General features: G+C 44.3%; 2 protein-coding genes across 3 annotated transcripts in view; both read left to right on the forward strand.

Moving 5' to 3' along the window:
- The first annotated feature begins 1,910 nt into the window (after positions 1 to 1,910).
- NEXMIF (neurite extension and migration factor) lies at positions 1,911 to 7,637 on the forward strand. Its single transcript, XM_035114030.2, has 2 exons — positions 1,911 to 1,998; positions 3,355 to 7,637. Exons 1-2 carry the CDS (start codon positions 1,911 to 1,913, stop codon positions 7,635 to 7,637), a joined length of 4,371 nt encoding a protein of 1,456 aa, XP_034969921.1.
- Positions 7,638 to 50,679: 43,042 nt separating this feature from the next.
- The window catches only part of RLIM (ring finger protein, LIM domain interacting), a 21,054-nt gene continuing 91 nt past the window's right edge, over positions 50,680 to 71,642 (forward strand). The window contains exons 1-5 of one of the 2 annotated variants that reach the window (XR_009557038.1): positions 50,680 to 50,867; positions 62,550 to 62,741; positions 67,294 to 67,377; positions 69,473 to 71,106; positions 71,289 to 71,642. The exon at positions 71,289 to 71,642 is cut by the window's right edge and continues 91 nt beyond it. Coding sequence is in view for 1 of the 2 variants with exons in the window: in XM_060270655.1 (XP_060126638.1) it covers positions 62,573 to 62,741; positions 67,294 to 67,377; positions 69,473 to 71,022 (1,803 nt within the window). In the remaining variant the exon portion in view is untranslated. Of the gene's footprint in view, positions 50,868 to 62,549; positions 62,742 to 67,293; positions 67,378 to 69,472 lie in introns of both variants that reach the window. The other variant, XM_060270655.1, reaches the window with a different exon arrangement.

The following is a 71,642-nucleotide window of genomic DNA, read 5'->3' on the forward strand; positions in this document are numbered from 1 at the left end:
AAAGACTTTCTAAATATAGTTTTATATTTAAGTTACATCATAGTCCAAAGGCTATTCATCAGGAAATAAGGATTTTTAAAAAGTTTTTCATGTGTGCTAAAACTCAGTCTAAGTTTTTTTTTTTAAAAAAAATCATTTAACCACATTGGTTTACAAACGTGGATACATATGCTATAATGTTATTGTTTTAGTTTAATAAATTGTTTAAATTGTTATTAAGGACATGATTATTTTTCTCCTTCCAATAAATTACAGCAGAAAAGTTGTCCAAATATAAACAATAATTTCATAATTATCTGCTTATGTCTTTCTGATAGTATAACCAAACTGGTAATTTTGGATATAACTGTAAAAACTACTCTGAAAATTTATTGTTCCAAAAATGAAACCTTCCTCTGGTTGTAAATATTAAGAGGATGCCAGCAAGGTTGAACCTTTCTGTAAAAAAAGAGAGAGATTTAAATCAAGTCTTACTGACTAGTGATTTAAATCGTGATTTAAATAATGGTTTAAATCAATTTGAGTTAAATCAAAACCACCCTGCCTGCTGTTGTTGCAATTTGATGCTTCTTTCACCATACTTTGATTCAGTTCCTTCATGGTTTGCAGTAGTTGTTGTTTGCTACAACTGAAGCAACAAAACATTGTTAAAATAAACTGCAGCCTCCCTCCAGACCAGAACGTGAAACCCAGTCCAAACTATGGTTTCTGATTCTGGCTTTGAGACAAACTTTGGTTAACAGTGGAAGCAAATAATATGTAATGTGAACCAATAACTGAAGAAATGAATTGGAGTTTGTAAGGAGAGATGGGATGGGGGAGCCTAAGGGACAGCCCCAAGGTAGGGATGGAAGAGAAATTCCATTCAGTTTTAAGGCAAACCTAGCTGATTCGTACATTCTGAAACAATAAGCAAATCTAAACTCAGCCATCCCACAAAATTTGGATGTCTCCAAATTTTGTAATGTGTTTCTCCAGCCAAGTAATGTGTACAAAAATGTATATACTGTACTAGGCTAAAGTGTGCATAAAAATCCATATGTTAAGTGAAGAACATACAAAAATGCATTATATTAAGGGAAACCATTTTGCAAAAAAATCTGTGTATTAGAGGAAATTGTACACAGAAATTTGTATGTAATGAATAATTTGCTCTAAAATGCTGGTGATTATTCATAAAAGAAAATTGTGAACCAACCTGGAGAGCTGAATTTAAGATTGAGAAACTGAGAGAATCCAAAATTGCCAGATTGGCCTATCCCTACCTCAAGGGCCAAACTATGTTTTCGCTGTGACATCTAAACCAAACCATTGTCAGTTCCCAGTCTATGCTGATCATCTCAGTCTTGTCCACCTAGTATTCTTCCAGGTGGAGGCTGAATACTGTAAAAGCATTGTTTAGATATAACAAATGTGTCAACTGATTTGTTTAATTTAGAATATATTTTTTTCTGGAAAGGGTAAAGCCAGATTAAATGTTTGGCGAGGATACAGGCTGACATTCTGATGCAGTTCTGATGCCAGCATTGTGTGGATGCTATGGAAAATGAGCATACATAAGGAACACACATCCTGCAATAAAAGCCAGTCTAGAGGCATCCCCAGTGTAGAATATAATTGCCCTGGATGTAACCCATATGCCTCTGGGTTCTGGGCAGTGCTTTCTACACAGTTGGGGCTGCAGAAGCGTTGTGCGGTTGTGATAGACATTGGTTGCTTCTAACCTGATTGAAAAATACAGTATACCTAAAGATAGGCCAGTTATTGTGCTTTCACATTTCAATCCTCTTAATTGAACTTTTCTTTCACTCACAGGGCTGCAAATTGGTTTGGGGAATCTAATGTCCTGTAATTTTCTTTTTTACATGTGTAGGCTGGCCAACTTCAGTTCAGAATGGATTCATGAACTCATGACTGAATTGATGGGTGACCAAGAAGATAATAATCGTGCCTCAGAAGACCCAGAACCAATCCCAATTAATGGGGTGAAAGAGGATGGTAAGGAAATCTATTTGTAGCAAGGGACCCACTGCCAACTCCTAATGGAAACTGATTTACTCCAAGATCTGTCCCTGAACATCAGCCTGCTTTCCTTGTGCCATTTTCTTAATAAGATTAAATATTTCACATTCATGCAAATATTTCATGCAAATATTTCACATTCACGTTTGAGTGCACACATTATCCATGAGTCATTTATTATCAGTTGCATTCCTTACAATAACCCTGTAGGGTGGGCAAATATTATTATCAGTATCACCCTATGGAGGTTTTCCTAAGGATCCCTCGTGAGTTCATGTCAGGGGTGAGATTTGAACCAGCGCCCTTTTCATTTGTAGCTATGTCTCTCGGTCACTTTGCTATACCAGACTCAGTAGGAAGCATAGACGTTTGGGTTTCTTGCTTATGTTTCAATTTTTAATTTTCATAATAGGCAGGATTTAAAATCAGAGTGGTTGGGGTTAATAGGCAACTTGTGAAAAAGCTTTTGCGAAGAGTACATTGCACTCTTTGCTCTGAATATTATTTTTTTACAATGATGCTCACTGGAATCATCAGAATTCTCATGCATAATATTTTATTTATGACTTTTTTCACTCCATTCCATTTTACAATTGGTTAGTAATTAGCCTGACCATCAGGTAAACCTAGGCCAAAGCACCAGAGCCCTGGAGAATGGGATGGAAAAGGGGTCCCCCTCCCAATGTGTTTGTGTATGGAGCTGTCTGCTTCGAAATGATCTGAGCTGCATATTATGCATCAAAGCATAGTGAGTTAAAAAAGAGAGTTTGAAAGTGGTGTTATATATATATTAAAAAGCCTCCTCCACAGTGAAATTTTGCTGCAGAGCATGATCAACAAGCATTATAGGGGAAGGTTAAATAATTAATATTGTTCATGAGTCTGTCTACATGGAAATTAAATTTCAAACTAATAGCTGGGTTGTTGTTATTAAAAATTCTCTGTACAGTGACCTAGTGTGTGGCCAGCTTGACATGAGAATATTAATTTAGAACATGTTTTAAACCTAAACACCAAACAGGGATTAGCTGTGCTGTTCTTCATCGGTACATGGCCACGATATGCTAGTTTAAGGGTTGTTTTTAATTTCTGAGTGAGAGTGTATATGTGTGTGTGTTTTAAATGTAACATCTAATAAATTAAGTGAATAAACATCGGTATACTGACAGCAATAAAAATAACAATAATGCTATTTTTCACATCATTTGGTTCATAGGAACCATTTGCTCCACCCTCCATGGAGGGATGAAGATTCAGATTGAAAATTCCGAGGGTCTTATTTTTCCTGCTCCATTTTCTCTCCACCCCTCCTTTTCCCTCTCATTCTTTCAGAGTCACAAGACCTGGATGGAGAAGAGAAGGCTTCACAGGATGCGGAGGCCGCAGTTCCATCTCCACCGCTGTCATTCCCAGGTGCTCTGAAAGAAAGCCAAGGGGGCAGCCGTGCCCAGCAGGCCCCGGCTTCAAAGAAGTCCTGTTGGCTGAACCCTCCCTCTCCCCTAAGGCTGGCTGATGTAACTGACCACATTTCTGATGACTCCTCCTCTGTACACGCCATTTCACTCACATCATGCGTCTCCAAGGGCATGAGCACCTGGTCCCTGCCCGGAGACTGTGAGAAGGCTCCATTCAACATTATGGAACCTGGGAGCATCTCAGCCCTCACCGGTGACTGCTTGATGCAGCCGAGCCGGACCTGCCTGGGCTACTTTATCGAATCAAAGGATGGCATTGATTCAGAGCCAGGAATAAGCCTGAAAGTGGGTGATATAAATAGGGATTATGACACCTGTTCAGTCTCTGATATAGGGATTCATTGCATGAGCACAGGGGAAACCATGAGATATGGGGATCAACTGCTTTCAGACCAACTCTTAAGCTTCCCTGCGCATAAATCAAGGGCAGCAGACAAAAGAGATGCAGAGAAATCTGACAGCGATTCAGAGGACCCCACTCAGAAAAATTACTATGAGGGATTACTCTTAGACAAGTGCAATGGCGAGGAACCTTTACTAACAAATCCCAGCCAGGAGTGGGGTTATTTTGAATCTTTCATCAGTGAAAGCAAAATTGAGCTGCTTGACCTTTGCTCCAAAAATGAGCTTTCTGTGAACCTGTTTTCTGAGGAAGATGTGGATAATTACATGTTTGATGATGACTCAAACTTGGGAAGTGACGTCTGCTCCTTAAAAATTCGGTATGAGTCCTTCCAAGACAGTGTGAAGGAGAAGGCAGGTTCTCTGCAGGACGATGCCCAGCTTAATTTCTTCCCAAATGTGCTCAGTGGATGCCCTAAAAAGGAAGGCCGAATCGCCTTGAAGAGGGGGCCTCGAGGGACCACTGATACTTCCCAGTTCAAATCTGAGGAGAGCATCATTTGGGGGGAAGAGGAGACAGATGGAGGAAGGGAGGATGACGACGAGGAGAGTGAGAAAGTTGCCTTAAACAAATCTTGCACCAGTACAGAGGTTGTACAGTACATTTCTCCCAAAAGAAACCACTTCTTGGAACTTGTTAATTCCACAGAGGATCCCGGGGACTTCAGTGATGACAGCACCTGTACTGAATCTTCTTTTGATGTTCTCCAAAACCTTAAGGACTGCAATAAGTACCTGCCAAGAGACCACTCCAGTTCCTTCATACAACAGAACTATGGCCTGCGAGCAAAGAGGAAAGTGCGATACAGCGACGATTACCTATATGATGTGGATTCCATTGAGAGCGAGAAGATTGTGGATAAGAAGGAGGAGCAACCAGATGGACCCAAGGAGGAGGATGATGATGAATGGTGCCCGAAGAAAAGGAGAAAAGTTTCTCGCAAGGAGCCCCCAGTCATCATAAAATACATCATTACCAACCGTTTTAAAGGGCAAAAGCAAATGCTTATCAAGCTTTCCAAAGTGGATCCCAGCGAAATTACAGTGACCCTGGATGAAGAACGGTTGAAAAAATATGCCAAGATGGCCCCCTTGAAGAGCTTTTGGCAGGAGAAGTGGCAGGACCAACTGAAATCAGAACTTCAGAGCAAACAAGGTTTATATCTCAACGGCTCTGAGATCTCCTCCTTGCCTCACCCACGGAAGCGAAAAGGCAAATTGGCCAATAGGCACAGGATTCAGAGAATCAAAGCCATTGAACAACCCATGGCCAAGCCCAGCTCTTGTTCTTCAGACCCAAGGCAGGTTTGCCGCAGAATCGGAGATAGTGATGCAGGCCCGAGAGGGATGCAGACCCTGGCTGTTGCAACACCCAGCTGTGCAAACGGCTTGCAGCTGAATGACATCACAAGCCTTGCCTCACCAAAGGAATTCAAGGGGCCTGAGAGGAAAGTGTTGCGCAGGATCAAGTTCAAAAGCGAAGCCAGGCTGAAATGCAAGCAGATTAAGGCCAGCCTGGCAGAGGCCTCCCCAGCCTTGGAGAACCAGGAGCCTCTTGCAATGGATGAAAGCGGTCCTTGCCCTGCAGATGGCTCTCGCCTTACCGAGCACAAGGAGGATAAGGTTGCTAAAAATCCTCCGGCTTTCCTAGCTACCGCCTGCTCTTCAGACAAGGCCCTTACATCTGCTAATCTTGCTGCCAGTGTGCCCCTCATCCCTGGAGGGTACCTGCAGACATTGTTAGATGCCTCTGATTTGTCAAGCAACACTGGGATCTCTTACTTCAGTCATCAACAGTCAAAGCAGCAGCAGGAGGAGCCCCTCCCTGGCCTTGTTCAAGCAGAGAAGCCATTCTGCACTCTGCAACCTGCCCAGAGCTGTGTCCTGTCCCCACCAGAGTCAGAGCTGCAGCAGTCACCGAGCCACTTGGAGATGGAGCCCAGCAGCTTCGGAGGCCTCTGGCCAGCAAGCAAAGCATCCAGTGGCAGCAGCCAGGAATTTCCAAGTGATTTGCGGGAGGCTCCTGCACAATCAGCGGCAGAGTTCGGGAGCTGTGCAGGTGCAGATGGCCCTCCAGCCTCTGGATACAGTCACGTTAGCCTGAATAGTAGCAAACTGCCATACCAAAAAAAGTACATGTCAGATAGCCAGCAGTCGCAGTCAGAGGAATCTTTCCAGTCATGTCATTTCAATAATAGAGAGGGGCACTTTCAGTTCCAGCAAGGTGCGCTAAGCACAGATGACGGGAGGCTGATTAGCTTTGATTCAGTGGGCTCTTTGTCGGTTAGTTCCAGCAACTTCAGTTCCCTAAGTTTAAAGTCCTGTGAAAAGGATGGTGAAGATGACATTGCAGATGATTTCTTGGCCCACTGCAGCCCCAAACTAGTGATTCAGCAAAGCATAGATGAAATAACACCTTTGAAGGAGTCTACGGACCTTTTGGATATCTCCAACTTCACTCCTGACAAGTTCCGCCAATCATCCCTTTCAGAAATGTCTCCCCCAGATACCCCTAATCTTTCCCCGCAGATAACTGGGTCGGAAGTCAAACCACTGGGAACAATGAAATGTTTTCCTGAGAGCTCCCAGGCTGTGCTGAATAACCCTGAGAAAGTCAAGTGGGGATGTGGGGTCCTCCAGACGCACCAAGATCAGGCTGATAATGGATTTACTTTAAATAATCACCAATTCCAGTTCCATATGTTTAATGACGAAGATTCTGTTGGCCTTCTTGAAAAGGGCCCGTGCCTGTCAACATTTGATGAGCCATCTGGCCAAATTAACAGCAACAGTAAAGTGTCAAAACCGAAAAGGAAAGGTTCATCCAATAAAAATATGGGTGCAACCCCAAATGCTCCACAGAAAAATGTACGGAAAAAAGCACCCAAAGCCAGCAAAGGGGCAGAGAAGGGGCAAAGCAGAAATTCTAGACAGCCTCCCAAATCAACAAGGAAAGGGAAGAATGTGGCTGGAGCTCATGATGAAAAGGTTTCAAGCATTGGTGGGAGAGCAGCAGCTCCACTGAACTCAGCCACAGCGACAAAAGCGTTGGTGGAATCCATCCACCATGGTGGCCCGTCCTCTATCCAGATAGGGAAGTCTAACGGGCTCCCTGGGGAATGGGCCCTGGGGAAGGACAACAGCGGAGGCTGGTCTGAAGCAAGCCTAGGTAATGCTAACAGCCTCCTCAATGATGATCAAAGGGAATTTGAGGAGCCGTCCAACATTTTGTCAAACATAGCATCTGGAATGGCAGATGTTCAGAGATTCATGAAGGTCTCTATTGAGCCACTGTGGGGGCCCGTTTCTCATAACAATGCCTCTGATGTATTCCAGCCCCCTGAATCAAACAGCCTGAAATTGAAAACTCTTAAGATCCTGGCTGGCACATCACAAGAGTCCAAGAAAAAGGTAAATGGTGGTTCTTCTGCAACGGGAAAGAGTCACAAGCCAGGGAACAAGGGTTTGAACAAAGCCAGCGGCCGAGCTGCCTCCTGTGATCCTGGACGTCCCAACTGTTCAGCTGGGTACTCCCCAGATGTTCACTCTCCCTTTTTTGATAAAAGCTATAGTAACCTGAGCACTTTAGCCAAAAACGAGCCCACCCATAAAAAGCTGTATCGGCATAAATCCACTTCTAAGTCACTGAGAGATGACAACTGTAAAGCAAAGCAAGCGGAGCGTGAGCAGGTCCGTAAGGACCCGTCTGCAACAGCTTCATTTGAGAAACTGAGGTAATGCTGCACCAAACTCGCTGGAATGCCCCCTCCCCCTACTACCTGCTAATTTTTTTGGTGGTTGTTCTCCTTTATGTTCTCAAAAGTGCATGAAAATACTTATTTCTTGCAAGCTACCTAAAAGAATGACCAAACCTTTTTTTCCTGGCTTGGCTGGGGTTAAAAACAAATTAACAAGGCTACTCCTTTTTTCTTGCTGTTTGGCTTCTTCAGTTTGTATTCATTTGTTTTATTTTTAAGGGCTTGTTTTGTGCTCTCCCTTTTTCTTAAGCTTTCAAAAAAGGAAAAGACTTTTTTTAAACTTTTCAGTTTAAAAAATAAAGAGAAAAGAGAGGTGGTGCATCCCCCTCCCCCTAAAAAAAGCCAAACAAACACAGTATTTAGTTTGCAGAATGACAACTCATTCCTAGTTGTGCACCATGTGGCTTCTGGGTATGCATTCTAGCCCCCTGCTGTTTATATCCTAACTGGCACCATAAAGCTTCATCTATCCAAGTTAGAGCATACATGACACCGCCTGACCTAACTAAGATGGCATAAAATGTTTGGTTTTTCTGCAGGGAAACAGACTACATTCTTCTTAAAGCAGAGAGCTTTTTTAAAAAAAAACACACCTGTATTTGGAGAAGAGACACCTTTTTCTAGAAAGACATTTGATGCTTGCTTGGGTTTCTCCCTTTTTTTCTTTTTTGTCCCCCCCCCCAACACTTCCTTGCTCAAGAAAGATATATATATATATATAAAACAATGCCTTGTAATATGTTCAAGTGTTTAAGTGCTGAAATCAAAACTTTGAAATTGTGGGACTTTTCATCTTTAACAGCAAATCTAACATAGTATTCCCTGTGTTTCAAAAGTCATACTGTTGTACAGTTGTTGATGCACTATTACTGACAACAACCACACAAATTGTGCCAAACTCTGAAGAATTGATGTACTGTACATATTTTACAACTCTTTATCAACAATGGGTTGTGAGTGTTTACTGGAGCTATTTTCTTTATTTCTTGATTTTTCTTTTGCCTTCTGATTTACTGTAAACATTCCACTTATACGATTAGCTACCCCCTTCAAAAGCAACCACTATGAAAATGATGTTCACTTATACTGTAATGTACCAAAAGTTTTATGGGCATGACTAAACATGTGTGTGCCAAATTAACTTACCTCATTTCATGAATTTTTGCCCTCTAGTAGGGAAGCCAGGAGGACTTTAAAATGGAAACTGGGAAATTACAGTGCCCTCTGGAAAGTATTGATGAAATATTCAAACCTCATTCTGTGAGTGTTTGATTGGAGGGTTTTAGACATCAAACAAAATCACACTAGGTAAATTTACTGGAAACTCAAGTGTGTACATTAGTCAGTGAAATGAAGAGCAACAGTTAAACCGTCACCTGTTTTCTTTCAAGCAAAACCTGTAGCTGAAGGTTATTTCAAAAGCAAAGTTGTATTGTTCATATTTGTAACTCGGTTTTCTATATTTTATAATACGACTTGGGATAGATTCTAAAAAAAAAAAATAGTGATGGGGGGAAATGGGAACCAATGCATTTCATATACACTGTTTTGGTATTTTGTTTTGAGCTGTTTCGTAGCCATTTCTATGCTTCTCCTGTTAGAAGAGCTCTCTGCTCCAAGCTTTGGTGTTTTCTAAATGATTAAAAGAAATTATTGTTTGAAGGGTTGTTTTGTTTTTTAAAAAACAATTTCTAATGCAATTACGAATTTGTATGTTGACGTCATATATCATACAAATGTGGAAGTGGAACTTTATGATCTCGTCAAGTTGGGGACTAGATATAGGGGGGTAAGTGCATTCTGGGGACAGTAATAAGTGCTGGCTGCTTAATGGTGATGTACTTTATCAAAAGGCCTTATTTCAAATCTTACCCCCCACCCCCAAGTCTCCTCCAAGGAAAAAAAATACATTTGTGAACCTGAGCCTGTACATTTTGCTACTGATTTTTATGAAAACTTGATGATGGAAAAGGCCTCTCAGCTGGGTAGCCTTTTGGAAGCAGATGTGGTTAAGATTAGGACCTGCTGCACTGGGAAATAATAAAGTGAATAGGGATTTAAGAGCATTTCCAAAGAGGGAAGGGAAGCATTGAAGTGAGCAAGGGTCTTCAGCTACTTATCACAGTCCTGTTTTGTTCCTTTCAGTGTGGCACAGTCATGGCTCCTGCTCCTCCAGATTATATCCTTGGGGCTCTTAGGATGCTTCCTTGCAGCAGTTGATTGTGGGAATGCTGCTGCTCAGGCATCCACATTTTGCATGGGATCCATACAATACCGTTTTCATCAAGATGCCATCCCATACTGTTTCACATTTCAATCAGGATTTACCATTTCCGCAGCAAATCTAGCAAGTAAAACAAAAATAAAAACCTCATGGAAAGTGAAATATGAATTAAATTCTGAGGGCAAGGTGGTGGTTGCTTTTTGAGTCCCATCATGTGGACTCTGACCCCCCCTCCCCCCAAGCCTGTATACATGAGCACAAGCAGCTGCCATGTGGAAGCACCTATATTGGTGCCTATTTTAATATATTTGCTCAACTAATAGCAAAGGTGGAAAGGGGCATTAAAAACAAAACCTGGTGATTTAATAGTTCTATACAGGAAAGTTAGGGGTAATCAGAGGTTTGTTTTCGCCTTTTTGGCACCTGACCCTTCTGAGTCTTTCACATTCCTTGGGGCTGTCTGAATATTTAGCCAAATTCCTCTTCCTGTAAATTGGAAGATTTGCTGCAGCCCTGAAAGCAACACACTTGCACAGCTTTCTGCAACCTGGTGCCCTCCAGATGACAACTCCTATCACCGCAGCCAGCTGTGTTGGTCCAAAACATCTGGAGGGCACCAGGTTGGAGAAGTCACCCTAACTGATTTACATCCTGAAGAAGGAAGTGTCAGATTGCTGACTCTGGGTCAATCTTAGTACTACTGTACTTGGTGGTTTAGTTCTAAGATCACTTGGGAACCTGATAGGGCTGCCCCAATACGTTTTGGCACTTGAGGTGAACTACAAAATGGTGCTCCCACACCCAGGGAAGAAGGAATAGGTGAAGATCTACATCAGGGACAGGGGCAGGCAAGGATAAATATCTACACTGGGAACAAGAGGAGAATAAAGATTTACATTAGGAATAAAAGGGGAGTGGAGGTCAGTATCAGGAACAAGGGGGAGAATCAAAACAACCTTACACAACAGTTGAAGTGTGAATAAAAGGTCATCATTGTGGGAGGTGAGGCATGCTTGGAATTATACTTGGCAGGAGCAGAGTCTAGGATACTTAAGAGGGTAGCCTCCTCCATTTCCTCCCTACGAGTAGGCTCTGCAACCTGAGGCAATTGCCTCATCTTGCCTCATGGGTGAGCTGGCCCAGCACATTTTGGCACCTGAGGCAAACCACAGAATGGTGCCTCCCCCGGCAGTTAGCTGTGAAATAAATTTTACTTTATTTGGGGGGGGGATACAAAACCAGACTTTTAAGCACAACTCCAATGCACATGACTCTGTAGCCACAAGCATCAAGTTGTTTTGTGCTCTCTGGAACTTTGAAGCGGTTACCTGCTTTTAACATTCCAGTTCCGATGCCAATAATCATTGTGTGAGCCCTGCGTTTCCCCTGCCCTGCCTGCTCAATGCATACAGTAAAACACTCGAACGTCCACTTCAAATCCCAACCTTCTCATAAACCTGACATAGCCACCTTCAGCTCTCAGCCTAGCCTATCTCACAGGAGCGTTGTGAGGAAAGAAATTTGTGAGGGAAGGGATTGTGTACAACACCTTCAACAGATAAATGGGATGAAAAATGATTTAAAATACGTATAGTTGCGGGGGGGGGGGGATATTGTTGTACAATATACAGTTCAATACAAGAGAATCTTCCCATGGTATCCAAAATGGCCACCTTTGCATTGCATGGTGCCTTGCCGTGCACACCCAGCAACATATGTGCACACAGATACCAAATGCATCCTGAGATTAATTTTGCAGAAACTTTGGGAATACAGCTAAATCTGCAGTCCTGTGCACACTTACCTATGAATAAGCCCAACTGAACATGGTGAGGCTGACTTCTGAGTAAGCATACATAGGTTTCTGCTGCGAGTACTGAAGACTAGGTAGCAATGTGCCGTAGTAACTTTTATAATAGATGCTAATATTTAAACAAGACATGGTTTTCTATATGTTTCCTACATCCACATGCCTCCACTTTTTGCATGATTATCAAGAACTGAAAGGGAAATGGATTTCTTTCCCCACTCCAAGCTAGCTCCAGCTGTGGAATACAGTCTGGAGAACTGTCAACAAGTTTAGAAATCAAAGGTTTTAAGTAATGAGGGGTTTTCTTTAATAAATAAAAACATTCCTGCTAAGCACAGCAACCATAGAAAGGAAAATTTTAAAATAAGCATCAAGCAACCAAAAACCATTTTTTTAAAAAAAAAATGAAACCAATTTGCCTGTGCCATGGTCACGCCACCATGATTTCCTCTCTAAATTAAATTAAATTCACAGCCTAACCCACAACTAATACTTGGAAGTAGAGAGCCAGCACAGTGTGGTGGTTAGAGTGCCAGACTGCAACCTTGGGAGACCAGGGTTTAAATCCCTGCTCGGCCATGAAGTTCACTAGGTGACCTTGGGCCAGCCAATGCCTCTCAGTCTAACCTACCTCACAGGGTTGTTGTGGAGATTAAATAAGGAGATGAAGGACCATGTACACCACCTTGAGCTCCTTGGACAAAAAGATGGGATATAAGTGCAATAAAAAGAAAACCATGTAAATTCTGTGGAAATCAATGGGGTTTACTCAAGTCTATGCATGCTTGCCCAGAAGTAAATCCCACCAAATTACATGAGATGATACTCTTAATTAAGCATGAAGGTGTTAAGCAAGTTAGTGTCATTAAAGGCAATGTTTTGATTGCATGTGCAACCCACTTTTGTGCATGTTTACTTGTAAGTAAGTCCCACACTTTCCCTAGTATATGTGTTTAGAAAAACAAAGCCCATTACTACCCATCTTTTTAGGAAGAGGGTAAAGAGTTAAGTTTAACAGGAGAAACACCTTTGCTTGGCAGCTGCATGCAAGACCAGGTGAGGTGAGGTGACCTCAGGTGGTAGGATCCACCTAGGGCAGCAGATCCCAAGGTTGATCTTTATCCTCCAACCCTTCCCTTGTTCCTGCTGTAGATCTTCCCTGATTCATTTCTTCCCGGGTGAGGAGAGGGAGCACCGTTTTGGAGTCCTCCTCAAGTGCCAAAATGTCTTGTGCCAGCCTGGCTGTATTTGGAGAGGGAATCTTCCCAATCCATTTTTGAACAGGCGAGATCCAAATGGCCTGCCATATTACACACAGGGTAGGAAGAGGAAACCCCAAGGATGTTCAATAAGAATCAAAGCCCTGGCCAGAATTGCAGCCTAAGAATCAGAGGCAATCTCTCTCTGCTTTCAGTCACCGCAGAACTGAACTGACTCAGAAATAAAGGGAAAGGAAGTTACTGGAGCCACATGGAAACCAGGTGAAATATACAAAGATTCTCCCAAAACGAGCACAACCGGTAGCAAGGGCAAGCTGTTAGGTTATCATACCTGGTTTTTATACATTTAATAATCTGCGGAGGGAGTGGAGATCCACATAGAGAAGAAGCAGGGCTGAAGATCAACATTGGTAAAGTTGTGTCTTAGACTCCTCCTCCTCCTCTTCCTCCTGGTCCTCTCAGCTGCTGCCCCTCTCTGGCCTTGGTGAAAAGTCAGCAGAGTTGTTGCTGCACCGGGGGGGGGGGCTTCTGGGTGAAAAAGAAGCATGAGCCAAGCCAGAAGACAAGGCCAAGGAAGGAGAAGGGCAGAAGTTGAAGGTAGTTTTAAGCAGAAGTGGCACCTATGTGTTGGGGGGGGGGTAGATCTGCTGCTCCTGTGGATTGGGCAGATCCTGATGTCTGAGGTGGATGTCTCTCGTGGCCTAATGGGTGGACTGGCTCTGGTAGGATGCTATGATCATGATACTGTACAGTTGGAAGGGACCCCCAAGTTTCAGCTAAATCAGGGTTTCCCTAACTTGGATCTCCAGCTGTTGTTGGACTACAACTTCCATCATCCCTGACCCGCTAGCTAGGCATGGAGAATGGGAATGGTAGTCCAAAAACATCTGGAGACACAAGTTTGGGAAACACTGAGCTAAACTAACCCCATGCAATGCAGGAATCACAACTAAAGAATCCCTGACAGATGGCCACCCCACCTATTTAAAAACCTCCACCACCTTCACCTCCTTTCCACTGGTAGGATCTCACTGGTGCATATACAAAGTGTCCGCCACCAGCAAATTTATTTCTTTTAAGAACATCCTCTATCTCAATTTGCATTTTGCAGGTGCTTCTCTTTCTCCCTCTGCCTAACCCCACTGATGATTATTACCTTCTTCCCAGCTGTAAAATACAGAGTTAGCAAGCAAACTCAAAGAGTATTCTTTCTCATCAGGCTTCTTCCTCTGCCACCACAGCCCACATACTTGGCCCCATGTCTTACTCCAAAGCGCCATCTCCCACTGTGGGGGGATTTGGAGAATGTTGATCCATCACAGAGTGGATTTCTTTGGGGCCATTGGCTGCTGGTGATGTGGATGCTTCAAACACACCATTGGCACATAGCAAGTTTAAGACTTGCTATGTACTTGGAAACAAACCACTGAGCCAGACCATGTTGAATCCCTGCCTTGGGATGTGCCTGTGATGTGTTGTTGCAGCTGCTGCATGATCAAATAGCTTGCACCCACACCCGCCCACCCAATACCCTGTCTTGTGGAAATCAAACCACATGACTTTCATGCTTGGTGCTCCTCTTGTATTCCAAGTACCTGTGAGAGGCCCTGTGGTTTGATTTCCACAAGTGCAAAATAATAAACTACTTAGAATCATAGAATTATAGAGTTGCAAGGGACCGAAAGGGCCCCTCTAGTCCAACTCCTTGCCTGAAATACTTACTCCTCCCCATGCCAATTAACGTCACAGTGCACCTCTGCGATGCTGGTTCATATATAGTAAGCATGTGGACACTGCTTTGTGTCATTGCCATTCATGGCTGACACCAGGGGGCAGGGGGGGGGGGCTTTTGTGTCCAGAGAGTTTCTGCACAGGCTAGGATTCATTTTTTAAAAATAGTTTAAAAGTTTACACTGGTCTGAAGATCACTGTGTGGCCCAAACTGCATGGGGAGCTGGTGAACGTGAAGCTAGTGAGGTGTGAAAGCCTGGAAAAAGGCAGTAGAATGGACGGGGCAGGGATTACATTTATTTTAATGCTCCCCAATGTGAAGAGCTCCCTGCAAGTAGAAAACTAGCCCAACAGGAAATGGCAGAAATTTAAACATCATGCACTAGGGTTTGTTTTTTAAATTAAAAGTAGCACTTCCTACCCTCCTCTAACCCCGCAATCCAAAACAGTATTCCCAGCCTGCAATATGAAGTGGTAAATCTGTTCTACCACCTCATTCTGCTGCATATGTGGATTCCACCTAATTTAAAGTGGTCACCTCACAGGGGAGCTGAACCTTAACATGTAAACTGGCCCTGTATGTTATGCGTGGAAGTAATGCTGGCTTCCACTCTCTGCACAGGGCAGGCAGGTGTAGATGAGCAGAGGTGCCACCCTACACCTTTTGCAGAGACAACCTGGGATACGAGCTGGTTACTGTTCTCCAGCCTGCACAAACCTGGCACCAGATTTGTGGAAGGTTGGCATTATGTACCTGCGGAGCCTTCTGAGAAATAAATGCCCTGTCCTGTGAATGTGACACAGCGTGACACAGCTGTGCTTTTTCAGCTCTGCCCTTCCACCAGATGTCAAGGAAATAAGCAGCTATATTAATTTTAAAAGACATCTGAAGGCAGCCCTGTTTAGGGAAGCTTTTAATATGTAATGCTGTGTTGTTTTAATATTCGATTGGCAGCCGCCAAGAGTGGCTGAGGAGACTCAGCCAGATGGGCGGGGTATAAATAATATATTATTATTATTATTATTATTATTATTATTATTATTATTATTATCTTGAGAGGAAAGGGGGGAGAGGATTCCCTCATGGTGGATACCTTAGCTTGCTGTGGCCGAGGTCTTTTGCCAAAAGCAGATTTCTCCCCCTCTGACCCTGAACCGAAGTTTAGTTCACTCCATGTTCCTATGTAAACCTGTATCATGAGCCATACATACAACACATAATATGGTATGTTGTACTGAAACATGCAGCAATAGATACTGTGGTTCGAAAATGTGCAATAGGACATGCATACAGGATGTAAGGACACAGTGACTCTCTCTTTTGCAGCATATTGACAAACCTACACTCTTAATACAGGTGTCTCCCTCCCCACCCAGCAACTTCTCCCCATTCCCTGTTTTTAGTTCAGACAGGTGCTGCCTCCTCAGCCTGCTTAGCTCCTTGTGTATCTGCCTTCCCATGCACACTCTATTTCTCTCAGCCTTTTGTCGTCTTACCACTCACCCTGTTAAAAGTTGTTTGTACTCTATTCTCACACTCCACATTCATTTGCACTGCTTGAGTTCCCTTGGAAACCCCACTCTACAAAAACAAACGTATTCGTGCACTGCCAACCTGTGTGCTGTGCACCTTCCTTACTGCTACCTCAATTTAGCATTGTCATAAGCACCTTTTTTTCTCATTCCTGCATTTGCCAAAAACCTCATCCCCATCCTTACCATTGTTGTTGTTGTTGTTGTTTAGTCATTTAGTCGTGTCCGACTCTTCGTTACCCCATGGACCATAGCACGCCAGGCACTCCTATCTTCCACTGCCTCCCGCAGTTTGGTCAAACTCATGTTACCATTACTTGGCTCAATTTGGTGATTTCTGTTTCAGTGCATTGCCCACAGCTAGAGATCTGGAGCATTGCAGCTATGGTGTCATGCCCACCCTCTGGCTTGTTCCTGCAATGACACATCCTTTCCTGCTTCTTGGCTTCCTCTCCTTTTCTTTTTACCTTTTATATCGGCAGCCCCACCTATTGATATAAACTGGTTAACTTGCTCTCCTTCACAACTCTCTTAAGTGGCTCTTGTTTCGTTCTTGCTCTTAAAACTCCTGTGGCATTTTGGAGAAAGGGTTATACATGAAGTGGGAGCAAATCCTGGCATGTCTATAAAGATTATCAGGCAACCCTTCTGAAAATTGTTTGCAAACCAAATGTCAACCAGGGTTCTAAACAGAGTTAAAAGCCAACAATGAGGTAGAGGGTAAGAATACAATGTTTTTGTCTGTTGGAAGTCCAAAGTGATGCTGTTTTCAAGCAAGCTGCCCCTAGCCCCCCTAGTCCAGAGCATCTGGATTTATTCCCACACTTTTTTGGGGGAGAAGTTTGCCTCTAAGCAGGAGAGGCCACCCAATTTTACACTGAAGCTGGACAGGTATTTTTCAAAAGGGTTCAAAGGGGTTGAAAAAGAAATAGAATTCCCAATGATATGTACACACATTTCTTTTTTTCCACTGTTCCCTCTGCTCAAACATATTTTTCAAGGAATACAAAAACCTACTGAACGTATTTCCCAGAGGCAGAAGTGGTATAAGTGTACAAACCACCAACAGTGGTCCCTTTTTCAGCTCTGTGCCAAAACTACCATGTGTTTTCAACCTCTGAATGTGAAGATTAGAGCCACTTTTTAAGATTTTGGTATTAGGATCCAAGTGCAAAAATGCAAGGTTCATCTCCGTTTTGACAATTGCAGCATACATATAAAACCATGCCCTTTTCCTTCTACATACTTGCAGATAAGAGCCCACCCAGGAGGGGAAGCTGAAATATAGACATGTGGACCCTTCAAAGCTGCTGCCCTGTGGCATGTTTTTTCAACCCAGATGTCAGAGAACCAGAGTGCAGAATTGTTTAAAGAGCAGGGACTTTGGCATTCTGACACATTTAATATTATAATGTGACAACTGTCATTATTGTGGCTACCACAAGGCATTTTAGCACACACTCCAAATCCCCAGGAAGTTTTGAAGCAGGTTGCCAAATGTGAAACGCTCAACAAAGCTAGAGAGGGCAGTTTTAGGAGATAAAGAGTGGCTTGAGAGAGACTTTGCTGCTGGTGGCTTACACACATTACTTCTGACCCAGATTTACCTGTGGTCAAACAGTGAAACACACTCCAAGCTGTTTACCAGAAGGGAACATGGAAGTAGTATCCACGCCACAAGCTTGGGTCCACACCCATATGGCAAAAACTACTTTCTTATATAATATTTAAATAAATAAATAAATGTCATATAACCCACCCATTCTCTTTTCTTGGCCCCCACCCCTCTGAGTATTACTTGCACCAGTGGAACTACGGAAAAACATTTTGCATTATGCCTGAACCAAGGCTACTGAGATCAGTGTTTAAGAAAGAGGCAGGTCTGTGAACTGTAGGTTGTGTTAGATTATAGCATTTAAAGCTTTGCATTCTCAGCTCTGCATGATGCAATTCCCCCCCCCCTCCAGCACCTCTGAGGAACTGTGGCTTGAGCCTCCACAATATCAGTTTGAGAATGAGCCCCTCCCTTGTTTTCAATGAGCTAACCATTTTTTAAAAATAAAAAGATGCAAAAAAGTGGGGGGTGGAATTAAAATAAAGTATGGTATATCTTTGGCTGAACCAAGGCTTTTTCTTAAAAAAACAAAAAAACAAAAATCTGTTTCTCAGGTAATTAAGTGACACTAATGACAATGGAGTAAGAGCCATTGGGGGGTGGGGGTGGGGATAAAGTGGAGCTGAAGCAAAGCAGAAGGGTGTTTGAGAGAGAGAGAGCAGAGTTAGCAGGTGAGTTTACTGAGACGTTGAACACTTTGGTGCGGGGTAAGGGAAGAAAGAAATAGCCTTTTTTTAGTAACCACTACCCTTGTAGAGACAGAATCAGAAGCACAAAGGGGGTGTATTTAGAAACTGTGAGATAGGTAAGGGAAGACCCAGTTAAAATCCCTTTTGTCTTTTACTCCCAGTAGGAAGCAGGGTAGAAATCTAAGGAGATGCTCTGTTTCGTAACCCGCAGCCCTTGCTGTGGGCACTCTTAATTGCTGCCTACAGAGATTTGAATGTACTGCTCCTTAAGTTTAACTTCCATAGAACCAGAGGCACCTCTTTATTCAGTTGCTTACTGTTTTATGGTGCTAAAGAAAACTTTTATTCCCCTTGAGTATTATGGAAACCCTTTATGGCCCTTGAAATGAATGTAACATATCCATTTCCGTTTTTAACAGTGTACACACTGCAAATTTAACATGTTTTGGGGATAATTTGCCTTTCTTCTTCTTCTTCTTCTTCTTCTTCTTCTTCTTCTTCTTCTTCTTCTTCTTCTTCTTCTTCTTCTTCTTTTAGAATGAGCTTTATAAATATTCTGTAGAGTCAATTGAAGTATAATTCTTAAGGATCACTCTAAGACGCCTACAAAATCTTGTATATTTTTAAGTGTGCCAATTTGTAAAATATTTTGTAAGTGTATATTTTTCTTAGAAAAGTGCTGTGAAGTGATTGTATGTGTGAGGTTTCCCCTTTTTGGCACCCCCTCCGGGTGCTAATAAAAGGATGTACACTTAAAAGGTTTCTGGTTTTAAAAACCAAAATACAAAGAAAAAAAATTTAAAACTTTTTGTTGGGAATTTTGTAATAAAAAAGAAATTGTCGTGAAAGAGTGTAGTGATATTGTGTAAAGGAAACTGGAAAAATTGTGAGCGCTTTGCTGTTTTATAGATCCTCTTGTAAATTATTCTTGTAAGATTTTTTTGGTTTTGTTGTTCTTGTTGCAAAGGTTTTAAATATTTGTGACTGACTCTGTACGGTGGAAACGTCATACTGTTAACTTGCTGAGTTTTGTTATATTGTTTATGGAATAAATACAAATAAAAATCTCATTTTAAGATGATGTATGTGAAGAAATCAAACTCTCATTTATTGAGTATCAGAAGGCAAAGTGAGTGGAACCATGGTGTGGTCTCTGGCTCGAGTTATCCATTCTTTTCATAGACTTTTGCTTGGGGTCATGTTCAAAATGTTCCCAATTCTAAATTTAAAACTGCAACAACAATGCCTTTTCATAGCAGGGGGTGGGAAGGGAACAAAAATTGCTCACATTTGGTTGTATGTAGTCCCCTTGGAAAACCAAACTTTAGTATGAATGGAGCAGGCGATGGTGAGCCTTGGATTGGCATCTTCTTTCTCCATAGCCACATGGAAGAGTTTAGAAGCTTCTCCTTCCATTTCTGCCTAACCACAGTTTGCAGTGTCATCCAAGCCGTGATTTGAAGTTGACTTGCTTCAAATAAACCATAGTTAATATTAGCCAGAGTTTGAAACTTTGAACTTCACGACAAGCCAAAATGGAAGCCAAAGCTTCCACATTCCCCATAGCTGTTTGGGGCAGTGGGGAGTGCACAACCCTCACTGTGGCTCATTCAAGTCGTATTCAGCTAAGCTTTAGTACAGATATACTGTAGAAATTGGAGTTCTTGGTGAAGTCCAGAAATAAACAGTAAATTGCAAGAACTCGGGCTAGGAGGAAGATGAATTTCAAGTAAGTCTTCAAAAGGTTTTATTTATGTAATGATAGGATGAATTCAAAAAGGAATCAATTCCAGTATGATAGTGAGGCAAATAAAAATTTAGTCCAGTGAAAAAATCCCAGGACAAGGCCCTGTTTTGCTAATTCTTCATCAGTAAACATACCAGTACTTGGTACACTCTGACCATTAAAACATTGCTGATGAAGAATTAGCGAAACAGGGCCTTGTCCTGGGATTTTTTCACTGGAATAATTTTTTATTTGCCTCACTATCATACTGGAATTGATTCCTATTTGAATTCATCTTATCATTACATAATTAAAACCTTTTGAAGACTTGAAATTCATCTTCCTCCTGGCCCGAGTTCTGTTTAGTACAGATATAGCCAGCATGGTATGCTGCAGATATTGTTGGACCACAGCTCCCAAATTCCTTGACCAGTAGCTATGCTGGCTGGGTCTGGGTCCAGCCATTGTCAGGAGTCAGAGTCCAATAGTGTCTGGAAAGCACCACACTGGCTTTGCTTGGTGTGGTGTCATGCCCAAATGCAGCCAATGGGTTTTTCTTTTAATTGTCTTTCCCTAACATTCATCAGATAATTCTGTGCTGCCTGTACAGCTTCAGAGCTGGCTTTCTCTGTCAGCAATGACCCCATTACATTTTTAGCTTGAATAATTTTAGCCATTCCGTAATTATATCTGGAGATTCCCCTAGCTCATACCGTAGCAGCCCATTTGAAGACATCTCAAGAGTCAGGGAACTCTTCCCTCTTCAGTCTCCCTCTTGCCTAGTCACATCCAGACTTGGAATATGCAACACTCAGCTTGCTGACTCCTACCCCATCACACTGCACAAATCATACAATGCTTCCACTCATCCAATGCAAACTCATTCTGTTTTACTCCTTCACGTCACACACCATCCACCTGATCCATTATCTCCCTCACAGTTGCCAAACTACTATAAATCACTCTGATGAAAAGATACTGCAATACAGGAGAGAACGAAAGCATTCATTGTTGCTGCCAGCAATTTGGCTTCCACCCAGGTTGCTCTCTCCCACTCAGAGATGGGTGGAACTGCACCCTCTCCCTGTTCCCCCTTCCTCTCACCAAGGAGTGCTCTCTGAGATTTCCCCCTCTGCAAGCAGGGGTACCAACTTGAATCAAAGATTGATGCTGTGCATGAACACCATTTGAATAGCAATGCCCATCAACTTAGTGGGCCTGCCCCTTCAATTATTTTATTGGAGGTGGGGTGAAGGGACCCCAGCCCCTGGGAGTTGGCTCCCACATTCACAGGAGAAATTACACACACACACATACACACACACAGCTACACTTGGTTCTACTCACCTTCTCTGCAGTTCTGCCCGTAGAAGGACAGGTAGGGCTATCTGAGAAGACAGGTGTTCTTAAAAGCCTTCATCCTCACTAACTCATTGGCTGTCGTAGTGGAGTACACTTAACAGGAAGATTTCAAGATGGATAACCCATAGTCAGCCAATGCATTACAAAGGGAGATGGCAACAGATTCGGTGGAGGAGGAGCAAAAATAAAGAATATATGTGGAACCTTGCTGTAATATGGCAAACTTGGTAGAAAGTAAAGAAATTAAAATATGTAGAACAGCATTTAGTACTTAGCAAATTTTTAAGGGTCTGGGACAATTCTGGAAGAATTAGCCCTGCTGAATTTCCAGTAGCGGTAGTTATGTATGATATAGGTGGAATCTACACACATATAAAAACCGTTCTGAACATGTTTTTTTCTTTAAGCGTTTTTTTTTAATACCTTGAATTTTACAATAGGCTCACCATTGCCATCTTGGTGTCACATTGTATCTTGCACTTAAAACACACTTAAAACGTTTTATTTGCAGCTGTATAGCTGAACCCATAGATTTCAGTAAAGATTCACAGTTAGGAAACTGCTTATCTGGTGAGAGAGAGAGAGAGAGAGAGAGAGAGAGATGTATATGGATTTATTCAAACATATATTTTCAGTCACTTGAATAAAAAAAAAGATTACTAGATACTGATTATTCCCTCTCTGGTATGAGTATCTGCAGCTGAGACAATGTTATAGACAACTGAGATGTAAATAATTCAATCTAAGAAGCAGTGCAAGTTTTTAAAACATCTTTCTAGCAACAGAAAGCCTCTTATGTAAAATCTTTATAAAATCTTTCTTACCTTTTATTGTGTGGAAGAACCAGTAAAGAGTGAAATGTTGCAATGCGTCACATTTAGGAGTTCTAATATACACAAGAGTATATTAGGAAAATATATTCAAATGTTATTATGATAAAATGATGACCAAGATGATGACCAAATTGTATCTGCCCTTTGAAAGACTGCCTAATATAACTGGAGCTTAATTGAGAAAAAAGTACTACAAGCTAAATCCACATGTGGTGGCCAAGTTACAGTAGCCAAGGGATGTTGATCTCCACAGTGAAACAGACTAGAGAGAATAAGGAGTGTGCAATTTGACTTAGTGGCCGTTTTATTTTTATTAACTGCTAACAAAAAGGAAACAATCCTTTTAACATCAGGTTCTGTTAGATAATTGATATCCAGTCTAACTGGCAGTAAGATTGTAGTGTATAGTGGTTAATAATGGCATAAAGGCTCAAACCCAACAAAATATAAAGCAGAACTATATTAGTACACCATTATGGCAATGTTTACAAAGCTACTTAAAAGTGGAAAAGGAAGGCAGAAATTTAACACATTTAAGCCAGGTTGGGCAATGTTTATTGAGTATTAGTGTTAAAAAACCCTACCATCTTAAGATCCAAAATATTTGAGATGATATTTTAAAAACTGTATTTCCAATTCTCCAATTTTCCTTTTATTAATTTCCTGCTAAAATATGTGTGTTTGCTTTTATAAAACAATAAAAATATAAATTGAAAGGCAAAACAATGTGTGTTTGGTAAAATCAGCTATGTCAGATTTAACAATCCCACAGAGCTGGTCCTCCCTTTAGGTGGAGTGGAGAAGCAACTGCTGAGGGGACAGGAGGAAGCCCTCCCACCTTTGCCTATTCCCATTCTCCAGGGCTGGTGCTCCAGTGCCAGCTGTGTTTGCTTGTTGCTTATCTGGGCCCATGAACATAGCCAGGATTTATGTTGGGGGCGGAGGGCAAAGCACCCACCTGTTATTACCCTCTGTCTGGCTCTATCTAGCAGATTCGGAATGAAATGTCTCAACAATGGTTGTTTTAAATTGCTTTCTTTCACTTTCTTTCCATATGAACCTACCTGGACCCTGAGATCATCCTATGAGGCCCTTCTTCATGTGCCTCTTCCACGAGATGTCCGGAGGGTGGCAACACGAGAACGGGCCTTTTCTGCAGTGGCTCCCCGTTTGTGGAATGCTCTCCCAAGGGAGGTTCGCCTGGCGCATTCATTACACACCTGTAGGCGCCAGGCAAAAGCGTTCTTCTTTAACCAGGCCTTTAGCTGATTGACATCCAATGGCCTTTTAAAATGGGGGGGGTGTTTGTTATTGGGTTGTTTTGGTTTTTATTTTGATTATGTATTTTGTGTTTTTATATTGAGATTTTATCTTGTGAACTGCCCCAAGATCTGTGAGTAGAACTATACAAATTTAATAAATAATACTGTATATTCCTGCGTATAAGACTACTTTTTAACCCAGGAAAATCTTCTCAAAAGTCGGGGGTCGTCTTATACACCAGGTCGTATTTTCTTATACTCCGAGTATATCCCAAACTCTATATTTTAACTGGAAAAGTTGGGGGTTGTCTTATACGCCCAGTCATCTTATATGGCGGAATATACAGTAATATTAATTTTGACCCCAAGTGCTTAGAAAAATCCATCAAAATCTTCAGTCATTTGAAAACTAGGAAGTTAAATAAAAAAATAACACCAGGGAGTACCTTTCATGTGATTAATGAGTATATTTTGCAAAATTACAAAGAACACGCATTTTTCATCTTATTTTTCTTGCAGGTGGAACTTCTGCCAGAACTGTTGGTTTTCACAATCAGCTAAATGACTAAGACTAAACTTATTTTCATAAAAATGTTTCAGTTTTCTTGAAAATACCTTGATTTTTTTGGCAGGCTTTTTTTTTTTTGGTAAGTCCCTTTAAGTCCCTTTTCATCTTTTTTAACAAGTGCAATATATAATAATATGTTCCTGGTCTTCCAAGCTGCTGTTATTTTGCTGATCCCCTGATAATTGTTGCTTCTTTTGAAATGCTCTGCTCCCATCTTTTAAAAAAACTGTTTGCTTTGCTTTATTGTGATAAGCAACAGGGGTGGGGAGAGGGGGAAAAGATTTTTAATAAGTAACAAATACACAATGTCTCCTAGTCAGTATTTAACTTTTTTCCTTAGGTCAAGTGGCTGAATATTGAATAGTTCCAGGTTAAATCTCGGCACCATCATATCCCAGGAAGGATTAAATTTCACATCTATTCCCCATACTGTTTTCCCATTATGAGATTACCTCTGCTTAAAGGCTACTCTGCTGTACCTTTACTCAAAGCTACCTTAATTCCTTTTCTAATAATCCTAGCCTCTGTAAGATGAGCAATGGTTTTCTTCCATGCTCTGCCAACAAAAGAGAATGCAGCTACTGTATTTAAATGCTTAGCAAATGGGATGTGTGAAATCTCCTTCTCTTGCTCTCTGACCAGGGCTGAAATATTCTTGTCCTCAGCACAAGGAAAAAGGAAGAAAGAAGAAAGATGTGCAGTCTCACTGGCATAAGACCCTGTGATCTGAATTTTAGATCAAAGGAGATGGCAGGTGCTTAATGGTGAATATGAACAGGTGCACAGAATGCACCTGAACCTACAAGGTGTTTGGAAGCCTGTGCTCCAGGTAATGGCAATAGGTCCCTGCTATTGAATTATATCCCCTTCCTTATCTTCCACCGTTTATTTTCCTATATGTAAACCCCCTCAGGCAGTATCTAGATATGGCCACAAAAGCACCTACAAATGTATTCCTGCAGCTCCTGTCTCTGTCAATATTGCCCTGCTAGGGAAGGTTTGTGGAGCTGCTGCTAGACTCTGTGTCATATGTCAAGTTCTCTGCTTGGGAAGAGGAGGGCTTCTGTTTTTCTTGCAAACACAGTTCAATCCGTGTACTTTAAATGTATTGGGTTGCGGGGGGAGCAGGGGCTGGGGAGGGGAATGAATAAATTGCTTTCTCTCTGTTTCTATTAAAAGAGTTCGTTTCTTAATTTCTGCCTCTTGATATTTCCTATTAAAATTTATTCTTCCAATTCACTTGGGCTCTGGACAACTTCTTCAAATATATAATGCAGAACAACGGAACAATTTCTCTCTTGGTATTTTAATCTCATGAACCATACAGGCAACAGGCATTCAAATGGACCACTTCATTTCCCAGCGAGCCCATCTACTATGAATATTTGCCATACCCCAGCAGAATGAAACAGTTTCACATTCTTTCTTAAGATTACTCTCATTCAAAAAGGAATCAATATCTTTGAATGTACAAATGATGATTTGTATGTCTTCTTTTGCCCCAGCTGTTCTTCTTAGTTCAATTTGTATCCAATGTGACAAAGTGGGCAGATGAGAGGGTTACCTAATTTTCTCTTTACAAAAACTCTGTGAGGTAGGTTGAACATAGAAGGTCTGGTTCAGTAACCTCCAGTTACCTTCATGGCTAAGCAGGGACATATGCCTAGAGTCTCCTTTATCCAAACCCCAAACCCTGGGGTCCTGCTATCTTCCCCACAGCATGTCCCCAAAAAGTAAGTTTCCTCTGGAAGAGAGGGGCTGTAGCCTTGCATGCAGAAGACCCCTGATTCAATCCTTTGCCATCTCATTTTATGAAAGGATTTTTTCTGTACAAAACTCTTTTAACGCATGGCTCCAAGTGAAAATTACAAATAAGGAGCTGGAGGTATGGTCCCAAACTAAGCATTGGGCCACTCAAAATCATACCACTCACACTAGGGATTGGATTTTCTGAAAATCTCAATTATGAGCTTATCCACACAGATTTCCCCCCCCCCCATTCTCATCTCATTCTGTGATCTCGATAAGAAGCAACTTACTTTTTTTACCAGTTATACAAAAAAGAGCCACTCACACAAATTGTGTACATTAATGTACATACAATATAATACACTCCAAGTTCTCTCAAGAAACCAGCACATGAACAGATAAATACAGTACAGCAATGCATAAAACTGGGGGGGGGGGACACTTATGTATTTATGCTTTAAAATTGTGCTGCAGAAATATAGCACTGAATCATGGGCGTACCCAGGATCAAAACTAGGGGGGGCAAGGGGAGGGGCCAAGGCACGGAAGGGGAGGGGCCACAAAGTGGGCGGGAACAGCGAACTCGCGCTCCGCCGGGCTGTGCCCCTCCCTAGAAGCAGGGCTGGTGGGCGGAGGCGGAGCCCAGCCCAGCGGAGCGCGAGTTCAGCGTTCCCGCCCGCCGCGCCGCGCTCTCTGGTTCCCCGCCGCGCTTGGCCTTGCCAGAGGGCGCGACGGGGAGCTGGAGGGAGGGCGCAGCGCGGCGGGCGGGAACGGCGAACCCGCGCTCCACCGGGCTGTGCCCCTCCCTAGAAGCAGGGCTGGTGGGCGGAGGCGGAGCCCAGCCCGGCGGAGCGCGAGTTCGGCGTTCCCGCCCACCGCGCCACGCTCCCTGGTTCCCCGCCGCGCTTGGCCTTGCCTGAGGGCGCGGCGGGGAGCTGGAGGGAGGGTGCGGCGCGGCGCGGCGGGAATGGCGAATTCGCGCTCCGCCGGGCTGTGCTCCGCCTCTGCCCACCAGCCCTGCTTCTAGAGTAGGGCAGCTGCCCTAACTTGCCCCGTGGTGGGTACGCCCTTGCACTGAATAGGTCTGATTCTTTTATATGTACTATATACAGTGCTTTTTTCAGGGGGTTCTCAAGGGTATGCGTGGCACATTAATTAGCATTGCACAAAAATGACAACTTTGACTGGAGAGAATTGCTCTCTATCTTGAAGAGGCTAGTTCCCCAGACATTAAGATACTGTACATGAAATGAACTTGTTACAAAGTTGTTGTTGTTTGCATTTACATTACACCTTTTCCTAAAGGTGGCACTCCTCCCCCCCATTTAATCCCCACAACAACCTTGTGTGGTAGTTTGGGCTGAAAGGCAGTGACTGGCCCCCAAGGTCACACCCCATGAGCTTCCTGGTTGAGCGGAGATTCAAACCCTGGTCTCTCCCAGATCCTAGTCCAACACTCTAACCACTACCCCATGCTGTCTCTGATTTACTGAATGTGTTTAAAGTTTCCTCCAAATGAGTAACTGGGGACTAGTATCCAAGGATATTCAGGCAGTCTAATGGTCCATTAGTGGCTTCTGGGAGGGACCAAATGCCTCATCAACTCCCAGTGTCATTCCAGAAGGACATTGTGCTAAATTGTGTTGAAAACTGTTGAGAAAACAAATAGAACTAAGATTGTCTCCTCCCAAATAAAGTTCATTAAGCAGGAAGACCAAGACTATTTTGGAACTAAAACTAGGTCTGAAACCAGACTAAGGTGGCCCTGCATAGCCTGCTCTCTTCAGGCCACCATGCCCTCAAGTCACCTTATCTGTGGCTGTGACCATTGTTTGTACACAGCCTGTGATATAGCAGTGGCGTAGCAAGGGGGGCAATGGGGGCAACCTTGGAGGAGGGGTGACACGGCGTGCCCCTCCACTGGGGAGCATTTTTTAAATTTTCTGTTGCATGAGATTTTTCAACTGTTCTTATATGTTCTTTCAATGCTGATTTCATATCTGAAGTCGGTTTTGTTCTGTAAGCTCTAGGTTTTTTTTGGAATTCATGTTTTTCACTTTTCACCAGAGCTAGAGCCAGAGGGTAGGTGCCATTGTAGGGGGGTGACCAAAAAAAATCCCACCAGGTACCACCTGGGCTTGCTACGCCTCTGGATATAGTTGTGTCATGGTAACAGGATATTCGGGGATGACAGACCCCATTGCTCCTTTGAAATCATTTCCCCATTTCCCTCCCATTGACTTCTCCCATTGAGAAGAAAAATTGAGGATGTAAGAGAAAGCAGTCCCACCAAACTTAGGAAACTATGACAGCTCTGCCACAGATTCTCCTCATCACCATCATAATAGGCTTGATCCATTAGCAACATTGCCTCTCTTGATGGTTGGGTGGCATTTTATTATTCATTTACATGAATACACATTAGAAGTGAGCTATTCTAAGATTTAGTGATTCAGGACAGGAGGTTAACAAATATGCCGGAAGATTTTGGGTGTGTCCACACCTATGTTTTTAAAAGGCATTTCTCCACAAAAGTCAGAATAGAAGAACCGGTGTCATAAAATCATGGCCTGGTACAGTCGTACCTTGGTTCTCAAACAGAATGCGTTCTGGGGGTCCTTTCGACTCCCAGAACTGTTTGAAAACCAAGGCGCGGCTTCTGATTGGCTGCTGGAGTGTCCGGCAGCCAATTGGAAGCCGTGGAAGCCACGCCAGATGTTCAGCTTCTGAAAATCATTCGAAAATCAGAACACTCACTGCCAGGTTTCAATCGTTCGAGAGCCAAGACGTTTGAGATCTAAGGTAAGACTGTAATTAAATAGTGACAGCCAGTGTTTTTTCAAAATTCTAAGTGTGATTCATGTACTGCAGGGGATTGGAGTAGATGATCCTGGAGGTCCCTTCCAACTCTACAATTCTGTGATTCTATGTGATCCACTTTGCTGCATGCACATTCCTTGGGTTCAAAAACCTAGAGTGGGGACAGTGAATGAATGAATAATTTACTACGGTTGGAGACCAGCTTATAAAAACACATTTGGGGGAACAATCCCAGAGGACAAAACATACATATAAAACATTGAACAACAGTAAAATTAATGTTTATACATGCAATAAGCATATAGATACTTTAAAACTTTAAGATAAGCTACCGCAGAGAACTGACCCTGGGTCCCTCTCGGAACCAAGTTTAGGGATTTTCTAATGAACTAGTTTGGATCTGGGGAAGGTCTACGCCTGCAGATCTGAACACAGAATCTGGCAGCCATCCAGGTCATCTTCTGATCTTTGCCTAACAGGAGCAAGTCAAATTTTTTGCTTTTCTGGGAGGTCAGCTAGCCTCACCAGCATGGAGTCAATGGTCTCACTACTAGAAGGGGCATTTAAAAAACAGGTGCTCTGGGCTTCCTATTTCCCCCAGTGAACAGGCACAGAGTCTTTGAGCGTATGGGACTTTTTTGTAGGATCCTTCCAGGACCATCAAGAAAAGAGCCGAGCTTCTGGCGAGTGTAAAAACCCTTCTTGCGTTTTTGGATAGGAGAAAGTAGAGGTAAGCTGCTGGAACAGCTATATATCTCTTAGTTTCTCCAATTTTATAGTCGGGGCATCTTGAGCAGTCCTGTTGTCTCTTGGTGTCTATGATTCTTTGTCTCACCGTGGCTTTTGCTTGGCCCAATCCCAGACTTAGAAGGGCTTGGGGAGCAAAACCCAGTTTCTGGAGGGAGTTCAGGACTGCTGTCAGCCAGCCTGACTGGAACTGGTCGCAGAGGATCAATGGGGCTATTCCTCGAGGAAGCAGATTCAATGTCAGCCATTTGTAGATTGATGTTAGGCAGATGAAAGCCTCCACTCTCATTATCCCCTATTCTAGTCTAACCCATGTGTTTGAAATGCATCTGGGGACTTGTAGGAGAGCTCTAATAAATTTGGATTGAACGCACTCCAGGGGGGAGAAGGTAGAGAGAGGCAGACCCAGAAAGGCTCCATAAAGGAGCTGTGCCAGTGTTTTGGCCTTGTATACTTTGAGGGTCGCGGGGACAAAAAAAACCTCATTGGGCTCTAAAAAAATTGAGGATGCAGTTTGCGTTTTTTTCCTGCAGAGCTCCGGATAGAGTTGTTGGTTCCTGAGGCCTGTACCACCATTCCTAGATATTTATAATTTGTAACTTGTTCTAATTTGTGGCAACATCAACTGTGTTAAACCCAATACATAACACTCCTCCCCCCAACTTCCTAACAAAAGGAACAAACATAGTCATCAAGGTGTGCCGGCCTTTTCCGCTTCCGCTGGGACCGTCACAGTTCCTGTGCCCAAGTGGTTGACCCAGGAGGTTCCTCTGGTACCCGTGGTCTAAGTGGGGTTGGCTCCGAAGGGGTCACAGCCACTGGAACCACTGAGGACTCTGGCCTGAAGTTGCCCTGCTGGGGTAACTCGGTCACCGGCAACTCATCTGGTTCCCACCCTGGTCTGGGCACAGAATTTTCCAAAGTACCCATTTCTCTGTTCTCTGGTTCTGCTTGGAGTTCTGTGTTCAGAGGTGCCCTGGTTCTGATCTGGTCGAGGTGTCTCTTCCAAACTAGTCCCCCCTCCAACCCTACCCCGTAGGAAACCGGACCTGTACAGTGGGCAATGGTACCTGGAACCCAACTCGGACTGGGCCCATAGTTTTGGACATTCACAGTGTCCCCCGGGGAGAACCCTCTTGGAGCCCCCCGTACCACAGTGGATGGCTCTTGCTCAAGAGCCTGGTCGGGGTGCATATGATCAAAGAGGGTAGTGAGCCTCCTTCCCATAAGCAACTCTGCCGGGCTCTGGCCGGTCACTGTGCTTGGGGTGATGTGCTGGGCCAATAAGAACTCCACTAACCAGAGAGTCCAGTCACCATGCACTATGCACCTAAGTGCATCTTTGGTAGTACGGACCATGGGTTCAGCTTGGTCGTTAGTGGCCGGGTGAAAAGGAGCAGAATGAATGTGGCAGATTCCATTCTTAGTTACAAATTCTTTGAATTCCGTCGAAGTAAAAGCGGTTCCATTATCACTCACCAGTGTGTCTGGCAAGCCGTGTGTAGTGAATAGCTTCCTGGGTGTTTTTATAGTCGCTCTAGCGGACACGGTCGAGGTCAGCACCACCTTGAGCCACTTGACTGAGAGTCGACCACTATTAGGAAGTGTTGGCCCTGAAAGGGCCCCGCAAAGTCCACCTACACAGTCCTGGGACCATGGGGACTGTGTGGACTCCCAGGACTGTACAGGTGCTTTGGGTGGATCCGGCCGGGAGACCTGGCAGGGTCTGCAACGTTTCACCCAGCCCTCTATCTCCGCATCAATGCCTAACCACCACACATAGCTACGGGCCAATGCCTTCATCCAGATGATTCCCAGGTGAAACACATGCAGCCCTTCTAAGACTTTTTTTTTCATAACGGGGGGGGGGGGACGACGACTATGACACGGCTACCCCATAACACGCATCCTCGGTGAATAGACAGCTTGTCCTTGTGGGTTGTGTAACAAGAAAATTCTGGACCCGGCTTACCGGGCCACCCCGACCCACCCAGTCCAAGACGCGGGCCAATAGCCTGTCCTTCATGGTTGCGACGGCAATGTCCTTCACATGCAGGGGCTGGTCTGGTAAGTCTTCCAGCTGCAGGATCTGGTGGGCAGGAGCAGCGGCAGGACCACTCTCCGGCAGCGGCAAGCGGCTGAGTGCATCTGTGTGACCCATGGCTTTCCTGGGTTGGTGCTGTAGTGAGTATTGGTAACTGGCCAGGAAAATGGACCAGCACAATACCTGTGGCAAAAGCATCTGTGGTGTCTGGCGGTCGGGTGCAAAGAGTCCCAGGAGTGGCTTGTGGTTGGTAACAATAGTGAAAGGCCGACCATAAAGGAAATCATGAAACTTTTTGACTCCCTTAACTATTGCCATATTGGGAGAAGTCAGCCACTGGGACTTTCCTCCTGTCCGGGAGCTGATGGCCCAGTACTGCACCCACTTCTTAAGGGGAAGTGTCACAAGCTAGCACCACCAGGAGCTTTTCATCGAAGTGTGCCAACACTGAGTTGGACACAAGCAAGTCCTTGATCCCTCAGAAAGCCTTGGCCTGTCGAGGGCCCCAGACCCACAGCGCTTTTTTGTCTAGGAGCCTGTGCAAAGGCTCAGCTACGGCTGCCTTGTGCGGCAGGAATGCACGTTAAAAATTAAGAAGTCCCAAGAAGGCTTGTAACTCTGCCTTGCTCTTTGGGTCTGGGGCATCGCAAATGACACACACTTTGTCCTCTGCTGGATGGAGGCTGTGCACGTCAACCCGGAACCCCAGGAAATCCACACTGCTCACTCCCAACAGGCACTTTTTCTGTTTTACCTTAAGTCCTGCCGCCTGGAAGCGTGGAGCACTGTCTGTAATCTGGTGGCAAAAGTCCTCTCTCGACGATGTGGCAATCAGCACAATCATCGAAAAACAGAGCGACTCCAGGGATGTCTTTTAGGAGACGGTCCATTAGGCTCTGAAATAACCCTGGGGCCATGCTAACTCCTAACTGTAGGTGTTTGACCCTGAAAGCACCCCTATGTGTCACGATTGTCTGGGCATCTGTAGTGGCCTCGTCAATAGTTAGCTGCCGATAAGCTTGCGCTAGATCCAGCTTCCCAAAGATCTTGGCCCCAGCCAGGGTCGCTAACACGTGGCTCACTACAGGAACCAGGTACGTGTGGTCCTGTAAGGCCCGGTTCAGGGTGCATTTGTAATCGCCACAGATACAGACTGAGCTGTCCAGCTTAACCGGTGTGACGGTGTGAGTTTGTGATTTTCTTTTGGGAAAAAGAAGCCAGGTTCTTTGTAGTTATATTATCAAGCAGATTAAAGAGCTTTCGGTAATTCATCCCCACCCCCTGCAGGTTGGGGTTCCCTTTCGGCCTCCCAATTTGATGTTTTTAGACTCTTTTTTTTTCATTGGCCGTTTTCTCTTTAAGGCCATTTTTTTTGGGGGGGGAGCAGGGGACCCTCCCTCTTGCACTAGTTTATTTCTGTTTGTTTTTTTGTGAACGAGTCCCGGCTTGGATTCCCCTCCATTAGACCTGCTGCTAGATGCCTCATGGGGGGGGGGGAAGCAACCTCATGGCTCTTAATTAATTCAGTTAGAGTGGTGAGCAGGTTTAAGCTTTCCAATAGGAAATTTTTGATTGGCTTGAGTTCTTTGCTTATCTGTGTGGAGTGGCTTTTGAGTAACTCTTCATACATCCCTGATAAGTAAAGGATAAAGTTGTCCAGGTGCTGTAGCCTTGAGCTGTTTGGCCATTCGTCCTCAGTCAGGGGAGAGTGCCTTAATGTCTCTCCTGATAGAGAGGATATGGGGGGCTCATTTAACCTGGTTTCTAGGTTTTCCAGGAATAACTCCTGTTCCGAACTTTCTTCAAGGCCCTCTTTGGGTCAGCTTGTTTAGTTCAGTTTAGTTCAGTTGCCAGGTCCACTCCATCTCCTCCGTCCCCCCCCCCCTCTAATCCAGGTATGTTCAACGGACCATTCATGGGAGTAAAAACTCCTACTCACACAGCAGAGACTCAGAAGAGACTTGGCCCGGTGCCATCTTCCCAGGAAGTCCCCGTGGGGACAGTGTCTCTCCAGCACAGCCTTCCCCAGCCTGGCACCCTCCAGATGTTTTGAACCGAGAATGATGGGAGCTGCAGTCCAAAGGAGCTGAAGGGCACCAGGTTGGAGAAGTCTGCTGCAGCACCTCTGAGCAAGGCCCAAAATGTGTTTCCTTTCCTTGCACTGTATCCTTCCCTGGGGGTTTATGAGCAGAGACTTTAAGCCCTAGGCTTGGAAAAGATGTCGCAATAAATCACATGCCATTCTTAATAAGTAAGCTGAGGGTCCTGCGAGTGCATCAGAGCCTGCCTCTTTCTCCACATATTTTAATGAATTTAACACGCCGTGTCATCGCCCTTGAGGAGTTCTGTGTTGTGAGCTGTCTGTGGAAAGGACAGCTTCCAACCACCACTTACTTCACTCACTGGTTTAATGTAATGTATTAGTTGCTCGAGGGGGGTGGGGACTCAAGTGAACAGATCTGCAAGATGCAAAAATGTGAGCCAGTAGAGGAGAAGAGAGGCAGGATTCTAGTTAGAGCTCGGCAGACCTTGATATGAGGAAGAAGGGTGTTGAGCAAGAGGGCATGGCTACACCTCAGTGGGCATTCATGCTGGCAGTGTTAGCATGAGAATAAGGCTTCTTTGTTTTATGGAAATGCTGTTGATGACATTTCATGGCTGCTTACAGAATGAACTGATTTTTAAAAAATACAACATCCAATGAAGCAAGGCTGAGGAAACTTATGGGGACGGAATGCCAGTGATGGGCCAGGCCCGGGCCTGGAATGGGTGGAGCCAGGAGAAAAACCGGACAGAGCAATAGCTGCAACTCTTTCATAAAGGGCACTACATTGCAGCCATGCCAATGCTTTTTCAGGCCACTGCTCCCTTGGTTCCATAAGCTCATCCCCAGGGCCCCCTACTCTTCCCAATAAAAAACATTATTCAGAATAGCTGTCAGCATGACCCACTAAATAACACAATGAAATTCAAAAGAGCAACAACTGCATATTTATTCAAAATCCAATTAGCACTATTTAATTAATTCAACAAAGCAGATGGCATTGATGCAGTGATGCCAGCTATTCAGGGGCTGGTATACATTTATACATCCAGTGACCCCTTGCCTCTTAGTACTAGATTATTCCCCCCCCCCCCCCCCGGAGCAGTACCACACACTTTGGGTTCCTACAACACACACATACCCTCCCGTATCTTCCTATCCTACTGGCAAGAAGCATCATCTCTGTTCAAGAGCACAGACTCCGCTAAGGCAAAAGCACTCAGGGAGGGTGCAGAGGAGGGCTGGTGAAGGGCAGGGCCTGGTGAGAGAGGGGTGTCTTTCAAAGTGGATTGAGCCATAGACTGGAGGTTCCCCACCAACATGCTTTCAGCTACCAAAGTGATGACTCACAGCAGCTCTGAAGTGAAGATGTGTTGTGAAGCCAGAGTGAGGAGGTCTCGGTCTCCTTGCCTTTCCCTCTGCTGTCTTGCCCTGTGTCAAACCTTAGCCTGGGAGTGCCTTTGGGCAGGAGTCCCATCCTTCTGTGTTCTGCAAGATAGTGTGAGAATTACAAGAATAGCTTTAGAAGTCCCCCCAGCCTGCAGTCATACTTCTGGGAGTTGGAAGCAGGGCCGTCTTAAGGGTACCCAGTGCCCTGGCACAAAAAAAATTTCACCCCCCCCTTCCCTCCGGCCTGCACGGCTCCTGGCTCCGAGTCACTAACCTCTGGTGGCTCCGGATGCTCTCCTCCTGGCTCAGCTCCAGGCGCACGGGCCGGCCCAGCTCGCCCAGCTCCGCTTCCCTGCCCAGCGGAGGCTTGTTGTACATGGGAGGAGCTGCCGGGCGAGCTTGGGAGGCTGCTGCAAGGGGAGCGAGACTCCGCCGGCCTTGCTGAGCTCCAAGTCCGGCAGGCCCCGTTGCCAGCCCAGCGCCCTGTTGCCGCCACCAGCAGGGCCGCCGCCAAAGCCAGAGGCCCTCCCACTCGGGACACCCGCGACTGCCAGCCCCGCCGTATCTCTGCTGCGCCACTTGAGGAGCGCGGGGCAGGACCCGAGGAGGAAGGGCCGCCCCGCCGGCGGCGGGCCCAGAGCAAGGAAACGGCCTTCTTTGCAGGAGCAGCCGAGGTGCCTCAGAGGCCGCGCGGCTCCTGGCCTTGGAAGTTTGACAGCCTTCCCGCCAACCCTGGCGCTGCGTTTCATTGGTAGAGCTGCTGCCATGTGGCATCGCCTCTACCAATGAAACGCAGTGCCAGGGTGAGAGATGACCCTGCAGAGCGGAGCACGGTCCTAGTGCCCCTGCTCTGCTCGCTTACCTCCCTGCTCTCCCCTGAGCGGCGCGGCTGGCGGAGGGAAAAGGGAGGCCGCCGCGCAGCTCCCCCACTTGCTGGGGTGCCCCCTGAGCACCCAGGCGCCCTGGCGCAACGCGCCACTAGAGCCAATGGGCGAACTGGGCCTGGTTGGAAGTCCAGCAACACCAGGAAGGCAACACATTGGATATTCCTACCCCAGGCAGACTTCTTTCCAGTTGCTTAATTAGGGGGGGGGGATATTGTTTATTTGGATAATGCCATGAATGTGCAAGGTGCTTTATAACATGTACAAGAGGGCAGGTCCATGCATCAAGGTCGGCTTGGAATATAAACTTCGATACAGCAAAGACAACGAGAGAATAGATGCATGGACAACATAGAAATAAATAAATAAATAAATAAATAAATAAATAAATAAATAAATAAATTACCCTCCCTTCATCAAAAGATCTCAAGGTGGTTCGCAGAATAAAATACAGAATAAAGTAAATGCAAGTAAATAATTAAACCAAAACAACAAAACAATAACCCCCTCTTCCCACAGACACATTTACAGTAAAAGGCTGTAGCATATGCATTTGTTTCAGCTACACTTCCTAAGGCACAGCTCCAAGTGCACAGAGCAGCAAAGGAGAAAGGGTGAAATCTTATGAGAGAGGAGGACAGGTGGGGAGGGGTGGCACTGGAGGAACAACATCACAGGCAGCACATTTTTTACCGATGCAGAATGTAGTTCCAGCTTTTATCCACAGGGTGTCAGTCCTTCCAAAGCTAGGAGAACATGAGAAGCTGCCTTATACGGAGTCGGAGCATTGGTCCAGCTATCTCACTGTTGCCTACACAAATTGGCAGAAGCCCCCACAGTTTCAGACAAAAGACATCCTCAGCTCTACCTGGAGATGCCGGAGACTGAACATGGGACCTTCTGCATCCAAAGCAGATGCTTTACCACTGAGCTTCTGCACTTGAACATTCAGTGTGATATGGAACCTGTGGTCCTATTAATGTTGTTTGACAGTATGGCCAGGTAAGAAGGGAGTTGGAAGTTCAACAATGTCTGCAGGGCCACAGATTGACCAACCCCTGCTTTAAACTATCTGATAGTTCATTATTGTCTCATCTCAACAATGTTGTCAGCTGTTTTTGAAATAATGTTTTAGGCACAATAGGGGCACACACAGGGACATAAGAAACTGCCTTTTACTAAGTCAGACCATTGGTCCACCTAGTTCAATATTGTGTACACTGACGGGCAGCAACAGGGTTTCAGGGAGGGTTCTATTCCAGACCTACTTGGAGTTGCAAGGATTGAAAACCAACTCCTTGTTCTCCTTCATTTCTGATCCATTAATTGCAGATTCCTTGAGGACAGCATTTTTAACTGCACCCAAGAAAGAGCAAATCAGCCCAGCACAAATAAATGTTGTTAATTTCCAGCTCTTTATCCTGGTGCAAGACTTGGCATAGCTAATCTTGTGCCATCCTAAGTGGTCCCAATTGTCTTGCTAAATGCTCTGAAGAACAAAATCAATTGAACTGTTAATGTGGTGGCCAACACAAGGAGGTGTTCTATTTTTAAAAAAACCATGCAATTAGGCAAACAATATATGGGGGTAATATATTTGTTACTATGCATTCACACACTGCCCTCTACTGGGTGGAGTTGGCATTGATCATCTGTGGCTTAAACCAGACCCTGTAAATCAGAGCTTTCTAAACTTTTCATGTTGGTGATACACTTTCTAGACATGCATCATTTCGTGAAACAGTAATTCAGTTTTACTAGCAAACCAGAGGTTAAACGAACACCTTTCCAGCCCAGAAGGAGTGCGGAGAGCGTTCGCGTGACACACCTACACACTGCAGCTGACACACTAATGTGTTACAACACAGTTTGGAAACCTTTGCTGTAAGTAGCATAGGTATAAGCAAGTTGAATGGGTCTCTAAATTATATCGTATGTGACCCAAGAACACAATGAGGTAAAATATAGGTATATGGGGAAATGGCTTACAAACGGAAATCCCCCAAAGTATGGAGTTTCATTTTCTGCTTTCATTTTCTGCTCAAATTTTACAACAGCCACAAATGACAGAGAACATTGTATTAATGTGGAATGCCCTCCCAACAGATGTCAAAGAGGAAAACAACTACCAGACTTTTAGAAGACATTTGAAGGCAGCCCTGTTCAGGGAGGCTTTTAATGTTTAATAGATTACTGTGTTTTATTTTTCTGTTGGAAGCCACCCAGAGTGGCTGGGGAAGCCCAGCCAGATGGGCGGGGTATAAATAACAAATTATTATTATTATTATTAAGATGGCATTAGAGTGGCACAGCTCACCATGGAAAAGCAAAATGGCAGGGGGACAATAGTAACTGAAAACACTGGTTTCCCAATGTTTATACACATTTCTACTGGTGTCACCTTTGTCCCTAAACCGGCGGAGATCATCGACCAGTGTGACCAAGGCAGTGTATTAAGCTTGTAATATCTGTACAATCTTGTATTTTAAGATATTGGCTATTTAGAAGAATGAACAGATAAAATGTAGGAATTTATATGAAATTCATAGGCAGCTGTTTGACTAATCTCCCAGGTGAGGGTGTGTGTCTGCTTAGCTGGATTTAGTACACTCATAATTGAAAACTGTGCTATGCCTGACTTGCTATCCTGCTCCATAGTGAAAACAAATCTATATTTTTATTGGACCTGGCAATGTTTTAAAATATACTTTTTAGTGTTGATGTTTTCATTCTTAAATTGCTTCAGAGTTTTATCAAAATCATGGCTTCCCCCATAATTCTTGGAGCTGTGTTTTGTTAATGGTGCTGTGAGTTGTTAGGAACACTGTATTATTTCCCTCAAAGAGCTACAGTTCTCACAGTGGTTTGACAATCATTCCGTCTTCCCAGACACTAGAAGTTACAGCTCTGGGAGGGGAACAGAAGCCTCCTGACAATCGCAGCTCCCCTAACAAACCACAGCTCCCAAAATTCTTTGGGGGAAGCTGTGACTGTTTAAAATAGTATCACTGTGCTTTAAATGTGTGGTGAGAATGTGGCCTGAGTCTGCTTCCTCCTTGCCGTGATCACCAGCTGCCAATGCTCCTCTTCCTCATATTTGCTTGCCAGGCAGAGAACCAGTCGACAATGCCACAGATAGTGGCACCAGAGTAAGAAGAGATGGGTGAAGAAGCAACCAGGCAGCAATGGTGAAGAGGTGCAGATCCAGGTGGCTTCTGTCAGTGGGCTCCTTGCTGGGGCATCCTCAGCTGATGCCCAGCTCATGGTGGCAATCCTGCGTTTGTTTGAATCATGAAGGAAGCCAACTTCAGACCAATGGTTTATGAAGCTGGTTAGTTTCAACAATGCATAATTAACTACAGCATAGGATTTGGGCATACAGTAATGCTAAATTGTGGTTAACCGAAATAGGAAGCAGAGGCTTCTAATCTCCTGTCTGCATCCACAAGAAAGGAAGTGTGTTTCTATACTGAGAAAGCACAGTTTATCATGACATTGAAACACAATGTGTTCCCAAAAGACTTGCATGACCTGTACTCACACTTCCATCCTTCCAAATGGAGCCATCATTTGGTCAAACTTTCGGCTTCAATGAGAGCATGTCATTGGTAAGGATTAACAGTAACTTGTATTCCTATAGAGTTTGTGAAAAAGTGGACAATCTGCAAGGACCTAGATGATCCAATTACCCTTTCCATGTATTAAAGAAATCACAAGGGGGGGTGTAGTTAAACATATTAATATCAAAGTTAATTAATAGAGCTCGTTCTTGTACTTCCTCCAGCAACCCTGAGCCCTTAAGCATCCATTCCTTTTGGGCTGCTATGCCTTTTGGCATTAATTTGGGTAGCTGCCACCCAACCCAAAATGCCTATGCATGCTGAGTGGAAGCATCTCACTCCTATGTCTTTAGACACTTGGTGCTGCTTCATTAGGCTGCTTATTTTTATGCTCCCAGGAAGAACAAAATGGAGAGAGAGATCATTAGCTTCTGATGGAACAGCTGCAGACGACAGCAGAGGCAGGCTCTCTTTTCAGCACTTTGCTGCCTGGTATTAGTGTACTTACCCAGATATCTAGTCACATTTCAATTATAATCTGTCCCTCTGCAGACCACCCTCAGCCCCCCCCCCTCCAAAGCTGCCAGCTCAAAATATGACACTGCCTGAAAGGCTTTGGACTGTTGGTTTGAGCAGAAGAATTGCTAGAAAGCATTAAGGCTGAATCAGCTGAGCCAGAGTTGTTATGTCCCTGAAGCTAAATCACTTTATGGCTAAGATCACAGGCTTAACAGGTTGTTTGTGAATCACACTTGTAATAGCAGCAAATCTTTCAGTGTTATTGCTCATAATGCATATTAATATAATAACCACCATAATGCCTCCATCTAAAAATCCAGCCCTGGTTTTTGCAGAAGCACCAAGCCCTGCACTAAAAATGAGTTGTGTATAATAACATCCTTGAGACAAGGGGGATGCATAGGGAATTCCCAGTCCTGGCAGTGGGTGTGTGTGGTTTTTTTTTTTAAAGAAGAAGTAGGCATTGCTTTTATGTTGTAAATATTTAGGCCAGCCTTCCCTAGAATGGTGCTCTCCAAATTCCCGGTTAATGCTTATACATGCTGGGGGTGACAGGAGTTGGAGCCCCAAAACATCTGGAAAGTACCACATTGGGGAGGACTGCCCTAGGATACACTTCAATTCAAGGCTCTTAGAGTAGCAGAAGACCAATAAAAATACAGTAGAAAGTTAAAACGATATAACTATGCCCAAAGGTGGCCAATATGCACCTTAATTTGCAAAGGGCAGCTCTGTAGCGGAAGAGCTGCACAATCCAAGAATGGAGAGGGGTGGGTGGGGCAGTGGGCCTTAAAGCTGCCCATCAACAGTTAGCAGCAATTGGAGAACAGGCTGATCAGACACATGAGTCACCTTGTCAGTGTCTTCCCCTCTAAGATGAGATGTACAGTATTTCTACTTGAATTAGAGCCATTGTTTCCAATTAATTATCTATATACCCAGCGGCGGAGCTTCATGATGCACGTTCTGGGGGTGCGGCCCTGCATCCTTTTCGGCTAGCGGCCGGGGCTCTGGAACGTATCCCGGTCGCAAAACAAGCTACGACTGTATAAGATTTCATCCAAGGAGTTACAGCACATGCACTGATTAGAAATGAAGCGGTGTTTTCACCCTGAAACTTTTGACGATGCAAATAAATCATGCATAACTGATACTGATAACAATACTATCATGAGCACAAATTATTGACTGCACAATAAAAAAAGGATACGCTATCTTTGATAAAATGACAACTGCCTTTAAGTGCTAGAAGCAGTTGCGTGGAAGTAAATTCTACTGAAACCAGCTGAGGCAATTCAATTGGTTAAAGCATCTGGCTGACCTCTGTGGGAAAGAATGTCAGACTAGTTAGACTCTTCCTCTGGCCCAACTGGGCTCTTCTTAACAGGCCTTGTTAAGTACATTTGTTTTGGATCAGAGTGCAAGAGCTGTCCCGGGATGTTGATCCACTTTTGAACAGAAGAAAAATAGCTTCTCCATCTGTTACTGAATACTAAACAAACAGTTTTGCAAAACCCCTTGGGAATAGAAAAACAGATTCATGATGCCAGCTTGGGAAGAAAACACATTACATCCACTGCTAAGGGGTGTTATAACTGTATTTCTCTTCCTACTCCGTATACAATAAAAACACTTTATGAAGAGTTTTACAATGTACAACCTTCCTATTTGAATTTTTTTTGGCGAGGGTGTTCGTGTGCCTGCTTGTTCTCTGTAACAATTCTCTTTTGCATACTTCATGTTCCAACCCTTCTCAGGAAAATATGGATCTAGCCAATTAGGTACATGTGCATAAATGCACCCCTTCATAAAATACACGCACATGAGTGCATTCACACCAACACACAGAAATAAGGCTTAACAACTCCATTATCAACATAGCCCCGAAAACTGACCAATCAAATCCCTCCTCCTTTGACAGCCATCCAATCAGAACACTGAAGCCCTTAAAATTTTAAATCCCCTTGCAGAGTAGCAGCTTCTAGGAATAGCCATGTAAATAGCAGACTAGGCTCTGCAAACCCACTTCAGAATAGTTTGTCAACACCTCATCCATCAAATGGGGGGCAAAATGGAGACACACACGTAGTGGAAGTCATCAATTAAGCCTATGAACCCTATTCTGTGAATGGAAATCAATAGAAAAGCACTGTAAATGTTAAAATAATGTTTAAATAAACAAATAAAACATTGTTTGTACAACAAGAATATCAGAGACATAAATAAAGTGGTCCCAAGCAGTAGTGCTGGTAAAGTGAGGGGAAGTCATAATCCCTAAAGCGTAACAGCACATACTCATACTTGGACTTCTCCCTGAAAACTGTCAATGGGCAAAACCTAACCTAACAAAAGAAAGAAAGATGACTTGCAAAAAGGGGCTATTTGGACAAGAGACTGAGTGAATTGACTAACACAATTGTAATATCAAAGAAAATGCATATTTATGTGTGCTGGTCAAGAACCGTAATAATAAATCAAATCAAATCAAAGAAAATGTAAATGCTAGCTTGACAGACAGGTGACAAGTCAGGGACTCAAATATCAGTCTATCACAACACTGTTTTTGTGACATGACATGACCTTTGTATTACACCTTTGGGGGAGAGTATTATGGGGAAAAGCGACCCAGGTGGCGCTGTGGGTTAAACCACTGAGCCTAGGGCTTGCTGATCAGAAGGTCAGCGGTTCGAATCCCTGTGATGGGGTGAGCTCCCATTGCTTGGTCCCAGCTCCTGCCAACCTAACAGTTTGAAAGCACGTCAAAAATGCAAGTAGATAAATAGGAACCGCTACAGCGGGAAGGTAAATGGTGTTTCGCCAGAAGTGGCTTTGTCATGCTGGCCACATGACCTGGAAGCTGTCTGCAGACAAACGCCAGCTCCCTCGGCCAATAATGTGAGATGAGCGCGCAACCCCAGAGTCAGTCACGACTGGACCTAATGGTCAGGGGTCCCTTTACCTTTATTATGGGGGAAATGGAACTTTTAAAAAGAAGTTGCTCTCTTTTGTTCAGGGCTTCTTCTTGCATGCTTAGAGGTTGAAACCTGTTGCAACAATAAAGATCAGGCTTAATACTTGCCTTTTACTTAGTCATGAAAGTATCCTAGCCTCTTTTTCAAATTTCTTTTCAATTCTGTTTATTTATATGAAAAGTTATGTAAATTTAATTAATTTTAGTTTTTTCAACTAATCAGCCATACTTACTTTAACTACATCATAATAACCCTAATAGCAATTCCAAATCCAGTCTAGCCTTCAAACAACTACAGTATATCAGATGCTGCTCTTGCCTTGAGCTTATCTGAAGGTCTTTCCACAGGCAGCCAACCAGTTTTTTAGATTGAGCCTCTCCCACTCACAGGTGGTGATGGTTTTTATCTTTTACCTTTAGAAACACACACACAAGTTCAGGCTCTTGGACACTCACAAATGCATGGTTGTTGCATGACAAGCCAGCTGCCTTCCCACACCAATGTATGTACTGATTTGGGTAGGAACAAGCAAACAAACTTCGGAATATTCTCCATAAAGGTGTTATTTTTTACCATATTCAGAAAATGCCTCCCAACAATCAGCTCAAGCCCCCTTTTGTCTGGGACACGCGAACAGCCTCACCTGCACAAAATACCACAGAAATGCTTTTATGGCTCATTTGGGAGCATGACAAGTAAAGGTAAAGGTAAAGGTAAAGGTACCCCTGAACATTAGGTTCAGTTGTGACCGACTCTGGGGTTGCGGTGCTCATCTCACTTTATTGGCCGAGGGAGCCGGGTACAGCTTCCAGGTCATGTGGCCAGCATGACTGCACTTTTGGTGAACCAGAGCAGCACACGGAAATGCCGTTTACCTTCCCACCAGAGAGGTACCTATTTATCTACTTGCACTTGATGTGCTTTCGAACTGCTAGGTGGGCAGGAGCAGGGACCGAGCAACAGGAGCTCACCCTGTCGCTGGGATTCGAACCACCGACCTTCTGATCGGCAAGCCCTAGGCTCTGTGGTTTAAACCACAGCGCCACCCGCGTCCCTCAAGCATGGCAAGTAGGAGATGATAAAAGCTCAACTGTATCATTTCCACACAAATTGAACAAACAGGAAGTAAAATGTAACTTTGCTTAACCCCTTTAGTGAATAGCACAGAATCTCGAATATGTCCACTTATGGAGCACTACACTTTCAGTTAGGTATAATTATATATACTTCCAATTAGAAAAAATTAGTCTTTTGGACTGAGTTGATATAAGGCACATTCCTGTATTGAATTACCCCATCCATATGGTTATTGACACTCTCAACACAACCCCCTCAAGGAAATGTTTAAACATGTTTAAACATCAGATGAGAAGATCCAGGCCCCTTATTTATCCCTCCCTGAAGAAAATCATGAATACTGTGTAAGGTAAGATCCACTCCAGGTAAGCTGTTGGCGGCAAGTTCGTGATGAAGTCTATGGAAACCACTAGGGCTGTCTCAAGCAGGTCGGGCGCCCTGGCGCTGAGGCGCAGAGACCGCTCCGGCGCCCCTGCCCTCGCAGCGTGCAGCACGGCTTCCGCGCGGCTTCAACGCGCAACGCGGCACCAGGACTGCACCTAGAGCTGGGCCTGGAAACCACCTCCCAGGGCCTACTGGGCGTGGGTAAGGGTTCTAACAGACCTGCCGTTGCTGCCCTTTCTCCTTTTGCCTGCTGACAGGTGTCACACCCTCTGACGTATTCCCTCACGTCTTCCCGCACCCTGGGCCACCAGAATTGCCTCGTGACCAGTTGTGTGGTCTTTTCCCTCCCAAAATGACCCGCTGTCGGGTTGTCGTGCAACTGTTTGAGAACCTTCCCTCTCAAGGAGTCAGTGGACAGATATAGGGCTCCATGGCAAAAAAGCAACCCCCCTTTCTCCACAAACCCGTCCTCTGCCCCCCTTCCCGCCCTCAAGTCCCACAACGTGTTCTGGGCAAGAGTCTCCCGCAGTGAGTCTGGTGAGTTCCACTTCCCCAACCACTGTCCCCCCACAGGTCCATGCCGACTGGGGGAAAATGTTTTGGGGCACCGGTAGTTCCTCCTTCCCCCATGTACTTGGGCTTCCTGGACAGGGCGTCCGCTCTGACATTTTGCTCCCCGGGGATGTAGTGGATGGAGAAATTGAAGTGGGAGAAGAAGCCCACCCATCTGATCTGGCCCTGATTGAGTACTCTGGCTGTTCTCCAAAACTCCAGATTTTTGTGGTCAGTACACACTTGGATGGGGTGACGGGCGCCCACCAGGAAGTGTCTCCAGTGCTTGAATGCAGTGTGGATCGCGAGCAGCTCCCTGTCAAAAACAGTGTAGTTCTGTTCCGCTTTGTTCAGCTTCCGCGAGAAAAAGGCACACGGCTTCCAGTCCCTGTTGGTGTCCAGGTGCAGCAAAATGGCGCCGATCGCGCGGTCCAAAGCATCAGTCTCAATATGCAGCGGTGCATCCTGGTCCATGTGAAACAGGTGTTGCTCTGAAGCAAAAACCTCCTTCAGTAGTTCAAAAGTGTGCTGCGCCTCCTGTGTCCACTGGAACCTCTTCTTGCCACGCAGGCAATCTGTGATGGGCGCTGTGACATGGGAGTTCTTGATAAACTTCCTCCTAGTCACTCGCAGAATCTGGCAATGGCACCATTCTGCTTCGGGGGCCAGCATAATAGCCTGGGCACCCCGAAACGCCCTCTAACCCTGCCTTTGGGCGCGTGCCTCAATTAGGGCGCCAGAAGAGGCTGTGCTCCCTCTTCTACTTGTTGGCTAGAGCAGTGCTGGGGCTCTGCTACATCGCTGAGCCTCCCCTCCATCGCTTGTTGGCAAGGGCTCTGATGCCTCACTGAGCCTTCCCTCCTCCATTCCGCTTCCTCCTTACCCGCTGCTACTGCTCTCGCTGGGCGAAGTGTTGGTCAGGATGATGGGGGGAGGCTCCCTGTAGGGAGTTCCCCTGACAGAAAGTTTGTGAAAAGGTATTTGTTTTTATTTGTTAAAATGTAACTGTGAAAAACTAATAAAAATTTATTTACAAAAAAAAGGACCTACCATAAAAAACTAGTGAAGTCAACCAGAGCCTTTCAGCCTCCAGGTGAAAGAGCTGTCTGATGGAATAGGTCTGGTTGAGGATCTTAACTGAGAAGATACGGCAGAAGGGGCCAGCTCCATGGTTCTCATATCACTAGATTCATTGTTGGCATTCATCTGTTTCAGAATTTCCTTTGGGGAATGAGGCACAGCAAAGACTGTGGTGATGGAGGGTCTCATAGCACCCAAAAGGGGTCTTATTTCTCTCATAGCCACAGCCTTGGATTTAAGCACAGCTCCGACAAGGCTCTCTCTCCTCTCTCTCTCTCTCTCCTTGCTGCTTTCCTTCCAGTTCACATCACTGTCCTTCCAACTCCATTCTAAAACTCTGGCTTTTGCCCTTTCCACTGTCTTGAGAGTTCAGCGAGGGGCACCTCCCATTTGCCTGTCTCCCACAGAGTCCCTTCCTCTGTTAAACTTCAGCAGGAGGCTAGCCTGGCTTGATTAGCTTTTGGATCCAGAGATTAGAGGAGTCTGACAATTGGCTTAACACACACACACACACACCCAGCTTAACACCACAAACTCGTAACAAGACCTTTTCAATAGCGAAAGAAGCCTAACTTGAAACTAGAAAAAGGGCAAATCCATCCTGTAGTTTCATGTAGGAGGGTAATTCCTATCCATCCTCTTGGGGAACCCCGGCCTAAACACTTCGTGAACTCCTGAGGAAAAATGAATTGCTTTCAAACTGAAGCTTTCAACTTGCCCTTATACATGCCTCTCTTTTGTTGTAAACTGCTTTGAGGGTTTTTTTTCTTATGATGAAGCGTATATAAATTTTATTAAATAAATAAGTCATCCCTAGGAGGAGGGAAAGTAGGAGGGGGAAGACAACGTTTTAAATCAGGCACGCATAACATTGCGGAATTCTGTTGCTACAGCGGAAGGACCCAACAGGAGTCAGTCAAAAATGCAGCACCTTTCTGAGGGTGCTCCAAGCCTTGGGGAGGGACAGACAGCTCTCTAAAGAGAAACATTTTGATTCTGAAATTCTAGCACCTCCACGGCGGTGGGGGAGAAAAAAGGCGGGGAGGAACCCCACAGCTAGAGCACTGCTCCCATATCTGTGCCCAGTTTGTTCTGAGAAGTGTCTAATCTCTTCACAGAAACAATCCTGGAACTACTCATCAAGATTCCTCACCCCTTAAGTTCCCTTTAAGTCTCTGAGGGAGAAGGGAACGGACACAGATAACTTGAAGTTTTGAGGGAATCACTTTGCAACCCCTCCGCATAGAGGGAACGCAAAATCTGAAAACCACAGTGTGACACACCAAATGCAGAGATTACATTACACACATTCACAAAAACTAGCCCAATTAATTATTGTGAAAAATTACACTCTTGCCCTGATTACATTACACAAATGCGTAGCCTTACCCCTTGACCTAAACCCCCAGCAAATCTGGGCTAGAACACAAGGAGGGAGGGGATACGTTGTCACCTGTGGTGAGTTCTGACTTTGTGCATCTCCCAAAATCTTGATAGGTACACTTGATAGGAGCTCCAGCTAACTTACTGAATAAATGGACGAAATAGCAGTCATCGAGGCAGGAACAAAAGAAAGCTTTAAACTTTGAGCTCAAACACAAGTTTGCTTGTCTTGCCACTTCCCCCCAGGGGAAAACCTGCTCTTTAGGCTTATCCGCACTTACTTTTCTTCCACTCTTGCCAAGCAGAGGTCCGCACAGCCTTAAACTTATTACTAACACACTTTGGACAAAAACTCCTGGAGGATTGCCAGGAGAGTGGAATGGGGAAGTTGGAGGCAGTAGATGATGAAACGGAGAAATCCTTTGCACACGTGTCTAAAGGAATGAAACAGCCAAATGACAGAGATATGATGTTGGAGGAGTGGAGGGAAGTCATGGACAGAGAGATCAAGAGATAATTTGTAGTCAGTTCAGAGGGGAAAGCTGCCCAGCCTCTTGCGCTTCTCTTGGAAAAAGAATGGAAGAAGCAGAAATGGAAGGATTTTTTAAGTTTGGGAAATCACAGCAAATAGAACAGGAAATGGGATCAGAAGATATGGAACTGGGTGTGAATTAATGAATATCAATAAGTAAATAACTATGGAATGTTATTTTAACATATGACCACAGTGGAAATAAAGAACTCCTTTTAGACTTTTGTATGGAATGGAAAATGAATGAATTTGAAACATTTGGGTCTTAAGCTTGGGAAAATATTGCTTAGCAGAGGAAAGAACAGCTGGGTGTCATGCTAAGAGCGGATATTTTGAATAATCATTTTGTATGTAACTGACAGATGGAAACTAGGAAGCTGTTCTCTTTTCCCTATTTTATTTCGCCCTTTCATTATTTTTATATTCTCTTTTTCCCCCTTGCTTTGTTTTAATTTTCATTTTGTTTTGTGTCCTCTCTACTTTGGGTCATTGAGGGGACTGTACACACATGAACGTGATGGCTGGCTGGTGAAGGATCCTGTGTGAGAATCAATGAAGGGAAGATCTCCCGGAGTGGGGGGCTGGCAGAAGAAAAGAAAGCTCCCAAGTGAGAGCTGGGAGAGTCCAACTCCAACCCCTTCTGTGTAAGACAAGGATTAAGATCTACCTTTGAGAGAGGGCTTTCCACTTTCTTTGCTCTTTCTATCTTTGTTTCATCTTTGTTTTTATTTAGTTCGTTATTTTATTGCGTTGTATGATGAAAAAGTTTCAATTAAAAAATTAGAAAGCATGGGGCAAGCAGAAAACTGCTCAGATCTGTGCTTTCTATGCAAGGGACGAGCAGAAGTGTGAACAAGCCCTTTAACTATGTGCTGCATAAATAAATACTCTATTTTTCCTGAATCTTCTAACATTCAGCTTCATATATCCACAAGTTCTTATATTATGAGAGACAGGGAAACTTTTCTCTATCCATTTTCTCTATGCCAGGCATAATTTTATAAACTCCCAGCAGTGCCTCTTTCTTACCTTTTTCCTAAACTTAAATGCCCCAAGAACTCCAACCTTTCCTCACAAGAGAGTCGCTCCAATCCCTTGATCATTTTTGGCTGTCCTTTTCTGAACCCTTTCCAGCTCTGCAATCTCCCATTTTACCTGACCATTGGCCATGTCTAGCTGGGGCTGATATTTGGGTCACAACACCTGGGTCACAACACATGACACTTGCTATGCTTGAGACAGAGAACTAAATATGCCTCCCACTGATTTTTCTCTTCTGCAGGGCAAACGTATCCAACTCTTTCAATCTTTTATTGTTTCGTTTTAAAATGTGGCACACAGAACTATAGAGATTTAGTACAGAGGATGGATTTCTACCCCCATGGCATGTGAAGATCTCTTGCTCCCCATCCCTGTTCATTGTGGTATTACTTACAACACAGATGTAGCCTATGTGCTATTTGTACATACGTACAGGCACTGTGTTCAGACACAGGGCGTTCTCAAGAAATCGTTCTGTTAGGCGAGTTTTCGCATAAGTCTAGAATTTCCATGGACTCCTATGGTGAAATTTCTAACGCGTTCCTGACCACAGAATCTTTACTCAAAAATGAAGGGGGGGGGGCCAACGGCGATGAGAAAACCCTAGAAAATTCCTTTAATACCTTGCAAAAAGCGAACAAGAAAGGAAAAATGCTCCTTATTTTCCTAGTATCTTCCCTTTCCTCCCCCTCTGGAAAAACGGCTGCCGTGGACCAGCAAAACACAAAAAGGCAGGCTTATTGAAAGCTGCTTATCCACAACACAGATCTGGTTGTTGGGGTATCTGAATCTGCAGTGCATGTAGCATGGGTTTGGGTACTAATTCATAGTGTTTGCATAAATGGATTTTTGTATAACAAGCACTTGGATAGCAAGAAGCACGTGCATTGATAGGAAGCCGCACAGCGAGCTTGGAAGAATTCTGCATATTTCCCTTTTTAAAGCAACACATAGTCCTGTATATTGAGACATATGCATGGCAGGCAACCTTTCCCGTCCGCCATACTACTTTTCTACGGGGGGGGGGATACTACGGTTATTATTCTTTTAACTGGAGTAGCATTCCATCATGTGAGGGGCCACCTATACTCTGACATGGTACAGCCCAAGCACTGGTTGATAATCTTCTTCGGGAAGGGAATTTAACCTTACACTGCCGCGGGCTACATTCTGGAGCCATTCTATACAGAAACACAGCCATTCTCAAAAGTATGCTACGACCTGTTTTGCTTACTCCCTCTCTCTCAAAAAAAACCCCAACTCTCAATTCCTTAAAAAAGAAGGTTATAATTACGGACCCCCCCTCCCAATTCCTCTTTAATTGGTTTTGCTCCTATTAAAAATGGACGCCCCCAAAGACCTGCGAGTAGAAGTCTGCTCCCTCCCTTCCAGTCTTCCCGACTCTATGCTCTGTCCCTTCGGCCTCATACGCATCACGCTAAAGAGGCGCATGCGTTCGCTGGAGAGGATCTGAGGTATGCTGAGGTGAAGGGCGGGGGAAGTGCGCCACTTCCTCTGTTGCGCGCGCCGTCGAAAGCCAACGGAGTCTACTCCTCCCCCCTCCCTCCCCCGCCGAAGCGCACCGTTTCCGGCCCCCAAGTTCCTTAGTAACAATGGAGAGTAAGATGGCCGCCTGAGTGAGGGACGGGAGAGGGAAGGGAGAAGAAGAAGGAGGAGGAGGAGGGGTCGGGGGTCGGGCTCCAGACGCTGCTGGGGCTTTCGCGACGACGAGGAGGAGGGGGGGGAAAGAAGAAGAAGGGGAGCTGGACGTGACGGACCTGAGCTTCAGGCCGCTGCGGGGCTGATCGCCGGACGGAGACCCCGGAAGGGCGGCGGACGAGCTGGAAGAGGAGGAAGGCGGTGAGTGACCGATCCGAGCGGGCGCCCTGGCGGGCTCACCGGTCTGGCCGCGGAGAGTCGGCCAAGCCTGGCTTGACAACGGTGGTCTTTCCACACCCGCACCGCTTCTCGCCGGAGCGGGCGGGGAACACGGCAGCCGGAGCCCTTTCGTCGGGGCTAGGCCGGGGCTAGGCTGTGAAGAGCGGGGCCGGGGCCTGCCGGGGCCCCTGCCGGCCCTTTCAGCCGCCGCCTATTTACCCACCCGCGTGAGCTGCTCGATTTCTTTCTCGCCCTGGCTGAGGTCCGCTGTGACCGGTGGGCCTTGCTGGCTTGCCCAGGGTGGAGGTTTTCCTTTAGGAACATAGAAATGCTGTCGTATACCGACTCCTAGAATTGTAGAGTTCGAAGTGGGCCAGGAGGGCCATCTAGCCCAGTCCCCTGCAATGCAGGAATCTTTCACCCAACGTGGGGCTCAAACCCACGACCTCCGGATTAAGAGTCTCACGCTGTACTGACTTGAGCTGGTGATCAGGTCTTCGGTCCATGTAGCGCATTGCTGACAGCAGCTCTCTGGGATTTCAGGTATGGGTAAAAACAAATGTGAATGACAGAAGGATGGCTATGAAGGTGCCTTGGTTAGAAATGAGGAAGATATATTTCACAATATGCTTGCCTTGATTGGGGAGTAACTAGTTGTTTACTGAACTGTATTGTCTACGCTGACTGGCAGCGGCTCCCAGGGGTTTCGGCCAGGCAGGAGTCCCTTGTCAGACATGCTACACTCCCCCATGTACAAAAGGCATAATCAGTAGCTTGATCTTCCTTTTTAGGGAAGGGGGAGTACAGTGGTACCTCGGATTAAGAACTTGATTCGTTCTGGAGGTCCGTTCTTTACCTGAAACAGTTCTTAACCTGAGGTACCACTTTAGCTAATGGGGCCTGCCGCTGCGCCACCAGAGCACAATTTCTGTTCTCATCCTGGGGCAAAGTTCTTAACCCGAGGTACTATTTCTGGGTTAGCGGAGTCTGTAACCTGAAGCATTTGTAACCTGAAGATGTAAAGAATGAGTTCTTAGGTTGGTTGTTGTTGTTTAATCGTTTAGTCGTGTCCAACTCTTCGTGACCAGGCACTCCTGTCTTCCACTGCCTCCCGCAGTTTGGTCAGACTCCTGTTGGTAGCTTCGAGAACACTGTCTCGTCCTCTGTCATCTCTTTTTCAGGGAGTCTTCTCTTCTTATGAGGTGGCCAAAGTATTGGAGCCTCAGCTTCAGGATCTGTCCTTCCAGTGAGCACTCAAGGGTTGATTTCCTTCAGAATGGATAGGTTTGATCTTCTTGTAGTCCATGGGACTCTCAAGAGTCTCCTCCAGCACCATAATTCAAAAGCATCAATTCTTCGGCGATCAGCCTTCTTTATGGTCCAGCTCTCACTTCCATACATCACTACTGGGAAAACCATAGCTTTAACCTTTATCGGCAAGGTGATGTCTCTGCATTTTAAGATACTGTCTAGGTTTGGCATTGCTTTTCTCCCAAGAAGCAGGTGTCTTTTAATTTCGTGACTGCTGTCACCATCTGCAGTGATCATGGACCCTAAGAAAGTAAAATCTCTCACTGCCTCCATTTCTTCCCCTTCTATTTAAAGCCAGGAGGTGATGGGACCAGTGGTCATGATCTTAGTTTTTTTGATGTTGAGCTTCAGACCTTATTTTGCGCTCTCCTCTTTCACTCTCATTAAAAGGTTCTTTAATTCCTCCTCACTTTCTGCCATCAAGGTTGTGTCATAGCCCAAGTTAAATATTTAGACAGAGTTTCAAGTAGGGTATCGCTGGGGTTAGTTGCTATATCATTACACCTCCTCTTGCCATTGCTGTTCACTGAACCTCATAGTCCTGGCGGGGAAATCCCACCCAGAATTAGTGCTTCATTGATGTTCTTACTCCCAGAAATCTGGTCCTCCTTTTTCTGTGCTAGAGATGTATTAATTTCTCATTAATCTCTCTGGGGTAAATCTCAACATGCTTATTGGATAATTCTGTCAGGAAGGGCAAAATGCTACGTTTGTTTTCACTTTCTGAGGTTTTATACTCTAACCTCAATTACAGAGTACCTTTTACTGCCTTTGGCAGGTGATATTGTGGGGGGCTGGGGTGGATCAACAGAAACCATGCAGCTTTTAAAATAGGAACAATTAAAAGAAAATCCTTTGACTTTTAATTTGAGCTTTGATTATCATAAAGTTCAAGTCATTGTATCAGAATATTTGGATTTTCACTTACAATTATATTGATGAACTTCAGACAATCTTTACCTGATTCTAACTGGAACAAAGTTAAAACTCGGGATTAGATTACTTCATAATGTGCAGAGTGGGTCCGTGACAGTTATATTGTTGGCCTGAGGTGCCTTCTTTAATTGCCTTATCTACTGTGCTAGTTATGTTCGTGGTACAGGTAATGTAAAGAAGCTGTTCTTCTCCAAATGTTGGCATGGAGAAGAAAGTGCAACTGGCTTCAACTGATGATCAGAGAAGTATTAAAGTAAATAAGGGATACGGGTGGCACTGTGGTCTAAACCACTAAGCGTCTTGGGCTTGCTGATCAAAAGGTTGGCAGTTTGAATCCCCGCGACGGGGTGAGCTCCCGTTGCTCTGTCCCAGCTCCTGCCAACCTAGCAGTTCGAAAGCACGCCAGTGCGAATAGATAAATAGTTACTGCTGCGGCAGGCAGGTAAACAGCGTTTCCTTGCGCTATGGTTTCCATCACAGTGTTCTGTTGCACCCGAAGCGGTTCATTCATGCTGACCACATAACCCAGAAAGCTGTCTATGGACAAACACTGGCTCCCTTGGCCTGAAAGCGAGATGTGTGCCGCAACCCCATAGTCGCCTTTGACTGGACTTAACCATCCAGGGGTCTTTTACCCTTTTTTACCTTTAAAGTAAAATACTACAATCTTTAATAGTCAATATTAAAGTCCAATCCAAGCTTTTAGAAAGCTGTTATATGATGACATCATTGTGTATTATACCTTACACAGGCAAATGAAGAAAAAAAAGTTGAATCTCAGACTGCCCAAAGCATCCTGCAATCTGAACTGGGGGAACATACAACCAGGGGAGGCAAGAATAACACCTGTATTTGCACACATTTGCTCCATACCATAATATTTATTCCATTTGGGGATGTGAAATAAAGACGAGCTAAAAGCCTTCACAGGAGTGGTGGGATTTAAAGAGGGAGAGAATTGACATGGCTTGTGGGAGGAACCTTCAAGGATAAGGGGCAGGCAGACAGTGGGTAAAATTGTTGGAGGGGAGGAGACTTTCCAGTATCTTAAAGTCAGGAACATAGGAAACTGCCTCATACTGAATCAGACCATTGGTACCTCCAGTTCAGTATTGTCTACACCAGGCACGTCCAACAGGTAGATCGTGATCTACCAGTAGATCACTGGACATCTCTGGTAGATCACTGGCTCCCCCCAAAGAAGCGAAAAGGCTTTGGCTCCGCTAAAAAAAGCTCAACATCTTTGCCCTGCACCCCTAAAATGACCTGAACCACCAAAAACAGGGCTTTCCTTCCTAGAAAAAGCTCAACAATTTTGACCTGAATCCCCCAAAAGGGGGTAGATCACTGCCAGTTTTTAATTCTGTGAGTAGATCACAGTCTCTTGGAAGTTGGCCACCCCTGGTCTACACTGACTGGCAGGAGCTGTCCAGGTTTTCAGGTATGGGTAAAAACAAATGGGAATGAAAGAGAGATTACTGTAAAGGTGTCTATGCATATTTGTTTGCCATGATAAGGGAGTAACCAGTTCTTTACTGACTAATAACTGTTAAGCTTTATTTCTCCTTTAGAGGTGTCATTGTACCTCTGGTTACGAACTTAGTTCGCTCCGGAGGTCCGTTCTTATCCCAAAACTGTGCTTAGCATGAGGAGCCATTAGCGAAAGCTTGTCTCCCACTGCGCGCGTGCCTCCGACGCAATTTCCACTCGCATCCCAGGGAAGAAGTTCGCATCCGGGAGCAACTACTTCTGGGTTAGCGCAGCTTGTAACCCGACCTATGTACAACCAGAAGCATTTGTATCCAGAGGTATAACTGTACTGTGTCTCACTTCCTGCCAAGCTCAGAAAAAAAATTATCACCAATAATGCCAGTGTTTAATTTGGAGCAGTTATAAAAACTCTGGGATATATTTGTGTGATTTGACTTTCCAGGTTAGAGAAGAGTTGTCCTCTTATTTTGTGTATTGTGTGGTCAGAAAATGATATGCATGGTTTTTTTGCTGCTAGGGACTTTATAAAATGTTTCCTGCTTAATATTTAATCTAAAAACTGCAAGTCTCAAAAACTTAACCTTGGTGGCAAATTTTACTAGTATGCTTATATATAAAGGAGGAGGCTTACAGAAGTGGGTTGTTCCTTTCTAGGAACCCATATTGGAATACTTAACTGAAACTGATGCCTCTACATCCACAATTTATGTATTATTTTTTTAAAAAAATAATATTTTAAATTTTGTGTTTATCAGGATACCTTTACAGTACTAGACTGAGTGGATCAAGAACAATCCTAAATGGTAGATTTATTATAGTGAGGTGGTGAGATTTTAATACTAATAATGTTGCCTAAAAGCACAATGGCTTGATCCTCTTGAAGTTGCCCTACATGTACAAGTAGGGCTTTCCCTTTTCTGTGGTGGGGGTATGTGTGTGTGGAAATGACATTTCTCACCTACAACTGGACTCAAGTTCTGCTCTATAAGTTGACATTATGTATATGAGACTTTGTAGATGTAAATCCTATAGCTGTAGCTGCTGAGCATTTACTAGTAAACCCTATTACCATTGTGTTGGAAGGGAAGTTTAGGGATCCACTGCCTAAGTCTTCCTCATGTCACTGCTCCCATAGCCCTCTATTCACTGGAGGTTGGGCATTTGACAGCAAGAAGGTTCATCATGAATCATAGAATCATAGAGTTGGAAGAGACCACAAGGGCCATCCAGTCCAACCCCCTGCCAAGCAGGAAACACCATCAAAGCATTCTTGACATCATGGGTTGATTCTAAATCATACAGTTGAAAAGGGTCCTTGCTGCAGAAGTTCTGTCCCTAATGCATGGAGAACTGTGAAGGTTGTGGTGAAAGGAATGGGCCAGGGAATAATGGCATTGGCACAAGTGGGGAGGTGCCTCTGGAGTGAGTTAAAACTGCTTTAGGCAAGTGAAGTGTACAACTGTCAGTTCCTCTCGCAGTTACTACTTGCTGTCTTTTCCCTGTCCAGCTTGTTTCAGCTGCTACGGTTTCTACTAAAAATGCAGTGTAGTTCTAGCATTTTATATGCACTTTTTCTTTTTGCTGTTCCTCCAGGCTTTGAGTGGTTCCTGTAAATTCTGGGGTGAGGGGTTGCATCACTTGTAGCTCTGTGCTTAAGAGATAAGCAGGCCATCTCTCTCCCCGCCGTCTCAATTTTTCTTAACCACAATGAAGCATTAATCGGCTTCTGCAATCCAGTTTCAAACCATGGTTAGCATTAATGATGTTTAGCAAAGGTACAAACATAACAGTAGACATTGATTAATGTCAACAACTGAATACACACATTACAAGGTTGTATTAAGAGGGTCTGATACTACGTATAGTCTAGCATGATCTTACTTATGGAATGTTGCTTTTTGGGCATTGATTCTGATATGGTGTCTGAGTATTCATTGGCATTCATGGTGTGTGTGTGTGTGTGTGTGACATTTAGAATGGGCTTGGTTGCCACTGTTCCTCTCCAGGGGGTACTTGACCCTTGTGGGAGTAAAATTGGTGGTAAGGTGAAACAACAGGTCAATGTCACTGCCACTTGAACCTACTCTTCAGAGACCTTTGGGTCTAATGAGAATTGTAAGACCTCTGCTTTCCTGAAACATTTATAGTGGTGGAATTTTTCAGCCAGTATTTGAGAATGCTGTACTTTCTGTTTGGTTTCATATAAGCAGAATAAATGGCAAAACTATTTCTGCACTTTGTGTTCTCACACTGTTGCTATTTGTTTTATATAATGCATTGTTTTGACATTTTAAATTCTTGAAGTTTAAAATTTTGGAAGTTTAATTTGTTTAAAATTTTGTATTTTTAATAGTTCAAAGACATTTTAAAATAATTATGTTGGAGAGAAGGCCTTGTGATTTGTAGAGACTTAAATATTGTGAAATAAAAAAATTCCTTCAGTAGCACCTTAAAGACCAACTAAGTTTTTATTTTGGTATGAGCTTTCGTGTGCATGCACACTTAAAGATCCTGTTTTGACCTCGCAGTTAGGTATTATAAAGTGGAATCTGGTACTGCTTGTTCTGGACACTGCAACCTGTATTTCCAGGAATCATTGTCAAGTGTCACTTGACTTTCCCCTCTTGCTGAAAAAAAGGTCTTGCATTTTAAATTGCTTCTCAAATTCAAAGAAGTTGAATTTGACAATTCCTTTATGTAGACATAATTATGTCTATGATATCAGATATTTTTTAGAATTCATGATGGCTAACGTATTGAATAGTATAAAATACTTTATAAATATGGTAATATTAGAGAATTGTAGTGTTGGAAGGGACCATGAGGATCATCTAGGCTAACCCTCTGCAGTGCATGAATCTTTAACCCAACGTGGGGCTCAAACCCATGACCCCGAGACAGTGTTAGAAATTAGCCAGGCACCAGGTGCATTTGGCTCCTGGTGTGGGCCCAATTGTGACCATGTGGAGATCTCTGGATGCCAGGTTGGCAACTGACATCTCCCTCTGGATAAGCCTCTCCAGCTTTCTTAAGCAGGTAAGCAGAAGAACTTACTTATTGCATTTATAGCGCACCTTTATTTCCAAGGTGGAGCACATGGTTCACCCCTTCCTCAGTTAATCTCTACCTACAATCACCCTGTGAGGCAGGTTAAAAGGCTGTGCCTGGCCTAAGGTCACCCAGGGAGCTTCATGACTGAGTGGACATTTGAACCCTGGTCTCCCAGGTCCTAGTCCAGCATCACTACACCACACTGGCTTCACAGAGCACTTTTGCTATGGGGCAGTGATATAAATTAAGTAGATAAATCAATACAGGGAAAGCAAAATGTCACCTAGAGAAGGATCTGAAATATTTTCATTGAAGCTTGAATTTGTTTTATTCTGGATTGTTTTATTTGATGTTTTAATGCGTTGTAAACAACTTTGATATATATTTTTCTTCTGAGCTCCACCATTTGATATTAAATTGAGGGAGATAGGGAGGGTAGTGACAGGAACTTGGATAGTGTCTAGAATCAAATTAAGTGGAAGTGTTCCCTGCTCCTCTAGAACACTTCCACTTAAGTATATGCCGAAGTTTTTGCTGGCCAGCAATGCTGTTCCATTAGTGTTGGCTTCATTGCTAGGTAAAATAAAAGCCTATGGCACCTTAAAAACTAAGACACTTATTAAGGTGCAAGCTTTGGTGGACTCAACTACAGCATCCATGAAAAATGGACATCCAGCCTCTGCCTATAAACCTCCAATAGAGAGAGTCCACCACCTTCCAAGGGAAAAATATGTACTGCACTCTTACTGCTTCTCAGTGTTGCATGTTAGATATTCTGTAATAAAATAGTTTGTAGGGCAGTTGTGCCTCACTCTTCCATGTGAGCGTGTGTAGGAAAGGAGATTTGGGCTCTATAAAGAAGTTCACTCCTCAGATATCTTTAATCTCTTACTTACTCATTCTAAACCACAGGCTTGGAAAGAGCAACTTCCCTAATTATGTGGGTTGAGAATGTTGTCCAGGTGACAAACAGGAAAATTGTTTTCTGTCACTGCTATTCCACAATTGACTTACATAGGCATTTGTTTGCTTGTCATTTTTGTATTTACTTCTGGCTTGGTACAGAAATCCAGGATCTGCAGGAAACAGGCCATGCATCCCCTGGGGGGTGTGTGTGTGCGTGCGCACACACGCTATACAAAAATCACAATGTGGGAAAAACTATGAAGCCTTTACATAACTCCATCCTTATTTCAGACATTGTGATATATCAGTATATCACGATGTTTAGCTGATGATATAGCACAATGTTGAAAAACACTGTTTTGCACTTTGGTTTTACAGTACTTATGGAGTTTGGTGGCACTGCTGATTGCCTGAAATAGAAGACTCATACCTTATTGATTTTTACAACTGATAAGATGTTTCATATAGAGACTTCTCACACCTGGAGTAAAACCAGGGAAGATTAGATTCAAATCTTTACTCAACCATTATTCTCTTCAGGAGCCACTTAGCCAGTCAAATACACCTGCTCTGATCAACTTCACAGGGTTGTTGTGAGGGAACTGTACATTACATGAACTCCTTAGGGGAAGAATATGTTGTTATTGTTTTGTTTTGTTTTAATACTCACCCTTCACCCTAAGGTGTAAGGGCACGTTACAACAATCTAAAGTACATTATAAAGTAGAACAGGAAGGAAAGCATACAAAGTAATAAAAAAACAAAACCCACAGACTACAGAGTGTAACTTTAAATTAATCCATTTATTGATATACAAAGCTTTAACAATTTAAATGAAACAAAACACGTTACTTAGAAAATAGAATTGGAAAAAAATGGAAAAAATATATTTAAAGCATAGGGCAATTGGATATGTTTTGCATATGAATTAATAAGTATAATTGACAAAGCAATCAGTCAAAGTGATTTTATATCCTTTTATACCGATTAGCAATGGAACTAGGGGGTTGGACCTTTCCATTGAGTTTTTCCATTAATTTTATTGTTCCTGTGGGCAGACCCACATAAGATGTAGACAATGAATTACCACCATGTATCCGGGAGGCAGAAAAATGGGCAACTAGGGCCGCTGCTGTATCAGCTGTTCCTCACGCAGGGAACTTTGACACATACCTAGTGCTGGTTTGCCGAAACACGTTATACAGTACCTTAACTTTTCTGTTGGCACCATGGCTCCTTTTACAGCCACTCCAAACGATGCCAAGGTCTTCATGACCCTTATTGAAAGCAGCAAATATATACACAAAAGTCGACTCTAAGCAGTTTCTTCAGCTGTGACATAGTGCCATCCATTCTGATCCATCATGACTGCTCTACAGTGTGCATAAAACATACCATAACTGCTGGGTGTGATGCATATGCAGGCCTAGCAGGACCCAGATTTCCAGCCTCTATAGGGGAGTTTTTCAAATTAGGACTTGACACAGAGAATGATGACCTCTCTTGGGCCACAGACACACAAGCTTCTGAGGGCAGAAGTACCAAGATCTTGCCAATCTTAACACATGATAAAGTGTGTAGAGCTATTTGGGGTCAGAGTTGTTTGGGGCTTTAAATACTAACATGAACACCTTGAATTGGGTCCAGAAATGATCTGGCAACCAATACAGCTGTTGAGGCTGTGTTGAGATCTAAATGAAACCCCAGCCACTAATCTAGCTTCTGCAGTTTGTTTGGACCAATTGAAGTTTCCAAGCTGTCTTCAAGGGCAACCCCTGCAGCAGAGCATTGCAGTAATCCAGTCTGGATTACAGTGCCCATGTTATTCCTTTCCCGAAAGGGTCATAGGTGGTGGATGGGTCATAGCTGAGGCAATAATTTTGCTGTAAATACTGTATCTCATATGAAAAATTACATGGCATGTTTCAAACAACTTTTATTTATGGTCACCTGATCTAGTAGTTATGGTAATGCCCTCAAGTTTGGGGCTTTGTTTTTGTTTGTTTTTTGGGGGGTTGGGGTGCTTTTAATCCTTTGTCCCAACTATGGATTGGTGGGCCATGCTAGAGCATTTTGCATCAGCGGCGGGGGGGGGGGGCTTCCCATTTGCATCAAATTTCTGGTGGTGGTGGGGACAATAGCAGGGGGCAAAGGATTAAAGCCCAAGTGATCCGCTTTAGACCCCTGCTCCAATTTGTGGAGAAGAAAACCCTGCACTTCAGGGCACAGATTTGGAGCTAACAATTGTCTACTTTGACCCTCATTTTATTTTGTATTATTCTGTTTCCTTTATTTTGAACCTGATTTTTTTTTCTATTGTGTGCATGTTTCACATTTAGCAGACTGCTAGCAGCTGTAGTTTGAAGAAGTGATTGGATATTTGGTTGCAGGATATATTAAAACTCTTTCCACTAAGCAGTTTGCTTGCAGAAACCGCATATAAGCCCTCAAACATCTTTTCAGTTATGTTGTGCTAATTTTGTGGTTTTGGGTGTTTTTGATTTAGTCTGAGGAATATAAATTGATGGGAGCTAAGTGACCTATCTGGTGGAGAATTGTGATGGTTTTCTGGTGCTTCTCTCAAAAGATATTTGCTTAGGCTTGGATGACAGTGCTGTGTGGCATGTCAAGTGATTTCTGGTTGGCAGCATGGTCCTCTGGTCATAGTAGACAATGGAAAGCCCTCCGTTTATGGCCCCTGACTAATGGAATAGATTACTACAGTTAGGGCCCTGCTTACTGTGAGCTAAAAACTAAATATGTTTGTATCTTTACAAATCATGCAGATCTTCCTTTGCATATTTTTTCACTGTTCTGCATGGTATTCTCTTTTACTTATGATGCCAAAGCCAGTAACAAAAAGTAAGAATGTGCAACAATTTTATATATTTTTTTACAATTTATTATAGCCAGCAGCAAAATGTAGGCTAAAATTGTATAAATAGGAAGAGAAAGGGGCAATAAAATTGGTTGTTGTTGTTTAGTCGTTTAGTCGTGTCCGACTCTTCGTGACCCCATGGACCATAGCACGCCAGGCACTCCTGTCTTGCACTGCCTCCCGCAGTTTGGTCAAACTCATGTTCGTAGCTTCGAGAACACTGTCCAACCATCTCGTCCTCTGTCGTCCCCTTCTAGTGCCCTCAATCTTTTCCAACATCAGGGTCTTTTCCAAGGATTCTTCTCTTCTCATGAGGTGGCCAAAGTATTGGAGCCTCAGCTTCACGATCTGTCCTTCCAGTGAGCACCCAGGGTTGATTTCCTTCAGAATGGAGAGGTTTGATCTTCTTGCAGTCCATGGGACTCTCTAGAGTCTCCTCCAGCACCATAATTCAAAAGCATCAATTCTTCGGCGATCAGCCTTCTTTATGGTCCAGCTCTCACTTCCATACATCACTACTGGGAAAACCATAGCTTTAACTATATGGACCTTTGTAGGCAAGAGAATAAAAAGGTCTGAATGTTTCACTTTGGGCCTTTTTTGGCAGCCTTCAGCAACATTTGAACCCCCCACCCCAACCCGCTTTTACACTGCCTTCCCAAAGCTGGTAAGCGAAATGCTGGGCTTTGGAAAGGAGGCCTGAAGGCTCTGACAAGGTCCTAGAGCCCTCCTACCTCTTTCCCAAACCCTCACTAGTGGAGATTTGGGGGGTGGGGTGTCAAATTTTGGGCTCCCCCCACAGCAAGGCAGTGTGTGGCCTGTGGGTTTCTGTGTCAAAGTGTGCTTACAGCCTACTTGGTATGAGCCCACTTTGTATCTAGACCTGGGCTAGATAATTAGGGTTGGGTTTTTAAAAAAGAGTCTGAGATACTTAAGAAACAGAACCATTATTTAACCATTATTTAAGTCTGTAATTTTTTAATGTTTCTATAAAATTATGTTGCACCCATAGATTAAAACTTAACTCTTCTGGTATATAGGGACAGGATTATATGGTTCTCCAAACAATTTGACTGTTTTGTTTTTTGTAGACATTTTCCCCACTTTGATCAACATGGAAAGCTCAGATTCTAATAATAAAGGAAGTGTTGCTCAGTCTGAAGCACAGCGTCGGAGTCAGCTGGACCGCCTGGATCGGGAAGAAGCTTTCTATCACTTCGTGAATAATCTGAGTGAAGAAGACTACAGGCTAATGAGGGATAACAATTTGCTAGGCACCCCTGGTATGTTACTTCATGTGCTGGATGCTATTAAAATCCTTTTAAGGTGTGGAAATTCTGCCACTGAGATGTGATCAAAATTTACTAGCTCTTAACTCAGAAAGAAGGGTTGAAAACAATTGCTTATGTCAAAATTGATTACACATGGTATTCTGAAGGGCTCTTGCTTTCTACATGTAAGGCATATTGTGTTCTCCAGGCACTAGTGCTGGCCCTGCTGGTCAGCTGTCTTGGTGGCATTTGACCATGATATACGGTAATTCAAAGAAGCGATGCACAATTAAGGGGGAAAGCACTACTGTGCAGGTATCAGCTTCACTTTATTAAAAGATTGAAGGCAGCTCCTCTCCCCACTCGCCCAGCCCTGCTGCAGATGAGAAGCAAGCTTAGTTAGTGGCAGGGCAGAGATACTACTTCTGACCACCTGTTACAACTGCAGTCCTCTCCAGACAGTTCTCTATGGCAAAAACCACTGCCTGCAACTGCTCATGTCTCCCATCCTTGTGTGGGCTTGGGGTGCTTCAAAATTTTTTGACAGACTGATGGTCAACCAAAACTGTTTTGATCCATCAATTCCTGACCCTACCAGCTACCTTCTACTTTTCTTTTCTTTTTTCTTGATGAGCATGCATTGTTTAGCTTTTTTCTTTTCCGTAAGCTGACCTTTTAAAAATCAGTGCTGATTTGGACTGTTAGCTTGTGTACACAAGTGCAACGTATGTCCATTCTTTCACTATTGACATTTTTCCAGCTGTTTATATTTCTTACAAATCCACGTCACCACTCAGGTTTGTTGTGGCTATTTAGCATTTGGCAAAAACGTTCTAGTGTTTTCCCCCCAGCCTGTCTTAGAAACATTTTTTTGGCCTCAGCATTTGTATTTTTTGAACTTGGTCACCCTTTCTATTGTTTTTCTTCTGGTATCTTCATTAGAATAAATGTCTCCCTCCTATCTCCCCTATTACAGCCTGTATTATACAACACTCCACCCTGCTTCCATTTATTTGTCTGTTCAGACAATATACTTTCAAACAGGTATTTCAGAGCATTGCAGGTCACTCCTCGCTACTTCTTTTTGCACACCTTTGTGAGTCTTGGACTAACTGTGATTGGTAGCTGAACATAAATTGAATATCATTTCTATTTTCTTGTTATGTTGTTCCCTTTGGAGGTGTTTTGTAAACTCCTTCGTGCTCTTTTCTTTCAGTTTCCCCCATAAACCCAGTTTATGTTGCTGGTTCTTCCTTTCCCTTAGTGCAGACCCTGCTGTCAAGTTCTAATTTTTCCTTTCCCTTTTCTCTTTCTGTTATTTGTTATGGACTATTGCCTATCTTTGATTCGTCATGCTTCCTTCTCAGTCTTGGAATTTCATTTTGGGTTCAGTTTGTAATGCTTCTTCTACTGTTGACTCTTTTTTTAAATATTTAGCTGTGGTGTCTCACTTCAACAATCTCTGGCATGCTGAGGTTTTGCTTTTTCCACCTTTATATTGTGTCTAGCAGCATCTGAGCCAGTAGTTTTATTTTCCTCCTTGCCATCTTACTACATACCACCCACATTGGCTTATGATGCTAAAGTGTGGTTTAGCACTACACAGGTGAGCTGCCTTCCCTCTTGTTGGGAGTAGAACTTCTGTGGAGATTTTTTTCACTTTATAAGAATTTTGTCATACGTCCTATAAAGAACCATTCCAGTGTAATAAGCCACCTTTATAACCCTTGTTTTGAAGCTGTCATGTTTCAAAACGTATTAGAGTTTGTTGTAAGCTGGAATTCCTTGTTTGTATGATCCAACAAGCCAACATTCTTCACAAAGTGAAACTAATCTCTGCAGAAGCCCTCCTTTAGGTGGTGTGGAAAGGGGGAGCCCACAAGACTCATGCTTTGTTCAGCCTTCCTGTAGATCAGGCATCCCCAAACTTCGGCCCTTCAGATGTTTTGGACTACAATTCCCATCATCCCTGACCACTGGTCCTCTTAGCTAGGGATCATGGGAGTTGTACGCCAAAACATCTAGAGGGCCGCAGTTTGGGGATTCCAGCTGTAGATCATTGACGTAGCACTAAATCATAGTTTAATGTTACATCTGAAGATAGCTATTCAGTGTAGAGTAGAATGCTTGCTTTTGTTCTTACTACTATGGTATGCCTGACTTTTATTGAGTTGGATATTTCTCCTTTCACTTCTCATTTGCTTATGAGCGCACTGCTTTTTTTCTGAGACAAAACAGACACCTCTCAATTTATGTTTTATTTACTGTTCTTCAGGTATACAACCTCACAAAGTAGTTGTACAAAATTTTGATATGCTGTAGTTAAAATAAAGATTAACACAACAGAATAGAGGTACAGTGGTACCTCTACTTACGAATGACTCGACTTACAAATGTTTCTACCTATGAATGGAGCTCCGTCCGCCATCTTGGATGCTGTTTAGATAGGATTTTTTCTACTTACGAATTTTTAGATAGGGTTGCTTCGACTTACAAATGTTTTCTCCCAATGCATTCCTATGGGATTCGACTTACAAATTTTTTCGACTTACGAATGTGCATTCGGAACGCATTAAATTCGTAAGTACCGTGTTTCTCATATTATAAGTCATGTCTTATATTCATTTTTACTCAAGAAAATAAGCCTTTGGCTTATTTTCGGGGGTGTCTTATTTTTTTAAATAAATTACGGTACCTCCTCTTCCTGCTGTGGCTCGGCGCCCGGAACTGGCTGCTGTGCACTTTGTTGGCACTTCAGCAGGGCACGCTGCTGGGTCCTGCCGGGTTGGGGCTCCAAGCTGTGCGCGCTGCAGCTCTTGCTGCGTCCCGACGCCGGCTTGGAGCTTGGCAAAGCGTGCGCTGCTGCCTTTGCCGGCTCCCGCTCCGTTGGGGCTTGGCAAAGTGCGCGCTTTGCCGAGCCCCGACTGAGCAGGAACCAGCAAAGGCAGCAGCCCGCCGCCGGCTTGGAGCTCGAGCCGGCAAAGGGTGGGCTCCCCGCCGTGTAGTGCTGCTCCCATCTGGAGGAGGCTGCCATGGGTGCCGAGGCCCCGCCTCCTCTTCCTCCTCCTTCCCCGTGTCCTTGTCTCGGCTCTGGCTGAGCCGGAAGAGACGGCGGGAGAGCAGCACAGCGCGAGCACAGCGCACGCCAGGGAAGGAGGAGCCAGGCCGGGCGGAGCTGCCGCGCTGCAGTACACGAGGAGCCAGAACACGCATCACTTCCTCCTCCTTCCCAGCTCCCACCGGCAGATCCTCTGCCCCGCCACAGCCGCCCGGCCTGCCTGCCTGCCCGCTCTCTGGCTTCCCCACGCCAGAGGCTCCTCCTCGCCCTCCAGCTCCGGCTGCGCTCCCTCTCGCGCTCCCGGCTGCCTCCTTGTCTGGGTCCCTGCTTGCAGCTGCTGCCGCCGCTGCCCTATTCCTCCTCCTGTCTCTCGCCTGGGCATGTCGTCCCGTTTTCCCTCGCGGAAGGTTCTTGCTGTCGGCCGCTGCCTGCTCCTTCCTCGCTTCCCGGAGCCGCCCTCTCAGACCTTTGCCGGGTCCCGCTGGGTTGGGACTTGGCATGGCGTGCCCTGCCATACCAGCATGTCTTATTTTCGGGGTACGCCTTATATTTTGTTAGGTCTTGAAAATCCTGCCATGCCTTATTTTGTAGGGATGCCTTAAAATATGAGAAACACGGTAGAGGTACCAGGCGATGGTCAGAAGAGCATTTAAAAAGCCAGATAAAACCCTTCAGTTGTAAATGATAATCTTCACCTGGTGCTGAAAGATATCAGAACTAGCTGAGCTACCTGGCAAGGGTGGGTGAGGGTCAGATTTGCAGACATCTCTATCCCTTACCATCCAGCCTGTCTACACATGGGGTGCTTGCTTTCCTAAGAGGGAGTGACGGAGCAACCATTTTCTTCATGTTCTTAGTTGAGCACAGCTATGTCCTTAAAGCCACAGTCTCAGCAAGTCTTGCCTCATGGCTTTGCAAGCATACCTGGTTCCTATACTATTAACTCATGTGAGCAAAGAGTGCTTTCAAATAAGGAATCCTTGTACTGTATGTGAAAATTGATCTGTAGTGGTGTGTGCTACCTCTCATCTTTCAATCCTTGCACAATCCTCACACAAACTGTTTAGCAGTAGTTTAGGAATTGAACTGTCAAGCAAATACCATACAGGCTACATACCTGCCTAGTGGGCACTTCCCAGACCCTAAATAATCTGGATCAATTGAGCTGCACAGCCCTGGAAGTCACAGATCTCTCTTTAAATATACCTGACCTTTGTGCCAAAGAAAGTATACTCTTTCAACGGAAGGCCTATCTTGGAGAACTGCCTCCATGTGCCCTGACTTCTTATACCTCTTTAAACAAGTGGCATCTCTGATAGCTTACTGTTTCTTGGTCTGTGCCATCCCCCCTCCACCCCCCACTTTTCTTTTCTCTCTTCTTTCCCTTGGGAGCCTCCCAGGATAATGATAATTTGGAAAGTTGTTACCTGTGCTTATCAGATTCATCAGAATTTTAAATAAAAATCATGGTTTAACTGGAACACCTCTTGAAAACTGTTTCCGCAGGTGAAATTACTGAAGAAGAGTTGTTGAGAAGGCTGCAGCAAATTAAGGAAGGCCCACCCCAGCAGAACATGGAAGACAATAGAGGTATGTAATATTCATTCAGAGCAGCAAAAAGAAACCTCTAGCCCTGGGTTGCCTTGAATGATGGTCAGGGCTGCTGCAAGCAGCACTGGCATCTGCCCCTATTTTCTTCCCTCCCTTCCTCTAATGCCCTATCACATCTCTGCCTCCCAAAGGCTTGCACAGGTGTTTGCTGCAACAGCCCTGGCTACAAGCTCCTCGGGTAAATGGTGCCTCTGGTGCTGGCCAGGGGTTGCTTCCCAGGCCCCTGTGAAGCAATGTGAGGAGACACTTCTCTTTGGAGCAAGGGAGGCAGCTCAGAAATCAGGGACAGCAGGTGCAGCTGCCCAGAGGACTCCCAAGGAGAGGAGAGGAAGATGAGGGAACACTCCACAAAGGAGGAGTGAGGGGCTGCCGGCTCTGCAGGCAAGGGGTGACATAACTGAACTCCTGAGCCCCACAGGGGTTCTGCAGAAAGAATGTAGTTGGTCAAGGGAGCCATGGACCCAAAAAGGTTGAAAACCTCTGTGGGTGCTTTCTCATTTGGCCAGTAAGACAGTTCTGGCAAGGCCACGCCCACCTGACTGAATTTGGGATTTGCAAAAATCACCAATCAGCTGGTCATTGCTGCCTGCCAAACCCTGCAGTTTGCAAGTGGTGCAGTGATCATTTGCACTTGCAAAGCACTGTGCATTGGCCCATGTGGTTTGATTTCAAGAAAACAAGCCACCTGACAGCATCAGCTAAGGTAAAACCTCTTGCAGTAAGAATTGTGTTAGAAATTGGAGGAATAGAAATTCTGAAGCCAGGGATGTGCAACATGTCAAATAAAACAAATTCTATCATTGTACTCCTGGGATTACACTTAGTTCCACCATTGGCTGCTTTATTGTGGCATGGTGTTTTTTTTATAAAAAAATAGATCTGTTTGTTTGTTCACATCCCTGTAAACACCATTTTATTGGTCTTTACCTTCTGTCAGACTGAGGCTACTTGTTCTTTATCCTCTCATGCGACTTCATACCTGGGAAGTAGCCTGTAAGCCTCAATGTTTTATTGTTGATGACATTATTATTAAATCCCTGAAATGTTTTATAAGAAGCAATTAACCATAAATGGAATGAAAGAACAAAGCATGCTGACTAGGAGCTAAGTCTTGTTGAAAGAAGTAATGATTCAAACATGATTTTTCCAGGCAACAAACGTGTCTAATATATTTTCTGAGCTAGCTTCTGTACTGGGATGCTTAACATTGGACATACAGTGGCTGCAGGCCTGGTTTAAATAAGATTCTTAGCTCATGCATGGGTGATAACCTACCTGGTGGTGTGCTGAAACCAGGCCTTAGTGGGAAAGCCTTTAAGTAAGTGTGCATAGGACCAGGCTGCAGGTGTTTCATCTTAAGAGGTGGTGCCCAGATTGGATCTGCTGCCGCAGCCATAGTTAAAGTACAGGTGGTGACCGTTTTAGGTGCATCCAATTGATGTGTGATTGCCAATGCCCAGGTCCTTTTGGACCCAGAATGAGGGTGGGGAACTACTGTAATTGTCTTTTTTTTAAAAAAAAAACACCCAATCACTCCTGCATATTCCCTCCTATGATTCTGTGCACTGAATGTCTTGTGACTTCCATAAGACTCCAAAATGGTGTCATTATTATTATTTTGTTAATGTTTACACTTTCTCCATGTCCATTTTGGCATGCAGCTCCTGAGAGTTGACTAATGGGCAGCGTGGCCCTCAGCCCAAAAGAAATTAACCACCACTGCTTTCAAGTACCACAATACCTTTTCATATTGCCTAGCCCTTACAAAACTGATACCTTAACAAGGTTTCTGCTGCTGAATAGACATTTGAATTGGATGCACCCTGGATTGAGTTAACCTGTCTTAATGATTTTTACTGCAGCTTTGCTGTTCTTATCAACTTAGTGAGACACAATGAGCTTACAGGGTCTCTTAGAGTGCATTTATAATTACCATTATGGTTCCTACAGTAAATGCATGCATGTGAAAGTATCGTGGCTCAGACTTGTTTTCAAAACCCTAACTCATAGCAATGTTGGGAAAGTGTTTTGTTTCTCCAGTTTCCTAACTCTGGCAGTTGCTCTTGTCTTGCAGGTGCAGAATCCGCAGAAGATGTATCTAATGGCGATTCCATAATAGATTGGCTTAACTCAGTTCGACAGACTGGGAATACAACACGAAGTGGGCAAAGAGGAAACCAGTCTTGGAGGGCAGTGAGCCGGACTAACCCAAACAGTGGGGATTTCAGATTCAGTTTAGAAATAAACGTCAATCGTAATAATGGTAACCCAAATCCCGAAACTGAGGGTGAGCCATCTGTGGAACCACCCAGCAGAGAAGAACTGGAAAATAACCAAAGTGATGCTGAGCCTCCAAGATTTGAGACTCCTCCTGTTGTAGGGCAGCCTGGACCAGAAATTAGCCCCCCTGAAGTGATAAATGAAGCAGTTGCTCCTCACAGAGGCCTGAGGAGATCAAGAAGCCGAAGTCCAGAACAGCGGAGAACACGAGCTAGGACTGATAGAAGTAGGTCACCCCTTAATCCAATGAATGAATCTGCACGTCGGGTGCATCATAATATATCTTCTCAGACACCTGACCTTCCCCCAGTAAGTGAAGCAGAAGGAAGCTCTAGAACAAGACAACATATGGTAATAAGGCAGCATACAACTACATCTGAGATGCCCAGTGAAAATGCAGTGCTATTTTCAACTCCTGAAGCAAGACCCTCTCCTCAGGCAACAGCTCCTCCAGAAACAAATGGCAGTGCAGAGTCTGCAGCCCCTGGACAGAGGCCTCCAACTATTGTCCTTGACTTACAAGTGAGACGAGTCCGTCCAGGAGAATACAGGCAGAGAGACAGTATAGCCAACCGAACTCGATCAAGATCCCAGACGCCAAACAATACTGTGACATACGAAAGTGAGCGTGGAGGTTTTAGGCGCACATTTTCACGCTCAGAAAGGGCAGGAGTGAGAACTTACGTCAGTACCATTAGGATTCCTATCCGTAGAATTTTGAATACAGGCCTGAGCGAGACGACGTCTGTTGCCATTCAAACCATGTTAAGGCAGATAATGACTGGCTTTGGTGAGCTCAGTTACTTCATGTACAGTGATAGCGATGCAGAGCCTGGTGGCCCAGCACCAACCCCAAATGTAGAAATGGCAGAACCGCAGGGTGGAGGTGTCAGCGGAAATAGTAGTGGTTCAAGTCATGAAGGTCCTGATCCTTCTGCACCAGGAGAGGCATATGAAGGCAGTAATGAAGGGGCTTCCACAGCTAGTGCTAGGCGAGAAGGACGGAATGCCAGGGGTTCTGTTACTTTTGAAGAAAGTGGCTCTCTTCCATTCCTGAGCCTGGCTCAGTTTTTTCTGCTTAATGAAGAGGACGATGACCAACCCAGAGGCCTCACCAAGGAGCAAATTGACAACCTAGCCATGAGAAATTTTGGTGAAAGTGATGCTCTGAAAACCTGTAGTGTCTGTATTACAGAATACACAGAGGGGAATAAACTGAGGAAGCTCCCATGCTCTCATGAGTACCATGTACACTGCATAGATCGCTGGCTGTCGGAAAACTCTACCTGCCCAATTTGCCGTCGAGCAGTCTTGGCTTCTGCTAACCGAGAGAGTGTTGTCTAAGCAAGGTGTGAACTTTGAGCTGAGTGCACAAGATGAGCTAGCAGTGGGCAAAGAAGCCACCTTTCTGTGGCCACTTTTTGTGTGGTAGGTATAAAAGTAAAACAATCCTCCCGAAATGATTTATTTTTTTTAAACAACCCTTACTAGTGGGAACCTTCTTGGTTAAGGTCCTGAAAATAATACTGGGTTTGTGTCATCAGTTAAAACAAGTGAGCAAAAAAACACCCCTACATTTGCCCAAAGACACTTACCTGCTGTGTTCTCAGTTTATTCCAGCACAAACAAGGTTCACATCTTTCCTCTTCCATCCAAGTGAGTGGTGAATGCTGAAGATCCTAACATTCTGCTCTTCCCCGTGAAGAATATGACTGGAATCATTCAGCTACATATACAAGCTCATGTTTCACTGTGGATTAAAACAAAAACTGAACAATAAATTTCCACCCCTAAATATGATTTAGTTCCTTCCTTGTATAGGGTATTGAACATGGCAATGTAAATAACACTAATATTAGCCCTCTCCCACTGTACAGCTGTTTTTAGCCCAACACTATGGTATGCCATAGAATGAGCTGGTAGTTTTAATGGGGATATTTATCTTGCTGTGGAAATATGTTAAT

Source organism: Zootoca vivipara, chromosome Z, assembly GCF_963506605.1.
Source record: "Zootoca vivipara chromosome Z, rZooViv1.1, whole genome shotgun sequence".
In the NCBI taxonomy this organism is placed as follows: domain Eukaryota; kingdom Metazoa; phylum Chordata; class Lepidosauria; order Squamata; family Lacertidae; genus Zootoca; species Zootoca vivipara.

What these genes read in the sequence shown, in the direction of transcription:
- NEXMIF (XM_035114030.2), top strand. Translation starts at nt 1,911, where the DNA reads ATGACTGAATTGATGGGTGACCAAGAAGATAATAATCGTGCCTCAGAA. An exon ending in TAATGGGGTGAAAGAGGATG is followed by an intron (nt 1,999 to 3,354) that starts GTAAGGAAATCT and finishes TCATTCTTTCAG; the next exon opens with AGTCACAAGACCTGGATGGA.